This window comes from Nilaparvata lugens, chromosome 14 (genome assembly GCF_014356525.2).
Source record: "Nilaparvata lugens isolate BPH chromosome 14, ASM1435652v1, whole genome shotgun sequence".
NCBI classification, from domain to species: Eukaryota; Metazoa; Arthropoda; class Insecta; order Hemiptera; family Delphacidae; genus Nilaparvata; species Nilaparvata lugens.
The window spans coordinates 19836839-19891982 of NC_052517.1; the positions used below are offsets into that span (position 1 = coordinate 19836839).

The 55144-nt window shown below is 34.2% G+C and overlaps 2 protein-coding genes and 1 pseudogene across 5 annotated transcripts; all 3 read right to left on the reverse strand.

The window, feature by feature from the left end:
* Window positions 1-4378: 4378 nt before the first annotated feature.
* On the reverse strand, window positions 4379-11302 carry LOC111048912. Its single transcript, XM_022334893.2, has 3 exons — window positions 11147-11302; window positions 10018-10183; window positions 4379-6216 (listed from the first exon to the last, which is right to left on the reverse strand). Exons 2-3 carry the CDS (start codon window positions 10178-10180, stop codon window positions 4529-4531), a joined length of 1851 nt encoding a protein of 616 aa, XP_022190585.2. The 5' UTR covers window positions 10181-10183; window positions 11147-11302; the 3' UTR covers window positions 4379-4528.
* A 1423-nt stretch (window positions 11303-12725) lies between these two features.
* LOC111048913 (probable cyclin-dependent serine/threonine-protein kinase DDB_G0292550) lies at window positions 12726-20972 on the reverse strand. 4 transcript variants are annotated; one of them, XM_039441014.1, is made up of 4 exons: window positions 20955-20972; window positions 18010-18054; window positions 16446-16560; window positions 12726-14503 (listed from the first exon to the last, which is right to left on the reverse strand). In XM_039441014.1, exons 2-4 carry the CDS (start codon window positions 18023-18025, stop codon window positions 12943-12945), a joined length of 1692 nt encoding a protein of 563 aa, XP_039296948.1. In that variant the 5' UTR covers window positions 18026-18054; window positions 20955-20972; the 3' UTR covers window positions 12726-12942. The 4 variants fall into 4 exon arrangements, with proteins under 4 accessions (XP_039296948.1, XP_022190587.2, XP_022190586.2 ...); XM_022334895.2 differs by lacking the exon at window positions 20955-20972 and having other exon boundaries at window positions 18010-18217; XM_022334894.2 differs by lacking the exon at window positions 20955-20972 and having other exon boundaries at window positions 17869-18011.
* A 20600-nt stretch (window positions 20973-41572) lies between these two features.
* The window catches only part of LOC111048914, a 19360-nt pseudogene continuing 5788 nt past the window's right edge, over window positions 41573-55144 (reverse strand).

A 55144-nucleotide genomic window follows, 5' to 3' on the forward strand; every position in this document is an offset into this window, starting at 1 on the left:
ACTGTCAGGAATGATAGTACTTGACGAGAGGAACAATAATATTTATTTATTCAATCATTCAGAATTACACAACTTACAGAAAAGTACCACAGGCTTTATGTAAGTAATATTCACAATATGTCATCACATTGGCGAAATTCGCTCGCATTTCAGAGTTATAAGCATTTGAGAATGTTTGATTCTTCTCATCTGAGAGAGGAGAGAAAATTTTGTTTTACTGGATAATTCACCCTGATTTTTAGCAAAAAGTCTGATATTTATTTATTTATTAGATAGAGCAAACAATACAATAGTCGGAAAAGAAAAAACAGGCTATTGCCCAAAACTTTGTTCAATTTCCTGATTTTGTCACAAATCGTCCAAATATTATGTAGGTTGTGTTCACTTCAATTTCAACACCAAATCTTCAATCTGAAACTATGAATCAGAATAAAACAAATAATTTCAAATTTAGATAGATTGATAATGAAACTTCCGTTAAAACAAAAACCAAACTTCAAATATTCACAAAATATAGAATAAAATCACTTAAATTTTGAGCTCGAAAATTTTATATTCAAGACTATATTATAGCACAAGACTTGTTGGGTCAACCTCTATTCATAGCCCGAATAGGTACCAACCATATCTGGGGGAGATTGCATTTTTAATTTTGTCAGTATTGATTAAATAGGGAGCCTTGATGTTATAGTATAAGAAATACTGACAGTTGAAAAAGAATGTCACTATAGGAGAGACACATACATCAATTTGTTGAGTTGAATTAAAAAAAAAAAACAACATGTATTTATCAAATAAATTATTTTTATTCTAGAATAAGAAGGTAGTCGATAATACACTCAAAAATAATAAGTACTCGAAAATGAAAAACACATCCATTGAAATATTTTCATAACAAAAATTATACACATCAGTATCCTTCACAAGTAATATAAAATAAATTATATACTTAAGTATTCACAATATTCTATGGAGATATTGCAATTATTCAAATGCTAATGGATTAATTATTATTATTAAACGAAAATCCAAATTAAATGCTGTAATTCACCCCGAAGACTTCTGCTACTGCAGATATTGACAACAGGGTAAACAGCTAGATGGAAATTCGATGAGCGCTACTATACAAAAATTATTTGTCAGCCCGGGAATCGAACCCAGTACCTCCTAATTGCCGATTTTACTTACAATTTTTGAATAGTAGCGCTCATCGAATTTCCATCTAGCTGTTTACCCTGTTGTCAATATTTGCAGTAGCAGAAGTCTTCGGGGAGATTTACAGCATTCAATTTGGATTTTCGTTTAAAAATAATAATTACTTACAATATTCATGAAGAAATCTTAGTGCCGGTTGCACAAAAGCCGGTTAACTTTTAATCGTGTTTAATTATTTCACAAGTACCACATCGGAGAAGCCTTCTTTTCAAAACTGCCTTCTCTGATATTGGTCCTCGTGAAATTTAATTATGGTTGAAATTTAACTGGCTTCTGTGCAACCCGGCCTTAACATTTGTATTGGAATGAGAAAAGTCAGTCACATATATTAATAGTATCCCTACATTAAGCTAACATACGCAAAATCGTGAAGCATTCCAAATTTTTACAAAATTCGTTATAGTGTGCAAACACAAACCTTACAACAACCCAAAACACATTTGGATTTAAAACATTTTATTTACACGGTGGGTTTGCCATAGAAACTATAATTTATTCACTATAGTGCTATAATTTATAAAACACTTATTGACATGGACTACTTTTAAATTAATAAAACAAAATAAAATCTTATAGCACCCTTTAATTAAAAAAAAACTAGTAAACTTGAATTTTAAAAAACACTTTTGAAGTGAAAATACACTTACTTTTGTAGTGACGATCGTTTCGAACTGTTGTTGGTCATCAACAACAAATTCCCACTTTTGAGTAAATTCCCAACGTCTGATGATGACCAACAACAGGTCGAAACGATCGTCACTACAAAAGTAAGTGTATTTTCACTTCAAAAGTGTTTTTTAAAATTCAAGTTTAATTTTAACAGTGAAAAAGTATGGATATACAACAGAGTAAAAAACTAGTTTTTAAAAAACTAGAAACAACTAGTTTCGGTGATATTACACCATCGTCAGGTTATAAAACCGAAAATAGTTGTTCAACTATTTTAAAGTTTTTTTAAAAATAAACGGTGCTATAAGATTTTATTTTGTTTTATTGCTATAATTTACTATAGTACTATAAAGCTGGGTTTACACCAAAGTTTTATTTTATTTTATTGCTATAATTTACTATATAGTACTATAAAGCTGGGTTTACACCAAAGTTATAAACAAAATGTTGATAACTTAATCCTTATAGATTCTATTAAATTGAACGGAACTTGACAAACACATATGTTCATCATGTGTATGATAAGTTATGTTTAATCTAATAGAATCTATTAGGATTAAGTTATCAACATTTTGTAAATAAATTTGGTGTGAAAGCAGCTATATTCTCATAGGTTGAATGGGATTTATCATAAGTCGCAATTAATGAGTTAAATGTTAAATTAATAAATAATACGTCTAATAATAATTATTAATTCATGAGGAATGCCAACAGTTTAGAGGGAATCTCACAATATACGAAAAACATTGTAGAACAGTCACTAAAAAATTAAATGAAAGTTAAAAAATCTTAATGAAAATACAGATCGATATACAAGCTAAAATAACTTTCATGATATGATAAAAAGTAAAAATAAAAACAACCTGAAAAAATAATAGCCTATAGAATATAAATAATCGAATTTACTTTCAAGATTTCACAAAATTTAAGTACCAATATTTTTACAATAATTTATTGAAATATGTGATTGCACAAGTGACTAAAAAATAAGAAAATTTAAAGTAAAAATGATGTACTCACACAAAAAAGTGGGATAGGATTATAAAAAGCTTATTGCGAATAAAGTAGGCCTATTTGAAAATATAACATGATTGTGCAAGTGAACATGTAATTGCACTAGAAATAAGATCATCTAATTACTGCTCTATATGAACAATATCTAGCCATAATTATAGATAACATAGGTTTTTTGATATAACAAACCATAGAAGTATAAAAATCTATTCATAGTACGTAGGTCTAATATAAATGAATACATAATAATAATCTTTTTGGCAATAAATATAATAAAAAAATTGCAATTATTAGGAAATTATAATTGATCAATTTTTATTATTTGATCTGAGGTAACATATAAATCAAAAATCCAATGATACATAGAGATGCATTACACACTACCGTACCTATCAATATTTGAAGAGAAACTAACAACTTAATAGCAGAAAAGTCTGTTAGATTTTAATCATAATTAAATTGCCAGGAGGACCAATCAGAGAAGGTTTTTTTGGAAAAGAAGGCTTCTCTGATTGTTTCTAGAGGCACTTTAATCAAGATTGAAATCTAACAGGATTTTGTGCAACCATGGCTTATTTTTCTCAAAACATAAAAAATATAAATAATTGCATATCGATGTCCCATGTATTTGATGAAAAATGGTTCTTCTTTCTGAATTATTTTATTCTATTTAAACTATTTTGTTTGCCATCCCTAGGGAGAGGTATCGTGATGGGAACAAAATATCAATAATTGGGCAATCAATCAATAAATCAGAAGACTGATATATCAATATCTTCACCCAGCAATCAATCAATAAATCAGAAGACTGATATATCAATATCTTCACCCAGCAATCAATCAATAAATCAGAAGACTGATATATCAATATTTTGCCATTAATATCTTCACCCATTACCAACATAAAAAGCTTATTTTGGTCATAAGAACTTTTAGAGCCGGTTTCCGAGCCCGGGATTTGGCCAAGTTCTAGACTTTAAACAGCTGGAGTCAGAAAATTGGCTTTCAAAACGGGGCGTAGTCGCAGTTAAAGTCACGTTTAAATCAAACTACGAAAAACTAGAAAATTGAACACAAAATAAAATGAAGAGAAAATAGTAAAAAGTTTATTTCCCAGCAACTATTTACTGCGACTACGCCCCGTTTCGGAAAGCCAATTTTCTGACTCCAGCTGTTTAAGAGTGAATGTAAATTATAACTCTAATTACTAGGCTATAAGTCTAGAACTTAGCTAAATCCCGAGCTCGGAGACCGGCCCATAATGTTAGTCATGCCCAAAGACCTTTAAGAGATATAGACCCACAATGCCTATGCCTTCCCAATGATAGCTCTTACTTGAAATTGAAGGCCGCCATTGGGGTATTTTAGCACGAGATATTATATGTATATAGTTGTAATATTATAGATTACAAAGGCATTGGTATATAATAATGTTATAGGTTGCCCCCTCAATGGCCTATTTCAATTCCAAGTACTACACTAGCGCTGCATGTGAGTCTATGCATCTTCAAGGTCTTTGGTCATGCCTCACCCTAGAAATGGCTAAGAAATATTGATATTTTGGAAATATCGATGTTTGGATTACAATATATATCGATATCTTGGAAAGTTTCACTATTCTGTCCCAACCCTACATTTGATTCCCAATAAACTTCAAGGCCGGATTCGATAACAAAGAATCCATAGCTGATGACCTCACAACATTCCAACCGACGCCATTCTCCACAAAACCCTGAGGTCCTCCATTACTGGATGAGGCAGCAGCAGACACATTTTTGGCCTTCAATATCTCGTAATGTGACAAAACCGTGCTCAGGTCCCTTTTGGCCATCGCTCGTTGCAAGGGATTCAAACCGCGCAGAACCGAACTGATATGACGACTGAACAGGGCTATGTCGTCGAATTCGTGCAAATTCCTTGATGTAAAATCGGATTCTTGCAAATTCCTCGATGTGCCATCAACCTCTTGCCAGTTCCTCGAAGCAACAACCTCACGTTGCTCACCCAACAGCCTAGAATTGTTCAGATCGTCAACAACCACCCTCAAATCAGGTTGAATCACTGATGATAATCCATCTTGTTGTTGATGAGGACTTTGCACAGAGTTCAACCTTTTTGAGTTACGCTGTCGTAAATTCACCCCACTTTCTTGCTGTGTCATCAAATTTTGTCCACCGTTTTTACTAGACTTCAAACTCTGCACACTGGAATCCTTTGTACTCTTTGGTCCACCACCTTTACTCTGTGGATCACCATCTTTTTTTGATCTTGAACTGTGACTACCACTTGGAATCTTCACACTCTGTGGTTCAATAGACCTTGAAGTCTGCACACTGGAGCCTTTTGTGGCCTGTGGTCCACCATCTTTTCTGGACCTTGAACTCTGTGGTCTGTCATTTTTACTAGACCTGGATCTCGGTTTACTCTTTGGTGATTTTGTACCTTCACTCCCCCTTGAATAGTTATCCTTATCCAGTGTTCCAACATGCACCAACTCATTTTTAGCTAGCAATTCCCTTTTAACAGCTGCGGCCATCCTGCGTTTCTTCGAGTTTTTTGGATTCATTGGTGCTTTCTTTCTCCTTTTCTTCTTTTGCACATCCCCCCCACCTTCATTCCCCTTCTGTCTGCTGAGATACTGCTGCAAGATCTTCTGCTCCTGTTTGAGAATATCAGAGATCACCTCGTCATCTACGGCTCCGTTGATGGTCAACGGATTTTTGACACGCGAGGAAGTCCGTGGCTCTTGTTTGAGACGTTTGATGGGCATTGACCTTGGTTGACGTCGTTGTTCGATGAACCCTTGCTCAACAAGCACATCCACCCATTCATCATCATCATCTGACTTTTGATGTGACCTTGAGGACAAACTCTGATGACCATGACCTGGTCCTGTCAATTCTACACCTCCAGCTGATTGACCTTGATCACCTTCAAAACTGGAGTTTGCTACAATATCCCCCACCTCATCCTGATGAACATACTCCCCACAATTTTCCAACGGATCTTTCTGAACAAACTGCCCATCATTTTGTAACAAAGCCTCACCAACATTTTGTAACAGATCCTCACCAACATTCTGCAATGGATCTTTTCTGCCATTCTGTTTAGGATCATCAGAGTCTCCATCCATTGATGATTGTTCTACAGTGTAGAAGCTTTCGATGACAGGCATTTCCGTTTTTTGTTTAAACTTCACAAATGAATCCAAAAGGTCAAAATGTCTACAAATCCTTGTTTCCGCATCTCCAAGCTGCTGTTGTTTTTGTTTCGTATAGCTTCTACGCAGTTTCTGCCAGAGATCCCTGCAATCCTCAGCTGCAAAATGACAAAAATGCACCCACATTAATGAAAATTTATGAATGAGCATAATGAAATCCAAAAGCACAAAGGGAGTTATTTTTTAGTAAATTGAATAACTATCTTAAAAATTGATATTGTCAGAACATTTTTGTTTTAATAGATCAACAATACCATGAAGAATCTATCTTCTAAATCTCATGGATTTATCTCTTACCGAATTTGAAATGTTCTGTCCCAAAAATTTAAACTTTAGGCGCTCATATCTCAAAAAGTAATGATCAGAAAAAATATGGTTTCATGAGAAAACTTTTTCATTTTGATAGCTTGATGATATACAAATCTAAAAACTTTGAAAAATATCAGAAGTAAAAAGTTTATTTTTAGCCTCTGCACAGCCTTAAATGTTCATTATCGTTTAAAATAATCTTTTTGTGTAGTTGGGAAGTTGATATTTTGGTAATTATTCATATTGGATGAAAAAGACTAAGAAATTGTCAAAAACCACAGATTTATTGATACTTAGAAAGACCGGTTTCGGTTGTTACAACATTGTCAAAACATTGTTTATCAGAGATTGACAATGGTGTAATAACCGAAACCGGTCTTTCTAAGTATCAATAAATCTGTGGTTTTTGACAATTTCTTAGTCTTTTTCATTCAATTTAAAATAATCAATTATATTTTAAAAAGCAAGAAATTATATTTTTCAATAAAAAATAATAATAATATCGAGTGACCTGGCTGGCTCAGGTCTGGTGTCAGAGTTTTCAGGTCGCAACTGATCAATTTCAGGGCCTCTGACATGACCTAACGACTGCTTTTTAGGCAGCCGGGACCGACGGCTTAACGTGTCCATCCGAAACACGCGAACATTTTTCAATAATTTCATAATTAAGATGGAATATTTCGTTAATTGATTCATCTCTACATTGTTAAAAGACGATCTGGCAACAGAGCAAAACGAGAAAGAGATAGCGCTATCTGCTTTGTTGAATGGTAGACAAGGATAACAATACCATTACTAATCAAACACTGCCATTATAACGTGGACCTCACTATCGCTTCAGTACGCGTCCCTCTGTGACTTTGAAATGGCATAAAGGCAAGGTAGGGTTTGCGGGGTAGTATTCATGGCTTTGCGAAAACATCAGCCATCACTATAAACGTGGACCTCACTAGTAGTTCTGTGAACAGTAGACCTCACGCAGTATTCTCATCCACAAGTACCTGATTGAAACTATAGACCTTATGGAAATACAGCAATAGACTGGCTTCTCCACACATCTGTGTAATCACTTGTCAGCTGATTTATGATGAATAATATTCTATAGTCTGATTTTTACTCTAATATTGGCATATGAAGGAGGCTCCTTTATCCTTTTATATTATCCTTGAAATGCAAAATTTCCAAAAACTTTGTATATACATCGACGCGCAATTAAAAAGGAACATACCTGTCAAATTTCATGAAAATCTATTACCGCGTTTCGCCGTAAATGCACAACATATAAACATTAAGAGAAATGCCAAACCGTCGACTTGAATCTTAGACCTCACTTCGCTCGGTCAACTATAGTTCTCTGTGCTTCTAGAAGACTTGGGTGCAAGTTTATTGTAATATTCTCTAGAAATATTCAAATTTTCGGAGTAATATTCATTCACGGCTTTGAAAAAATATCTGGCTTCAGAGACCCTAGATCCCTAGATGGAGGAAGCTCCCTACACACAGAGATTCTTCATGAATGAGAGAGTTGCAACGTATCACCAACAATGGAAAGAGCATGTAGAACGAATGTCAGCTGTGTTGTGCTGAAAGGTCCCAACTCCAAAAAAGCTCCTTGTGTATCTTTTCGGATGCAACACGTTGCTTTTGAGAAGATACAAAAGAGCATATGTTGCTCATGGAAAGATACATTTTCAAGAATGTTGGATGTTTTTGTTTGGGTAGTATTGTAGTCTATAGTGAGGTCCACGTTATAATGGCAGTGGATAAAGATAGAAGAATAGCGATGCTGATTCTCTGCACTAATTAATTATATTTCTACACTGTCAAAAACATAATTGTTATCGTTGTGGACCTAGAAAAGGATAGTACCACGGGCTTTGTCGAATGATAGACAAGGATAGCAGAACCAAAGTTGATCAAATACTGTCATTATAACGTGGACCTCACTATAGTGTCCCTCCGCCGATAGGCAAAGCTACAGCACCGGACTGTTCTATGTGAGAGTGAAAATGGGCCTATAGTGAGGTCCACGTTATAATGGCAGTGAAGATAGGAGGGAGGCATAGTTGCCAATTCTCTGCATTGCCACTGCCTTCTATAGTAGATAGCAAGCTAGCCGTGATTCTTGCTATAGTGTGGTCCACGTTATAATGGCAGTGGATAAAGATAGAAGAATAGTGATGTCAATTCTCTGCATCAATTAATTATATTACTACACCGGCAAAAACATAATTGTCATCGTTGTGGACCTAGAAAAGGATAGTACCACCGGCTTTGTCGAATGATAGACAAGGATAGCAAAACCGAAGTTGATCAAATACTGTCATTATTACGTGAACATGTTATGTTTTATTCACCAAAAAATATATTATACAATGATTCAAGTTAACAATTACAAAAATTTAATAGTACATTTTCATTCAAATATTGAATCATTAGTGAATTGGTTCTATTTCTACATTCTTGTTAAAAAAAAACAATCTGGCAATGTTGTAGAGATGGAAAAGGAAAGAACTATCTGCTTTGTCAAATGATAGACAAGAACAGCAACACCAATGCTAATTAGGTGCTGACTTTATAATATGAATCTCGTTGAAGATGAAATACTTCCCCTTCAACTTTGATACAGACAACTCAATTTCCGTATCGAATTTGATACAAACAACTCAATTTCCGTATCAAATTCGATAGTAACAACTCAATTTCTGTATCGAATTTGATACAGCTACTCAATTTCCGTATCAAATTTTAAACAACAACTCAATTTCCGTATCGAATTTGATACAAACTACTCAATTTCCGTATCAAATTTGATACAACTTAATTTCCGTATCAAATTTGATATGAACTACTCAATTTCCGTATCGAATTTTAAACAACAACTCAATTTCCTTATCAAATTTGATGACTGTTTATGCTTTGTATGTGTTTGAATGTCTGATGTATAACAGAAAAAATCTTTCCATCTTACCCATAAATAGTAATATTACAAGTAATTAGTAATATTATAATCATTTTACAAGACAAGCAGGAGCACTTAGATTATCACAGTGCAATTACCATTTAAGTTTAAAAAGTTTTTTTGAATTTGGAAAGAGGTTATTTAATAAACTGCCTGCTCATATTAAAGAATGTGATATTAATAGTTTCAAGTTTTCTGTTAAAAAGATTCTAATTGACTGCTGTCCATATGGTTATGAGGATTTGTGGTGATGTCTGTGTATTTTCTTAACTGTGATATACCTGTTTTAAAAATGTTTATTATATTATATAGAATTTGCTTATCTTTGTCTTTTTTTTGTATATATTACGATGTGACTGTGATGACTTTTAACGTTTATTGTTATATTTTAGAATTTTTTATTTAATTGTTGCATTTTTGTTAAACTGTTCTGACAATAAATGAATATTGAATGAATCTTGAATCTTGATACAACTTAATTTCAGTATAAAACATTTTAAACAACAACTCAATTTCCTTATCAAATTTGATACAAACAACTTAATTTCCATATCAAATTTGATACGAACTACTCAATTTTCACATCAAATTTGATACAAACTTATAAAATTTGATACAAACTGGTTACCTCTTTTGTTGAGTTGACCGGCTATGTTTTCCCAGACTTCAGCTCTTTTGCTGTTACTAAGAAATTTATTCACATCCGGGTCATAAATAGAAGGAGTCTCAGCCACTTTGCTAATCAGCTTTATTTCTTCGGCCAGTGAGAAGCTCATGTTCATGTCACTCATAACCTACAAAGAAAGATGATTTGAAGAACATTCAATTACATATATATTCAAATTTTGTGGAAGAACAGCTATAGTGAGGTCTACGTTATGATAGTGGTTGAGAAAGATGGGAGAACAGTGTTCTCGATTCCACACTGCCTTCTATAGAGGATGGCTGAAACCGGTATATCTGATGTAATATTAACTGTTCATTCTTGTATGAAATAATCAATTAATTTTTATTTGTCAAGAAAATATATTTTCCTATATTCTGCCTTGCAACTGCCTTCTATAGAATATGGGTGAAACAATTATAAGCTATCCCATGTAATATTAACTGTTCATTCTTGTTGGAGACGTTCAATTACATTTCATTAGTCAAGGAAATAAATATTTTTTAAGATACTGAGACATATAATACATTCTCATAACTGAGACTGAATATTTTGTCAATCATATTATATTTCTACATCGTTAAGAAACGATCTGGCAACATTGTGAAGCCAGAGAAGGGTAGACAAGGATAACTACACCAATATTTATCGAATACTGCTATTATAACGTGGACCTCACTATAACCAGAGTCTCATGGTTGATTTTATCAACAGTCAAATCTTAATGAAATAAATTTCAAAAGCAGGCTACACACAGTGACAATAGTAGCTTCAACTATTTTAAAAATATAAAAATTTAGAAATGTTTGTTTCTTTTTCAATGATCATGAAAATTGAATAAGTTACATTACAGCAGAACCATAAACAAGCTGTACTTCTACTCTCAATTTCAAAGTTACAAGGGCTTTAACAGAATTTATTAAAAATTAAAGGTGTAATTCATTATAAAAACTCTACTGCTTTATTTTTCTTACATTTCTTAAATAAGCTAGCTTTAAAATAGATAAAAGCGTATCAGATATCTTATCAGTACCGCATTTAGCCAAATACAATTGGATTGAACCTACAACACATTTAAAAATGTTATAATTACCTTCCAGTTGATGAGTTTACGCTGATCAAGCTCTAGAAAATCTTCTGATGATAATTTATTTAAAAACCCTTGGATTTTTCAAAATTTAACATGATAAAATCGGCCAAAACAAACGCTTTGTCAATCAATTCGTAAACAATAATTTTTAGGTTAGGAAGTTTGTTGAGACGTTTTTAACTTGTTCAAGGTTTAATACAAAAAATATATTCTAATAATATCAAATATCCAGAATAATACTATCAATTACAATTCAAAAATATCAATTGAATTATATTTTATCAAAAATTGATAACGGAGAAAATTAGAGAGGCCTTGGTTACAGCCATCCGAGTCATGAAGGCACTGAGCTAATGCGCGAAAATTTGAATGTCTATTTTAAAAGTGAGGTTATGTTGTTCAAAATTTGTATTGAACTTTCTATTTAAATACAAACAACTTTCTATTTAAATACATACAATATAGATATTCAAATAAAATATATCTGTAATTATTTTGTTGTTCTCCGTAGTAACAATTCCTTTAATCATTTGAGACGCTTCAGAAAATATTGGTGAGTTTTGAATATAAACTTGAAAATTGACTTATTTCTACTGTAGATAAACTTCATCAAATATTATATAGATTCTGAATACTATCAAATAGTTACAAAACTCTTAAAGCACTTTATTCTCTATCATAATAAATACCGGTAATAAATAATGAAAGAAACTACTCTCAACAATCTCATTAATATTGTTAAATGTTATTTGAAGTGGTTTTTGATCTTGAAATCAATAATATTACAAACTAATTCTCTTCCGTTGTGTTGTATGTTCAATTCACACAGGCCTGTTTCACAATGCTACAAGTCTTGTTGCCAATCATGGGGTTTTGGAGAAATATTGATTACAAGCGTTTCACAAAAGCAGAATTGTAAAATTGTAGAAATTCTACTTGTTTACAAGTGATTTGCTACCTAGTTACAAACAAGTGAAGAAGAGTTTGAGATAATAGGTAACGAGGTTTATTGCATCAAGGAATATGACAATTCTTATCATAGATAGACCTTTGCTCTTGTTTCTGCCTGCTGGCCAGAAATGAAGTGATTCATATGGGAGTATTCACTCATTTTCAATTTGTAACTTGTGCATGAAAGTCATTACTTCTTATGGAAGTGTTCACACATTTGCAGTGTGAACACTCTCATAAGAACTAATGACTTTCCTCCTAGCACACATTTGCAGTTTTTCAATTTTCACTCAACCATTTGAATCAATAAATTAGGTTTTAATATAACTGTAGTGAGGTTCACGTTATAATGACAGTGGATAAAGATAGGAGAAAAGCATTGCCAATTCTCTACCTTAATTATATTTCTACATTATCTAAAATATAATTGGCATCGTTGTGGAGCTAGAACAGGATAGCACAACCGGCTTTGTGGAATGATAGACAAGGATAGCAACACCAATGTTAATCAAATACTGCCATTATAACGTGGACCTCACTATAGGTTAGGCTACTCAGATAGTGCAACTCAGTTCCCATAATAAGAAAGTTGACTATAAAGTTGGATAGAAACTCATTGACATCAACAAAATTAAAATACAAACTTGGATTTTACTGTACAGTTTTTCATTTTGTACACAATAGTTAACAGTCAAAGTATAGGCCTAGTTCATTGAAATTTTTCCACATTATGAAATGACACATCAAGCGAACAGAATACATATCAAATCTCACAATCTTGTTGTAACACATTTTTGACTAGAATTTTCATAATATTGTTTCCCAAAATAGCTGGAACCTTTCACATTTTACATCTCAAACCAGAACGCATTCTCATTGGAGGACAGACCTTTCTTAAGTTTCTCCCCAGCTTCAATCAAATCCGTCCTTACACTCAACCGATCCCGCAGATTGCCCACTTTACCGCCATCTTGATTTTCAGCCATTTTCTTCAAATCATCACCCCTCAACACCACAGTCTTATTACGCAGCTTCTTAGCCAGTCTCCGATCTTTGGGTGTGGTTTTCTCATCCCCAAGCTTCCCCACTTTCATATCTAAGGGTCCCTTTACAAACACAGGTTTCAAAACTTTGTAGGTCAGCTGTCTGCGCAGTTTTTTCCGGTCCACATCGCCGCCATCTTGATACAACCACGTTCTGCTACCATTCTCATTTTTTTCCATCCCATTAATAGCTGGCAAGGGTTTGTATTTGGAGAACTCATTATCAAAATTATTATTTTCACTCTTACTCACATTATTGTTTCTAACAGTTTTATCATTGCTTCGTTGAACATAACCTTTAAATGAATCATTCTTGTATGGGATCAAGCTACTGCTGCCACTATTTTTCCCCCCACCATTATAATTGAACCGTTTCAAAACCGGTTTATGTTGTTGGTTGTTCACTAGATTAATCAATGGTTTCTGGTTTGAGGGGAAACCTGCGCGCTGGTTTTGTGATGATGGGTTGGCATAAAAATGTTGAAACAGTCCAGACGCCTCAAAGTTCCTAACTGGTGAAGAATTCAGTGACCTTGAAATGGAATCTGGACTATTCAAAATGGCTGCCCTGTCTGTTCTAATGGGGATTCTGGGTGAAGATAGTCTGGGACTTCCATAGGGAGTGGACTTTGCTGGCAGTGCAATTTTTGACACACCACTGGTCTCTGAAGATGGAGTTGAAATTCGAGGACGTTGGCTGTAGGCAGGTGAAAAGTTACGGCCTTCAAGATTCGTGTGACTATAACTTGGGTCGTTTCTGCTGAAATTTTCACGGCCATCCAAATTACTTGTCCTACTGGAACTTCCTGCACACTCATTATCACAATCATCCTTTCTATTGTTTTTTCTGCCATAACTATCCAGATTGTTGTCTCTTAGATTACTGTTTCTACTGATACTGTCACGGCCTTCTGAATTATTACTGTTCCTACTAAAACTGCCACGGCCTGTTAGATTGCTGTTGCTACTACTGCCACCTCGATTTAAATTGTTTCTCCCAAAGTTTTTATAGTCTTCCAGAGTATTAAGGTTTCCACTGAAATTTTCACGACTTTCTAGACTACTATTGTTTCTATTGACATTCTCTTGATAATCATCCCTTTTTCTACTAAAATTTCCATGGCCTTCTAGATTACTGTTTCTGCTGTAATGTCCACCACCTTCTAGGTTACTATTTCTGCTGTAATTTCCACGGCATTCCTGATTACTGTTTCTGCCTTCCAGGTTACTATTCCTGCCATAATTTTCACGGCCCTCTTGATGGCTGTTTCTGTTAAAACTACCTCTGCCCTCTAGATTGTTGTCATTCTTGTTGCATGCGAGCATATTCATCAAATCTTGAAAATGGCGGAATGATACCATCAGCCTGCAGTTGGAGAAACGTTTACAGAATTTTTTAAATTTTGCCATTCAAGTTGTTTAAAAAATGAAAATTCTAATTAGATAATTTGATACTGCATTTCTAACGTTATTGTCATATTTGGTTGTTATCTCTGAAAAAATTTAGTTACTGGAAATACTAAATACTTGAAATGTTTCAATGTAAAAAATAAGATTTCCCAACTTGAATGACTATACTTCTGAAATCCTCTAATCTCATCTCATTATCCTCATCCATAACTCATTATCTTAATCCTCAACTCCTAGCACTGTAGTATATATTATTTTTATCCATATTGTTGGATCCTGCTCTTATCCTGAAACATAATTACAGGAATTCTGTTAAAAAATACTGTACCCAAAACAGCCTATATAATTATGCTGTAGTGAGGTGCACATTATAATGGCAGTGGAGAAAGATAGGAGAACAGTGTAGCAGATTCTCGGCCTTGCCACTGCCTTCTATATAGGTTAGCTGATACTGGTTTATCTGATGTAATACTGTCAACAGTTCATTCTTGTTAAAAATGATTAATGTTTGATTCATTCGATATTTTAATCAAGAAAATATTTTATTCAATGATTGGATAATTAATTTTCTAGATTGTGATGAAATATTTTTTTAAATAATTGAGTTTATATAACAATCTGGGTACAGTATAGAGGTGGTAGAGGATAGCGCTATCTGCTTTGTGGAATGATAGACAAGGATAGCAACACCAATGTTAATCGAATTCTGCCATTATAATGTGAACCTCACTCTGGTTCTCTGTGCTTCTAGAAGACTTCGGTGCAAGTTTATTGTAATATTCTCTAGAAATATTCAAATTTTCGGGGTAATATTCATTCACGGCTTTGAAAAAATATCTGGCTTCAGAGACCCTAGATCCCTAGATGGAGGAAGCTCTCTCTACACACAGAGATTCTTCATGAATGAGAGAGTTGCAACGTATCACCAACAATGGAAAGAGCATGTTGAACGAATGTCAGCTGATAGGCTGTGTTGTGCTAAAAGGACCCAACACCAAAAAGTGTATAAATTCCTTGTGTATCTTTTCCACACGTAGCTTTTGAAAAGATGCAAATAGCATCTGTTGCTTATGGAAAGATACATTAAAGCTTCTTGTGTATCTTTTCGGATGCAACCCGTTGCTTTTGAGAAGATACAGAAGAGCATCTGTTGCTTATGGAAAGATACATTATAGCTCCTTGTGGAGGTATCTTCTCGGATGCAACAAGTTGCTTTTGAGAAGATACAGAAGAGCATCTGTTGCTTATGGAAAGATACATTAAAGCTTCTTGTGTATCTTTTTGGATGCAACCCTTTGCTTTTGAAAAGATACAAAAGAGCATCTGTTGCTTATGGAAAGATACATTATAGCTCCTTGTGGAGGTATCTTCTCGGATGCAACATGATGCTTTAGAAAAGATACAAAAGAGCATCTGTTGCTTATGGAAAGATACATTAAAGCTTCTTGTGTATCTTTTCGGATGCAACCCGTTGCTTTTGAGAAGATACAGAAGAGCATCTGTTGCTTATGGAAAGATACATTGAAGCTTCTTGTGTATCTTTTCGGATGCAACACGTTGCTTTTGAGAAGATACAGAAGAGCATCTGTTGCTTATGGAAAGATACATTGAAGCTTCTTGTGTATCTTTTCGGATGCAACCCGTTGCTTTTGAGAAGATACAGAAGAGCATCTGTTGCTGATGGAAAGATACATTTTCAAAAATGTTGGATGTTTTTGTTTGGGTAGTATTGTAGCCTAGTGGCCCTCCGCCAATAGGCAAAGCTACAGGACCCGGATTATAAATAGAAGATGGAGGAAGGTTATATGATATTAGTATTTAATTAGTAAAATATTGGTAGGTCCCGCAAGAATAAAAATTCTAAATTAGTTCTAATTTTATGGAAATTTTCAATTAACCTTGAATCTCTCTCAAAAGTATTTTCTTGGTCTACTGCATCCAGTAATCCATAGACAATTTTCAAAATTCGCTGGTCCTCGACCTCATTTGAGAATTTTGGTTTAGAGATTTCATCTGAAATTAAGATTTAGAAATTAAGAGCAAACATTTTTACTCACACATATAATCTCAATAATTGAAATTAGATAAATAAGCTCAGTTTCTAAGACACTTATTAAATATAATGAACTGCCCGGTTTCTAGGACACTCATTGAATCTAATGAACTATTAAAACTAAATATCTGATACCAGGCCTTGTGTGAAAGTAAACTGTAAAGTTGGAGGTAAAAGATAAAGGTAACATTCAAAAGTACTCAACTATCCAATATTAGAGGATGATTAACCATCTCTAAAACAACCAATAAACATTTTTAAATATTATAAAAATTATTCAAGTCTTGTTTTAAATCAATTTTTTGCCTCACCTACTGTACTTATGCATGTGAACATAAATTGAATCTTCATTTTATAACTATTATTTATAATATAAAGGATATAATTTCGTTATTATATCTAATTAAATAAATGTATGTATCTTGGTTTAAGTGCAGTAGCATATACTTATATTTTTTTTTTGTAAATCTTTTTTGTATTTTGTTTTTGACAAATAAATGTTTCAGTAAATATTCTTTGTTTGGAACCGTCTTATTATGTATGAAACACGATAAAAACTTGAACAAATATTTTATTACAGTAATGATGATAATCCAAAAAAGATCTATTTCCAATTATACCAATAAGCATTATTTTATAAAACATCTTAATCGATAAACAAATCTAATAATCATCTAATTTTTGGTAAAAGTATCGTCTCAAAATGCAATGTTTTTGACATCCCATTGACAATTTGAAGAATTTGAACAATTTAATCATCATTGTATAGTGGTCATTAACTGATTCAACTCAACTATCAAAAACTAGAAACTTTATCTAGAACAAAATAAAGCATCAAATTGACAATTTGAAGATAATCATTATTATATCATCCTATTGAACTGAACTATCAAAAACTACAAAATTCGTCATAAATTTATCTAGAACAAAATAAAGCATCAAATCAACTTCTAGTTTCTTTTTTAGATTACCAAATTCTCCAATAAAACATAATCCTTTACTATTAAAAACTACAAAATTCATCATAAATTTATCTAGAACGAAATAAAGAATCAAATTAACTACTAGTTTCTTTTTTAGATTCCCACATTTTTTTATAAAACATAATCCTTAACTATCAAAAACTGAAAAATTAATCATAACTTATCTAGAACGAAATAAAGAATCAAATTAACTTTTAGTTTCTTTTTTAGATTCCCAATTTTTTTTATAAAACATAATCCTAAACTATAAAAAACGACAAAATTCATCTAAACTATCAAATTAACCTTCAGTTTCCTTTCTAGTTTCCCAAATTTTCTCATAAAACATAATCCGTGTCTTCAACACCACCACAATAATTTAGAACATACCACAAAATATTAACCTTAAAAGATAAACAAACTTTGAAAACGTAATACTGAACTTACCATCATACTTTCTCATCAAATTTTCTCCACAAATTTCCACTCAAACTGTTCCAGAGATAAAACAGATAAAATTACCGCTTTAAAACTCACAAAATTCTTATAAATTACAAGTAAAAGACCGAGAATTTGTTTGGATTTTGTATTATTTTGTCACACATGCAGTGAACGTTGTAAGGGTTACTTGACATGTGTGGGAAAATTTTCACATGTGTAAAAGGGGTTCACCATATAATAGCAAAATTTTCACATGTGTGAAAGATTCATATAGTAACTAACATTCCCGTCAGACTGACAGTCTTGCTTATTGTATAACCACATTGCATCTCATTAAACCAATATCTGACAGTTTCAACTGAATCCATACTATATTGTGGACATCACAATGTAAGTGGCATTGATTATAATAATCAATGGAGAGACACCCACCCCATACTACACACGTTAAAGCACACAAATGTGGTTAAGTGTGAAAAACACTGAAATGCATAAAATATAATTATGTGAGGTCCACGTTATGATGGCAGTATTTGATTAACATTGGTGTTGCTATCCTTGTCTATCATTCCACAAAGCAAAAGTATCAAATAATGGTGTTGTGTATCAAGTTGAGATGATACTGTATCATGTTGTGGTTGTTCTTGTTATATAGTCAGGTCCACGTTATAATGGCAGTATTTGATTAATATTGATGTTATTATCCTTGTCTATCATTCCACAAAACAAAAGTATCAAATCATAGTGTTGTGTATCAAGTTGAGATGATACTGTATCATATTGTGCTGATACTGTATGTTGTGGTTGTTCTTGTTCTATAGTGAGGTCCTATAATGACAGTATTTGATTAACATTGGTGTTGTTATCCTTGTCTATCATTCCACAAAGCAGATAACAAAAGTATCAAATCATGGTGTTGTGTATCAAGTTGAGATGATACTGTATCATATTGTGTTGATACTGTATCATGTTGTGGTTGTTCTTGTTCTATAGTGAGGTCGACGTTATAATGGCAGTATTTGATTAACATTGGTGTTGCTATCCTTGTCTATTACTCCACAAAGCATATAACAAAAGTATCAAATCATGGTGCTGTGTATCAAGTTGAGATGATACTGTATCATATTGTGTTGATACTGTATCATGTTGTGGTTGTTCTTGTTCTATAGTGAGGTCCTATAATGACAGTATTTGATTAACATTGGTGTTGCTATCCTTGTCTATCATTCCACAAAGCAGATAAAAGTATCAAATCATAGTGTTGTGTATCAAGTTGAGATGATACTGTATCATATTGTGTTGATACTGTATCATGTTGTGGTTGTTCTTGTTATATAGTGAGGTCCACGTTATAATGGCAGTATTTGATTAACATTTGTGTTGCTATCCTTGTCTATCATTCAACAAAGCAGATAACAAAAGTATCAAATCATGGTGTTGTGTATCAAGTTGAGATGATACTGTATCATATTGTGTTGATACTGTATCATCTATGGTGATATGCCATGGTATAGAGCGTTTATGTTGCAAATGTGAGTGTTAATTGAAGCCGATAGTCCTAGTAGTTGTTTTTGGTGAAGCTTTTGAGAAGATACAAAAGAGCATATGTGTTTGTCTGTTGCTTATTGGGAAGATACATTAAAGCTCATTGTGTATCTTTTCAGATGCAACCCGTTTTGATTAACATTTGATTAACATTGGTGTTGCTATCCTTGTCTATCATTCCACAAAACAAATAGCAAAAGTATCAAATCATGATGTTGTGAATCATATTGTGTTGATACTGTATCCTGTGTTTTGATATGCCATAGTAAAGGACCTTGATGATGAAAAAGTGAGTGTTAACTGAAGCCGATAGTACTAGTAGTTGTTTTTGGTGAAGCTATGTGACGCTGGTAGTCTCTCATACTGTGCCCTTCTTACACTCTTACACTCCCAACAACACACTAATAATAGACAGTGTATAGGGTGTCTATGTTGCAAATGTGAGTGTTAACTGAAGCCGATAGTCCTAGTAGTTGTTTTTGGTGAAGCTATGTGACGCTGGTAGTCTCTCATACTGTGCCCTTCTTACACTCTTACACTCCCAACAACACACTAATAATAGACAGTGTATAGGGTGTCTATGTTGCAAATGTGAGTGTTAACTGAAGCCGATAGTCCTAGTAGTTGTTTTTGGTGAAGCTATGTGACGCTGGTAGTCTCTCATACTGTGCCCTTCTTACACTCCCAACAACACACTAATAATAGACAGTGTATAGGGTGTCTATGTTGCAAATGTGAGTGTTAACTGAAGCCGATAGTCCTAGTAGTTGTTTTTGGTGAAGCTATGTGACGCTGGTAGTCTCTCATACTGTGCCCTTCTTACACTCTTACACTCCCAACAACACACTAATAATAGACAGTGTATAGGGTGTCTATGTTGCAAATGTGAGTGTTAACTGAAGCCGATAGTCCTAGTAGTTGTTTTTGGTGAAGCTATGTGACGCTGGTAGTCTCTCATACTGTGCCCTTCTTACACTCCCAACAACACACTAATAATAGACAGTAGTAGACAATATCGGAGAAGAAATTTGCAACATAAACCAGCTTATACCATGAGTTATCGTCTTATGCTATAGCTGCGTTTACACCAAAAATATTTATAAAATGTATAGTTTTCTATCCTTATAGATTCTATTAGATTGAACATAACTTATCATACACATGATGAAAATATGTGTTTGACAAGTTCCGTTTAATCTAATAGAATCTATAAGGAAAGAAAAATAAACATTTTGTTAATAACTTGGTGTAAACGCTGCTTTACACTCCCATAACACACTAATAATAGACAGTAGTCGACAGTATCGGAGAAGATTTTGCAACATTCACTACCTATATCATGGGATTATCTTCTGATGCTTCTCTAAGATAATCTATGAAACCTGAGTAAACGAAAATTGCTTTACCTATTATCCAATTTTTTGCATAATCTGAGAATTTTTCCAACCAACTATAATATCACCATCCTATAATGTTAGTAGTACTGTATATGGGGTGATAAACAATAATAATAATAATTACTATCACTATTGGAAGATTGTTTACAGGTTACCATGGTTACCAATTTGTAAAAGTTGTTTGTATGTGGGTGAGGGAGAGAAAGAATCGTTGCTAGGTTTTGAGGTAGAGGAGGAGGAGGAGGAGGAGGAGGAGGAGGTAAAACAGGAGGAGTCCAAGGTAGAAGAGGAGGAAGAGAAGGAGTAGGAGAAGGGCAGAAGATGAAGATTGGTATGTGTGTTTTACTACACAAAATTAAGAAGAAGAAGACGAAGAAGAAGAAATAGAAGTAGAAGAAAAAGAAGAAGAAGAAGAAGAAGAAGAAGAAGAAGAAGAAGAAGAAGAAGAAGAAGAAGAAGAAGAAGAAGAAGAAGAAGAAGGATGAGGAAGAGGAGGAGAAGAGTAAGGAGGAGTAGGAGGAGGAGGAGGAGAAGAAAATAAGGAAGAAGAAGAAGACGAGGAGAAGAAAACAGGAGGTGATGGAGAAGAAGAAGGATGAGGAAGATTGATTGAGTACTTTATTAATGTAGATTACAATATATACTGGCTTATACACTTATATACAATAGCTTACAATACAGCAACATTATAGATGAATTTACATAATATAGACTAAGAAAATAATTATTGAACTGTATATGATATGAATAAAGCAATTTGTAATATAATAACTATAGATAATTATATTGTTATGCATGTACATAAATTGGCGGAGCTTTGGACATATCAATGTCCATTCTTCGGAAACAATATTTCAATATATCCTCCCCACTAACTCTCTACAAAAGGAGAAGAGGAAGGAGGAGGTGGAGGAGGAGAAGAAAATAAGGAAGAAGAAGAAGAAGAAGAAGAAGAAAAAGGATGTGGAAGAGGTGGAGAAGAGGAAGGAGAAGGAGGAGGAGAAGAAGGATGAGAAGAAGGAGCAGATGAAGAAGATAATAGAAGTAGACCAAGAGGAGGTTATCAAGTAGTTTATTATACATATATTGGCCCTGTTCATGACCTTGATATAATCCTGAAGGTCAATAGATCAATAGACGTCGTCCAATGCCCTCATTCTGCAGTGAGAATCAAGCTATAAAGTCCATGCAAATGATAGGACTACAGAGTTGCCGATTCTCTGTTACCACCGCCTTCTATAAAAGATAGCAGCTGTGATTCAAGTCATCCCCCTATATCTGATCTATTTGGTAGAGAGTTAGTGGGGAGGATATTTTTAATATTCTTTCCGAAGAATGGACATTGATATGTCCAAAGCTCCGCCAATTTATGTAGATGCATAACAATATAATATCTATAGTTATTATATTACAAATTACTTTTTCATATCATATACAGTTCAATAATTATTTTCTTAATCTATATTATGTAAATTCATCTATAATTTTGATGTATTGTAAGCCATTGTATATAAGTGTATAAGCCAGTATATTGTAATCTACATAAATAAAGTACTCAATCAATCAATCTAATATTAATTGTTGGTTCTTGTTAATTATGATCAAATATATTATATTCCCCAAGAAAAAATAAATTTTTTCATGAATTAATACAGAATTTTCATAATTTAGATGAAATATTTTGCTAGTTGATTTATTATTTATTTATTATTACTAGTTGATTATATTTCTTTATAGCTTACAAACGATTTGGCACCAATGTGCTGATGGAAAAGGATGGCGGATTGCGCTTTGTGGAATGATAGACAAGGATAGCAACACCAATGTTAATCAAATACTGTCATTATAACGTGGACCTCACTATAGAACAAGAACAACCACAATATGATACAGTGTCATCTCAACTTGATACACAACACTGATTTGATACATTTGCTATCTGCTTAGTAGAATGACAGACAAGGATAGCAACACCAATGTTAATCAAATACTGCCATTATAACGTGGACCTCACTATAGAACAACCACAACATGATACAGTATCAGCACAGTATGATACAGTATCATAGCAACTTGATACACAACACCATGATTTGATACATTCGCTATCTGCTTTGTTGAATGATAGACAAGGATAGCAACACCAATGTTGATCATTTCTGTCATTATAACGTGGACCTCACTATAGAACAAGAACAACCACAACATGATACAGTATCATCTCAACTTGATACACAACACCATGATTTGATACATTTGCTATCTGCTTTGTGGAGTAATAGACAAGGATAGCAACACCAATGTTTATCAAATACTGCCATTATAACGTCGACCTCACTATAGAACAAGAACAACCACAACATGATACAGTATCAACACAATATGATACAGTATCATCTCAACTTGATACACAATGCTATGCTTTGATACTTTTGTTATCTGTTTTGTGGAGTGATAGACAAGGTAGTGATAGACAACACCAATGTTAATCAAATACTCCCATTATAACGTGGACCTCACTATAGAACAACCCCAACATGATACAGTATCAACACAGTATGATACAGTATCATCTCAACTTGATACACAACACTTTTTTTTTTTTTTTTTTTTTTTTTTAAGATTACGTCCTAAAGACTCCAGTCATGGAGTATAAGACAAGTCATGTTATTACATAATAATTCTAACACTAAGTAGTTCAACCTAGTTTAGGTTTGAAAGGAATTCTTGTACACTATAAAAAGCTCTATCAACTAAATATTTTTTAATTTGTTTTTTGAAAATCTTCAAATCATCATTACTTTTCAAGATTTGAGGTAGCTTGTTATAAAATTTCCTACCAATATAATCTGGTTTTTGTTCAAATAACCTACTATTGTGACCCATTATATGATAATCTGCTCTGTTTCGCGTATTATACTCATGAACATCTGAATTCTGGATCACACCACTCGTTTTCACATGCATTACAACTTCATATACATACAAAGATGGCACAGTTAATAGACCAAGCTTTTTAAATAAAGGCCTACAAGAGTCTAACCTATTCACTTTCTCTATACATCTGAGTGCCTTCTTTTGAATCTTAAACACCCTGTCCATATTTTGTTGAGATGAATTACCCCATACTAAAATAGCATACCTAATATGAGATAGTATAAGTCCATGGTAAGCAGTTAACAGTAGTTTTTTATCATTCAACCTAGCAAGCTGCCGCAGGACAAATACCCCAGATGATATCTTATTACATATCCTCTCAATGTAAGGATGCCATGTTAATTTCCTGTCCAATAAAATTCCCAAGAATGCTACTTTCTCTTCTTGGTCTAATTCATTTTCCTCTACAAACACATTTATTTCTCTATCCTCTACTGAATTATATTTACTTTTGAATTGTAGGAATTGACATTTCTTACTATTTATTGTTAATTGCCTTTGCTTCAAGAATTGGACAATTGACTGTACTCCAGTAAAAGCATTTATTTCTAGACTATCTAATAAACAACTGTTAAAGATAAGCGATGTGTCATCAGCAAACAACAGAGCTCTGTGATCTTTTAACTCTTTTGGTAATTGGTTCACATACAACAGAAACAGTAAGGGACCCAGAATTGAGCCTTGAGGTACTCCAGCCTGGACCTCCAGTTTTTGAGATTTAATTTTTACTATTTCATTCCCATCCACCTTGGTAAGCTCAACACACTGGTTTCTACCTATGAGATATGATTCAAACCATTTTAGTTCTATACCATTCACACCTACAGTTTTTAGTATTTCCAATAATATTCTATGGTTCACACAATCAAAAGCTTTGGATAAATCAAGAAATATTGCGGCTGCCTTCTCACCTGAATCTATATATCTATTAGTCTTTCAACAAGGGATACTATTGCAGTCTTAGTAGATTTCCCTTTCTGGAACCCATGCTGTTCATCACATATGAAATTAATTTCTTCCAGGTGCATCAATAGCCTATTTAAAACTACTCTTTCAAAAATTTTACTTATTACATTTAGAATACTAATTGGTCTATAATTTTCAACTCTTTCAGAATCACCGCTCTTGAAAATTGGCAAAATTTTTCCTTGTTTCAGATCATCAGGGAAAATACCCTGCTCTAGTGAAGTATTAAGGAGATGCAATAAAGGGTCCAGTAATTCATTTTCACATTCTTTTAAAATTTTGCTTGAGACCCCATCCAATCCTACTGTTTTTTTGTTATTCAAATAATTTTTTATTATTCTTGACAACTCATCTCTTGATAATGGATGAAATTTAAATACCTTTTCAATTGGCTCAGCATTTAATGTAGTTGTATTACAAGTATTAGTGTTCAGTGACTTTTGGAGATTATATGCAACCTGTTGATAATACTTATTGAAAAAGTTACAAATGTCTATACTATCATCCATATAATTTCCATGTTCATCGATTATCCTAGGGACATTAGTAACTGTATCTTTTTGAGCTGCTCTCCTATTTCTATTAATTACCTCCCAAACAGCAGAGTTAAAATTGGTACTAGTTGTTAATATTTCAGCTGTTTTCTTACACTTAGCTTTCCTCACTTCTTTTGCATAGTTTTTCTTTAGACATTTGTATTTGACTTCACTCGGAACATCCCTCACTAATTTAAATTCCTCATAAGCTTCCCTAACAATATTTCTTTGAGTAAGAATATCTTCAGTTATCCATTCATCTACTTTGTTTAATTTACTTTTTACTTTGACTTTTTTTATTGGACAGCATACACTAATATGAAATCTTAGAGTATCAATGAATTGCTTATATTTGTAATTTAGGTTACAACTGTTATAAACACTACTCCAATTTTCTTGAAGCAGTTTCTGCTTCAAACAATTTATATTTCCTAGCTCATATTGCTGAATTTCTTTCACAAAAGTTTTTTTTCTGCTTGGATTTTGGCCCTGCAACTTAACATCTAAAATTTGATAGTTATGATCTGATAGATCTGAGCTACCTAACCTGACATTACAACCTTCTATATTTGTGAGGATATTATCAATAATTGTCTGTGAAGTTCGAGTTACTCTTGTATATTCGTGGACCTTAATTTCTAAATTATTCATATTAATAATATCTCTAATATCCTCTGTCATTTTATCCTGCCTGGCAAAATCGGTATTGAAATCTCCTACTACTATAACATTTGTGAAACGAGCGGTTGTAGTTTCCAAAAGTGTATGGAGCAGCTCACAAAATTTTTGCCAGTCTCCATTTGGTGACCTATAGATACCTAACACTGCTACCTCAAATCGATCATCAATTTTTAACCTTAGTCCCGTCACCTCTAAATCCATCTCAACAGAAAATCTCTTAACAAAATCCAGTTCATAAGTTTGGGTATGTTTAGCATTGCTAGTGAATATACATACACCACCACTTCTATGAGCTATTCTACAAAATTCTGATCTCAGTGAATAGCCTGGAATCCTAACTTGATTTATTTCCTTTATTTTTAAGCCATGCTCTGTGAAAATAACAATGTCAGGATCCTCCTGTTTAAGAAATACTTCTAATCTGTCAATTTTGTTGCGAAGATACTGAATATTTTGATGATAAATACTAAAAACCTTACCATCTTGTGCTACTCTATCTCTAGCATTTGTAGCTATTTCCCTTTCCCTGTTTTGAGCCAATTTACTAAAAAATCGTTATTTGTTTTTTTGACTGTTTTTAAACCAGAGGATTGCAAACGGCTTTCAATCAGCTCTGCCAATCTATTACAAAAGATTACTTTGCCAGATCGATTTAGATGCAACCCATGATTAGTGAAGTTATGTCTTTTCAGCCTTTCATTTAGAAAACAAATCCCCAGTTGTTTAGAATTCTTATTTTTTAGGCTGTTGATTGTATTATGGATTGATTTGTTTGTCGAATTGATTGCTTCATTTAATTCTGGCCTATCAAACCTATTAGGAATAGTACTTATTATTAAGTTTGTTTTTTTGCTGAGTGGCACAATTTCCTTGATTTTTTCTGTTACTTGAGGAAGATGATTCAAGTTAGGTTCATTTATATTATTTGAGCCACCCAGTACAATTAGATAGTCATTTTCATCAAAGTCTTTAGTTTGTTCCCTAGCTGACTCTACAACTGCATTAATTGAAGCACTTGGCTTGAAAAAACATTGGACATCAAATTTATTTTTCAATCTTTTATCAAGGAGATCACTGCAATCACGTCCATGACTGGACGTCAGTAGCAGAACTCTCCCTTTCCTATCTTTATTTCCCTCAGCTATATTTTTGGTTGCTGTCTTCAAAACCTCACTGTACGTTTTATTTCGACCATTTTCAGAGCATTTCCCATCATTTAGGTTAGATTCTATTTTTTTGCATTTGGTCGGAGGTTCTATCATACATTTAGTATTATCAAATTTAGATTTTAGTTTCTTTATTTCCTCCGACATTAGACTACATTGATTTTTTAGATTTAGTATTTCTTTTTTATGGTCTTCATCTTGTAATTTTATAATCAGTTCCAAAGATTTAATTTCTTCTACCATCCCTAACCTTTCTTCCTCAGACGTTTTTAGAGTTACTTCTAATTGGTTTTTTAAATTAGTGTGGCTACTTTGTAGTTGAGCAACTTTTTCGGCTAAAGTAGTTTGAGGAACTGGGTTTTTTGGTTTTGGCGTTTTTGAATTTTGGTTTTGGGAACGCGTAAGTACTCCCGCTATGTTTACATTTATATTAATAACCTTCGGTGTTCTACTTGAGCTCATCTTCCTATCTAAGAAATTAAATTACTTGCAATAATAATAATTGATTTATAAATGATAGGATTTTAATTTGGTTATAATTTTAGTCAAGTAAACTATCTATGTTTATTTTTAAATCTCGAAAACCTAACCTCAAAATAACCTCTAAACGATGTTTGGCTTATAAAATAGAATTAAGAATTAAAATCTAAAACAAAATGATAAAACGTGATCAAGAAACAATTAATAATTAAATTAATACAAAATTTGTACTTATCCGTGACTATTTATAACACAAAATCTTTCAAAACCCAGGAGCGAAATTATGTATGACTTTCATTCACAACTTCACAACTTTCATTCCCTGATTTGATACATTTGCTATCTGCTTAGTGGAATGACAGACAAGGATAGCAACACCAATGTTAATCAAATACTACCATTATGACGTGGACCTCACTATAGAACAAGAACAACCACAACATGATACAGTATCATCTCAACTTGATACACAACACCATGATTTGATACATTCGCTATCTGCTTTGTTGAATGATAGACAAGGATAGCCACACCAACGTTGATCAGGTGCTGACTTTATAACGTTGTCAGATGGAAATAAATTAGAAGATTTGTTCAAATGCTAATATTAATCTCAATTAAATGCTATAATTCACCCCGAAGATTTCTGCTACTGCAAATATTTACAACAGGGTAAACAGCTAGATGGAAATTCGATGAGCGCTACTATTCAAAAATTATTTGTCAGCTCGGGCTTCCATCCATCTAGCTGTTCACCCTGTTGTCAATATTTGCAGTAGCAGAAGTCTTCGGGGTGATTTACAGCATTTAATTGGGATTTTCGTTTAATAATAATTATTTATAACGTTGTCCTCACTAACCCACATAATTCGTATATTAATGAGAAGGATATTATCTTCTATCCTTCTCAGAGAGTCGACAATTATTTGTTGAAACACCGCCGATTTATGTAGTTACATCACAATATTATATTATTCCATTCAATCTTTATTAGCATCAATTAATTTTTCATACTTTGTAAAATTTGCTGAATAATTAACAATCGTATCATATAATGTAAATTAGTGTCTAAGCTAGTATAAAACACCAGTACACTACTCAAAGCCAGTAGCTATAATAAAGAACTCCGATCTAATCTAATCATCCAACAAATTTTACCTCCTATTCTATATTGAACATAAATAAATATGAATAAATAAATAAATAAATGTTTATTTCCCAAAAAAACTAAAACTATAACATCAATTACACAAAATATTAGATAAATTACAATATTACATACAATAGTTAGTTACAAAAAATTCTTATAATGTGTCCTCTACTTGTTTAGTTTTTTCTGTGTGGAAATTGACCTACTCCACTATGGCGTACCATGTTCTAGAGTAGGTTTTGTTGTTTTTTTTGTGCGTATTATTAATTAGTTAGTGTTTAGTAAGTCATTAGGTGGTTAGTTGTGATTTGAAATAATGTTCTCTATGTTCTGTCTTCCTTTGCTCATCAACCAATTGTGTACTATTGTTTTGAACTTTCTAGGATGATTAATCTGTTTAAACTATAACATATTAATAAAAACAATATAAAAATCTTGAAGTACCCATTTTTTTAAAACTTTAAAATAGTTAAAATTGTTGAACTAAAACAGTTCAAGATTTTTATATTGTTTTTAAAAGGAGTCCATGTGAGAGTAGTGTTCTATGAAAATAACATGTATAATTTAATTTAATGTTTCCATTTGATTTCAGAGAACAACAATTTCTCAATCCGCTTCAAAACTTAGCTGTGAAAAAATACATAATTTATTTATTGAAAATAAATAAATAAAATGGAGGAAGACATGAATACTCAATCAGATTGCACCTATTTCTCACCGGCTGAACATGAAATACTAGAAAATAAAGGTAAATGTAATTTCTATCATCTAAATATAATCATAGAGAAACAATAGCGTAAGTAGATATCCCATGGTATAGTGCGTTAATGTCGCAACTTTTACTGTTATCTCAAACCGATTACAGTCGATTTTTACTGTTTTGTTAGGGTAAGAGTGTATGAACGGCACAATATGAGAGACTACCAGCGTCACACAGCTTCAAGGGAAAGAATTACAGGAACTATCGGCTTGAGATAACAGTAAAAGTTGCGACATAAACGACCTATACCATGGGATATCTATTTATGCTATTGTTTCTCTATGATATAATCTATACTATAATAAAGGAATGCATTGGATTATACACGTAGGGGATAGGAAATTCATGTTTGACGCATCATCACGTCTCAACTACTCAACTGATTGACTTGAAATTCTGCATATAGATTTTTAATTTACCGAGGACGGTTATAGGTCTATCTTTAATTCTTCAATATTTCAGTGAGTCATGTTTTCAGTTTGTCAAGTGTTTTATTAGACCCTTGTGGAGCACGGGTTACCTGCTATAGTGAGGTCCACGTTATAATGGCAGTGGAAAAAGATAGGAGAACAACTTTACCTGAACTAGAAGTCTTGTCAATGCCTTCTATAGACGGTAGCTGATACAGGTTTATTGATGTAATATTAACTGTTCATTCTTGTTCAAAACAATCAATTATATTTTATTGAGCAAGAAATTTTATTTTTCAATAATTTCATAATGAATTTACACAACTAAAATGAAATATTTTGTGGATTATTTATTAATTCTACATCGTTAAAAGACGATCTGGCAACAGAACAAAGCGAGAAAGAGACCTCACTATATAACAAGAACAATCACAATATGATACACAACACAATATGATACAGTATCATCTCAACTTGATACACAACACTATGATTTGATACATTTGCTATCTGCTTTGTTCAATGATAGACAAGGATAGCAATACCATTGCTAATCAAACACTGCCATTATAACGTGGACCTCACTATAGTATATAATAACCATAAGTCGGTCTCTGAAACCAGATTTTTTCACATTATTCTGTTCCAGTAGATGAAGACTTTGGAGAATTTGATACTGTAACAAATCGGATGGATACAAGTGAAACTTGTGTATCAACAGAAAATGATACAGACATAATTCCCAATACGATGGACCTTGACAATATGGGGGCAGCTTCGAAAATTTTACAACATATTAGGAGTGTTTCAAAGTTGAACAAAAATGATGACGTAGAATTATTGCAAACAAAGGTGAGTAGATAAAGAAAATTCGATAAAATTTTCACATTTTTGTACCAAAATAAAAGTTATAGCTAAAGAAAGAAACACATATCAAACTTTGAGAATTGGTTAGATTAGATTAGAGTTCTCTGTTCATATAATTTACCGAGCGAAGTGAGGTCTAAGATTCATTGACCGAGCGAAGTGAGGTCTAAGATTCAAGTCGACGGTTTGGCTTTTCTCTTAATGTTTAAATGTTGCGCATTTACGGCGAAACGCGGTAATAGATTTTCATGAAATTTGACAGGTATGTTCTTTTTTAATTGCGCGTCGACGTATATACAAGGTTTTTGGAAATTTTGCATTTCAAGGATAATATAAAATGAAGAAGGAGCCTCTATCATACGCCAATATTAGAGTAAAAATCAGACTATAGAATTATTCATCATAAATCAGCTGACAAGTGATTACACAGATGTGTGGAGAAGCCAGTCTATTGCTGTATTTCCATAAGGTCTATAGTTTCAATCAGGTACTTGTGGATGATAATACTGCGTGAGGTCTACTGTTCACAGAACTACTAGTAGTAGGTATTGCTGAAACTGTCTACAACGTTGATGGAAAGATACATTTTCAAGATGTTCGATGTTTTTGAACGGGTAGTATTATAGTCCACTAGACAGCTGATTTATGATGAATAATTCTATAGTCTGATTTTCACTCTAATATTGGTGTATGAAGGAGGCTCCTTTTTCCTTTTATATTATCCTTGAAATGCAAAATTTCCAAAAACCTTGTATATACATCGTCGCGCAATTAAAAAACGAACATACCTGTCAAATTTCATGAAAATCTATTACCGCGTTTCGCCGTAAATGCGCAACATTTAATGTTAAAAACATTTAAACATTAAGAGAAATGCCAAACTGTCGACTTGAATCTTAGACCTCTCTTCGCTCGGTCAATAATACTTCAACTTTCAGGATAAGTTACTGGTCGAATACTCAACCTTTTGACGTACAACTGAATTTCAACTTCTCATAAGGGGGTGACTTAGGGGTTGTAACTCGAATATTTTAAATGTAAACACCCATTATGTGGTACATCATTTTAAAGGCCTATTTAAAACAAGAAAGATGGCATCAATAAAAATGTTCTATGATACTTGTAGCCAAAATTGCGACCGATTGAACTTTATCAATCATTTCTTTAAAAACTAAAACTTCAATTAGCCGCCATTTTGGATACAAGCATCATAGAACATTGTTATTGGTGCCATCTTTCTCATTTTAAATAGGCCTTCAAAATGATGTACCACACAATGGGTGTTTACATTTAAAATATTCGAGTTACAACCCCTAAGTCACTCCCTTATGAGGGGTTGATTTTCAGTTGTGTCAAATTGGTAATTTATTTATTGAAGAAAAATCAATTATTATTTATTTATATTCTAGGACCAAACACTAATAGAGAGGGCCCTGGTTGAAGACGGAGATGGAATGAAAAATGATGGAAATAGTAAAATATTTGTAGAAAAAAACCTCAAAAATGATGCAAATAATACAAGATTTGATGAAGATAACACAAGACTGGACGAAAATAATACAAGATTTGTCGAAAATAACCACAAAAATAATGGGAATAATACAAGATTTGATGAAGATAATACAAGACTGGACGAGAATAATACAATATTTGTCGAGAATAACCTCAAAAATAATGGAAATAATACAAGATTTGTTGAAAAGGACCCCAAAAATGGTGGGAATAATACAAGTTTTGTCGGAAATAACCCCAAAAATTATGGAATAATACAAGATTTGTCGAAATTTTGCATTTCAAGGATAATATAAAATGAAGAAGGAGCCTCTATCATACGCCAATATTAGAGTAAAAATCAGACTATAGAATTATTCATCATAAATCAGCTGACAAGTGATTACACAGATGTGTGGAGAAGCCAGTCTATTGCTGTATTTCCATAAGGTCTATAGTTTCAATCAGGTACTTGTGGATGATAATACTGCGTGAGGTCTACTGTTCACAGAACTACTAGTAGTAGGTATTGCTGAAACTGTCTACAACGTTGATGGAAAGATACATTTTCAAGATGTTCGATGTTTTTGAACGGGTAGTATTATAGTCCACTAGACAGCTGATTTATGATGAATAATTCTATAGTCTGATTTTCACTCTAATATTGGTGTATGAAGGAGGCTCCTTTTTCCTTTTATATTATCCTTGAAATGCAAAATTTCCAAAAACCTTGTATATACATCGTCGCGCAATTAAAAAACGAACATACCTGTCAAATTTCATGAAAATCTATTACCGCGTTTCGCCGTAAATGCGCAACATTTAATGTTAAAAACATTTAAACATTAAGAGAAATGCCAAACTGTCGACTTGAATCTTAGACCTCTCTTCGCTCGGTCAATAATACTTCAACTTTCAGGATAAGTTACTGGTCGAATACTCAACCTTTTGACGTACAACTGAATTTCAACTTCTCATAAGGGGGTGACTTAGGGGTTGTAACTCGAATATTTTAAATGTAAACACCCATTATGTGGTACATCATTTTAAAGGCCTATTTAAAACAAGAAAGATGGCATCAATAAAAATGTTCTATGATACTTGTAGCCAAAATTGCGACCGATTGAACTTTATCAATCATTTCTTTAAAAACTAAAACTTCAATTAGCCGCCATTTTGGATACAAGCATCATAGAACATTGTTATTGGTGCCATCTTTCTCATTTTAAATAGGCCTTCAAAATGATGTACCACACAATGGGTGTTTACATTTAAAATATTCGAGTTACAACCCCTAAGTCACTCCCTTATGAGGGGTTGATTTTCAGTTGTGTCAAATTGGTAATTTATTTATTGAAGAAAAATCAATTATTATTTATTTATATTCTAGGACCAAACACTAATAGAGAGGACCCTGGTTGAAGACGGAGATGGAATGAAAAATGATGGAAATAGTAAAATATTTGTAGAAAAAAACCTCAAAAATGATGCAAATAATACAAGATTTGATGAAGATAACACAAGACTGGACGAAAATAATACAAGATTTGTCGAAAATAACCACAAAAATAATGGGAATAATACAAGATTTGATGAAGATAATACAAGACTGGACGAGAATAATACAATATTTGTCGAGAATAACCTCAAAAATAATGGAAATAATACAAGATTTGTTGAAAAGGACCCCAAAAATGGTGGGAATAATACAAGTTTTGTCGGAAATAACCCCAAAAATTATGGGAATAATACAAGATTTGTCGAGAATAACACAAGATTTGATGAAGATAACACAAGAATGAACGAAAATAATAGAAGATTTGATGAAGTTAACACAAGACTGGACGAAAATAATACAAGATTTGTCAAAAATAACCCCAAAAATGAAGGAAATAATACAAGATTTGTTGAAGTTAACCCCAAAAATAATGGGGATAATACAGGATTTGTCGAGAATAACACAAGAAACGACTGTGAACCTACTGAGAATAATTGTGAAAAACATTCAAATGTCATAGAACAAGAAGCTTCCACTAAACGAACCACAAAGATAACTCTAGAGCAATTCAAATTTCTACTGAATACTGATATGGACATCAGTCATATTTTGTAAGTAGATCTGTTTTTTTTTTTGTAATTTTAATATTTGAAAATAATGTCTACTATTGAATAATAAACTAGAAAAGTTTTGTCAAACTAGAAAATTTAAATCTCAGAGAAAATATCCCATTTTATTCATATGCATTTGAATTCATTAAAAGTTTGGAAGTTTAGTATCATGTATGGTGATACTGTATCATATTGTGTTTATATTGTGTTGATACTGTATCAATTTTGGTGATATGTCATGGTAAAGGACCGTTATGTTGCAAATGTGACAGTTAACTGAAGCCGATAGTCTAGATAACTGATAGACTGATAACTATCAGATAACTGATAGTCCTAGTAGTTGTTTTTGGTGAAGCTATGTGACGCTGGTAGTCTCTCATACTGTGCCCTTCTTACACTCTCACACTCCCAACAACACACTAATAATAGACAGTGTATAGGGTGTCTATGTTGCAAATGTGAGTGTTAACTGAAGCCGATAGTCCTAGTAGTTGTTTTAGGTGAAGCTATGTGATGCTGGTAGTCTCTCATACTGTGCCCTTCTTACACTCTTACACTCCCAAAACACACTAATAATAGACAGTGTATAGGGTGTCTATGTTGCAAATGTGAGTGTTAACTGAAGCCGATAGTCCTAGTAGTGTTTTTGGTGAAGCTATGTGACGCTGGTAGTCTCTCATACTGTGCCCTTCTTACACTCTTACACTCCCAACAACACACTAATAATAGACAGTGTATAGGGTGTCTATGTTGCAAATGTGAGTGTTAACTGAAGCCGATAGTCCTAGTAGTTGTTTTTGGTGAAGCTATGTGATGCTGGTAGTCTCTCATACTGTGCCCTTCTTACACTCTTACACTCCCAACAACAACTAATAATAGACAGTGTATAGGGTGTCTATGTTGCAAATGTGAGTGTTAACTGAAGCCGATAGTCCTAGTAGTTGTTTTTGGTGAAGCTATGTGACGCTGGTAGTCTCTCATACTGTGCCCTTCTTACACTCTTACACTCCCAACAACACACTAATAATAGACAGTGTATAGGGTGTCTATGTTGCAAATGTGAGTGTTAACTGAAGCCGATAGTCCTAGTAGTTGTTTTTGGTGAAGCTATGTGACGCTGGTAGTCTCTCATACTGTGCCCTTCTTACACTCTTACACTCCCAACAAAACACTAATAATAGACAGTGTATAGGGTGTCTATGTTGCAAATGTGAGTGTTAACTGAAGCCGATAGTCCTAGTAGTTGTTTTTGGTGAAGCTATGTGACGCTGGTAGTCTCTCATACTGTGCCCTTCTTACACTCCCAACAACACACTAATCATATACAGTAGTCGACAATGATCGTGTAAGAAATTTGCAACATAAACAAACTATACCATGGGATATCTTCTCATGCTATATTTTCTCTATGGTATCATCATCAGTATGGTATCATGATACAGTATATCCACAATACGATACAGTATCAACTCGATACACGATAGTTTTGTATTGAATTATGGTGTTGTGTATCAAATAGAGATGATAGTGTATCATATTGTGTTGATACTGTATCATATTTTGTTCATAATGCATGGTAATATGCAACTCAAGTCGAGGCTCAACCAACATGTCGAGTCGACGCTCAACCAACATGTCGAGTCGACGCTCGACTCAGTCTCACAGTCGTGACGTCGCGGAGACTAGAATCGACTGGTGTGGGTGTCATCATTTGAAAACATATACTGCGTCGAGAAGAGACTAAAGTCGCAGTCTCTTCTCGAATGAGTCCCGTAAGTGTGAGTTGAGCCTAAGAGTGTAAGAAGGGCACAGTATAAGAGACTACCAGCGTCACATAGCTTCACCAAAAACAACTACTAGGACTATCGGCTTCAGTTAACACTCACATTTGCAACATAGACACCCTATACACTGTCTATTATTAGTGTGTTGTTGGGAGTGTAAGAGTGTAAGAAGGGCACAGTATAAGAGACTACCAGCGTTACATAGCTTCACCAAAAACAACTACTAGGACTATCGGCTTCAGTTAACACTCACATTTGCAACATAGACACCCTATACACTGTCTATTATTAGTGTGTTGTTGGGAGTGTAAGAAGGGCACAGTATGAGAGACTACCAGCGTCACATAGCTTCACCAAAAACAACTACTAGGACTATCGGCTTCAGTTAACACTCACATTTGCAACATAGACACCCTATACCTGTCTATTATTAGTGTGTTGTGGGAGTGTAAGAGTGTAAGAAGGGCACAGTATAAGAGACTACCAGCGTTACATAGCTTCACAAAAACAACTACTAGGACTATCGGCTTCAGTTAACACTCACATTTGCAACATAGACACCCTATACACTGTCTATTATTAGTGTGTTGTTGGGAGTGTAAGAAGGGCACAGTATGAGAGACTACCAGCGTCACATAGCTTCACCAAAAACAACTACTAGGACTATCGGCTTCAGTTAACACTCACATTTGCAACATAGACACCCTATACACTGTCTATTATTAGTGTGTTGTTGGGAGTGTAAGAAGGGCACAGTATGAGAGACTACCAGCATCACATAGCTTCACCAAAAACAACTACTAGGACTATCGGCTTCAGTTAACACTCACATTTGCAACATAGACACCCTATACACTGTCTATTATTAGTGTGTTATTGGTAGTGTAAGAGTGTAAGAAGGGCACAGTATGAGAGACTACCAGCATCACATAGCTTCACCAAAAACAACTACTAGGACTATCGGCTTCAGTTAACACTCACATTTGCAACATAGACACCCTATACACTGTTTATATTAGTGTGTTGTTGGGAGTGTAAGAGTGTAAGAAGGGCACAGTATGAGAGACTACCAGCGTCACATAGCTTCACCAAAAACAACTACTAGGACTATCGGCTTCAGTTAACACTCACATTTGCAACATAGACACCTATACACTGTCTATTATTAGTGTGTTGTTGGAGTGTAAGAGTGTAAGAAGGGCACAGTATGAGAGACTACCAGCGTCACATAGCTTCACCAAAAACACTACTAGGACTATCGGCTTCAGTTAACACTCACATTTGCAACATAGACACCCTATACACTGTCTATTATTAGTGTGTGTTGGGAGTGTAAGAGTGTAAGAAGGGCACAGTATGAGAGACTACAGCGTCACATAGCTTCACCAAAAACAACTACTAGGACTATCGGCTTCAGTTAACACTCACATTTGCAACATAGACACCCTATACACTGTCTATTATTAGTGTGTTGTTGGGAGTGTAAGAGTGTAAGAAGGGCACAGTATGAGAGACTACCAGCGTCACATAGCTTCACCAAAAACAACTACTAGGACTATCGGCTTCAGTTAACACTCACATTTGCAACATAACCGTCCTTTACCATGGCATATCACCCACATATGATACAGTATCACTACAATATGATACAGTATCAACTCGATACACAAGACAACTTGATACAAAACTTTGATCGGCCATCCCCTCATCATCACCTGGGTTTGAAATACTTATGGAGAGTTGCCTTTTTGTAAATAAATAATTAACAAATATTTTCGTTTTTACAGAATAATGTCTGTTTCGTTTTCCTTGTTACAGGAACGAAATCGAGAAGGAGGAAAAAGCAGAGAAGGGAGACGGAGAAGGAGAAGAAGAAGAGAAGAAGAAGAAGAAGAAGAAGAAGAAGAGAAGAAGAAGAAGAAGAAGAGAATTGAAGAGTTATGTTACTGTGAGAAATATCAGCCTTTTGAGGGACAAGCAATCCAGAGAATATGTTACAATAACCGAAGAACAGTGGAACAACATAGGTGCCCAACATCTGTTCAGGAATATTCCTGAGTAGAAGAAGAAGAAGAAGAAGAAGAAGAGAAGAAGAAGAAGAAGATGATGATGATGATGATGAAGAGGAAGCTTAAAATTCAATTTAATTAATGAAAGTGAAACAAACAAAACCATAGTCTTCAAAACTAGATAAAAATGAACAGAACAAAATTAAAAATGAAACAAACCGGAAAATACGAGGAGATCAAACAAACAAAAATGAAACAAAATAAAAATACAAATTTATTTTTAATAAATAAAATGCAGAAAGTTTGTATAACAATAATCAATAATAATGAAGATTCGAATTATAAATGTAGAAATAGTTGATGTATTGCAACAAATTATTATAAAAATATAATTGAAGAGATTATTTTATTCAATAAATTAAATAATAAAGCTTCAAGCAATATAGATATATGCCCGCACAAAGATTCACCCCTAATATATTATAATATCAATATTATTCTATCATAATAACTTCCACATATATAATATAGTAGAAAACAAATAATATAAAATGGTAATGGAATATAGATAAAATTGAAAAACATATAAAATTGCATAAAGATAACAATATAAATACAGTAGTTGGAAATGCAAACAAATTGGAGATTATAGAATTCTGTTGGAAATTAAACGGAGATTATAGTTTTCGATAGCAAACTTAATTTTTTATCAATTTAATAGGATAATTAAACGAAGTTTTATTATTAATTTGGAAATTCGACAGGAAATCAGTATTTGAGAACAGTAAACCTACAAACTGTAGGTCGAACATTTAATAACTGAAGATTTGGCGATGTATCAGTAGGCCTATTTAATCGAAGATTAGATAATAGCATAGAGAAACAATAGATTAAGTAGATATCCCATGGTATAGGGCGTTTATGTCACAACTTTTACTGTTATCTCAAGTTGATTATTGTCGATTTCTACTGTTTTAGAGTGTACAAACGGCACAATATGAGAGACTACCAGCGTCACAGGAAGCTTCACAGGAAAGAACTACGTGGACTATCGGCTTGAGATAACAGTAAAAGTTACGACATAAACGCCCTATACCATGGGATATCTACTTACGCTATTGTTTTTCTATGGTAATAGCAACCGTTAGAAATTGAAATTTTCGTATCAGATTACAGGGTTTAACAGCAGATTTGACCGAAGATTTAACACTTAAAACACAGATTAACGTTTAAAACTTAGATTATAATTATAAATATTTGATTCAACTGTAAAGCCCAAAGACCTTAAAGATGCATAGACTCTCATGCAGCCTTACTTGGATTTGAATTCGGCCATTGAGGGGCAACCTATTAAATTATTACATACCAATGCCTTTGTAATCTATAATATTACAACTATATAGATATCATATCTCGTGCTAAAATACCCCAATGGCGGCCTTCAATTTCAAGTAAGATCTATCATTGGAATGGCATAGGCATTGTGGGTCTATATCTCTTTAAGGTCTTTGGTAAAGCCAGTCACTTAAGCTGGGTTTACACAAAATTTATCAACAAAATGTTAATAACTTAATCCTTATAGATTCTTTAAAGATTGAACAAAACTTATCATACACATGATGAACATATGTGTTTGTCAAGTTCCGTTCAATCTAATAGAATCTATAAGCATAGAGAAACAATAGCTTGAGTAGATATCCCATGGTATAGGGCATTTATGTCGCAACTTTTACTGTTATCTCAAGCCGATAGTCCACGTATTTCGTTCCCAAAAAACTGTGTAACGCTGATAGTCTATCATATTGTGCAGTTTATACACTCTTACCCGGTCAAAACAGTAGAAATCGACAATAATCGACAGTAATCGGCTTGAGATAACAGTAAAAGTTGCGACATAAATGCCCTATACCATGGGATATCTACTCAAGCTATTGTTTCTCTATGCTATAAGGATTAAGTTATTAACATTTTGTTAATAACCCAGCTATACACATAGATTTTTAGACGTTCAATCTTTAGCCGTCCTTATAAATTCTAAAAGATTGAACGGAATTTGGCAAACATTATCTGTTTATTGTCTTTTTTAGGGCCACTTTTATTATAAATAAAATATAAACCTCAGTACGGTACCCTTTTAATTATTTTAAATGTTATTTAAATTATTTATTATGTTATGTAATTAAATTTATTAAAATTATTGTTATGTAATTATTTTATTAACATGTTTTTGACTTGAATATGGCATTAATGTCCGAGTCATGTTGTGATAAAAAAAATATTTAAAAGGGTACCGAGATTTATATTTTATTTATATCATCTGTTTAATCTAATAGAATTCAAAAGAACGGCGAAAAGAAGTCCAAAAATCGATGTTGTGTAAGGCTGGTCACACATCGATTAGTCAAGACAAGACTAGTCACGTTTAGTCACAATACTTCACATAGTTGCTTATGACGCAAAACACACTGATTAGTCATTGCAATTAGACATGACTCCATAAGCAACTATGTGAAGTATTGTGACTAAACGTGACTAGTCTTGTCTTGACTAATCGATGTGTGTGTAACCACTGCCTCCGTAAACAAAGCCGTAGTGCATTCTGGTGACGTCAGCAGAGGTAGGGCTCCTACACCAATAAAACACTAGCTGATATAGATCAGCTGAAATCAACGAATTTTTTTTGGTGTAGGAGCCCAGGTGACGTCAGCAGAGGTAGGGCTCCTACACCAAAAAAAATTCGTTGATTTCAGCTGATCTATATCAGCTAGTGTTTTATTGGTGTAGGAGCCCTACCTGTGCTGACGTCACACGAATGCACTACGGATTTGTTTACGGAGGCAGTGGTGTAACTGGCTTTAGGAGATACGAGATTCGAAGTCATTATAATAGGAACAATTTCTATTCCAGGGGAGCCTGTATCATTTAATCTAAGATTAAAACCTAACCGGAGATCTGAGAGCCAACTTAGCTATTCTACAAACTTAATAGGAGATTTAAAAACACTAGCAATACAAATAGTAGAAAAAGGCAAATTCGTGGGAGATTATATTATTGATTAAGAATTAAAGTTTAACCGGAGATTTGATCAGAGATTAACTGTGGATCTAAGAACCACCTATGCCCGGTCGCACAATAGCCCGTTAAATTTTAACCATGATTAAAACCAATCAGAGAAGTCTTCTTCTAAAATTAGCTGCTTTTGATTGGTTCTCGTGACATTTAATCATGATTGAAATTTAACAGGCTTTCATGCAACCGGGCCCAACACTATTAAATCAATCGACAGGGAATTCAAAAACATCAAAAATACAAATAGTATGAAATGACAAATTCATGGGAGATTAAAGTTTGGCCGTAGATTTAATCTAAGATTAACTGTAGATCTGAGACCATCTATTACATCAATATTAATAGAAAATTCAAAAACACCAACAATAGAGATAGTAGGAAATTGCAAATTGTTGGGAGATTAAAGTTTAAACGTAGATTTAATCTAAGATTAACTGTAGATCTGAGAACCATCTATTACATCAATATTAATAGAAAATTCAAAAACACCAACAATAGAGATAGTAGGAAATTGCAAATTGTTGGGAGATTAAAGTTTAACCGAAGATTTAATCTAAGATTAACTGTAGATCTGAGAACCATCTATTACATCAATATTAATAGAAAATTCAAAAACACCAACAACAGAGATACTAGGAAATGGCAAATGTCTAGGAGATTATAGTATCAATTGAGAATTATAGTTTAACCGGAGATTTAATCAGAGATTAAATTTAGCACCTTGTTTCGTAGAGTCCACTGCGACCGATGTATCGAACCCATTTGATGACATCGTGATCAGAGTAGTTCAGTTTGGATTCAAAGACTTTAAGGTACCTGACCTTAAATCCTGAGGGTGCGAATGGGACCTAAAATTAAAAAAAGAATAGGATTAAATTAGAAACACTAAGGGTCGGTTTCCGAGCTCGGGATCTAGTTAAGTCCTAGACTTTAAACAGCTGGAGTCAGAAAATTGGCTTTCCGAAACGGGGCGTAGTCGTAGACAAAGTGACGTTTGAATTAAATTTCGTAAAACTAGAAAATTGAACACAACATAAAATAAAGAGAAAATAGTGTAAAGTTTCAGTTATCTTGAATTATTTAGAAATGTTTAATTTCGTCAAGGAAAAACGTTTCCAATTATAGAAATTAGAAAATAAAAACTGCGACTACGCCCCGTTTCGGAAAGCCAATTTTCTGACTCCAGCTGTTTAAAGTCTAGTACTTAACTAGATTCCGAGCTCGGAAACCGACCCTAAGAGAAGATCTGAAATATAAAAAAAAATAATCTATACTATAATAAAGTGAAGAACTGGTTTAAACACACAGGGGATAGGAAATTCATGAATGACGCATCATCACGTCTCAACTACTCAACTGATTAACTTGACATTTTGCATATAGATTCTTAATTTACCGAGGACGGTTATAGGCCTATTTTCAATTCTTCAAGATTTCAGCAGGTCAAGTTTTCAATTAGACCCTCGTGAAGCATGGGTTACCTGCTAGTCTATACTATGATCAAGGAAGTGATTGGCTTATACACGTAGGGGATAGGAAATTCACGGATGACGCATCATCACGTCTCAACTACTCAACTCATTAACTTGACATTTTGCAAATAGATTCTTAATATACCGAGGATGGTTATAGGCCTATCTCCAATTCTTCAAGATTTCAGTAAGTCAAGTTTTCAATCAGACCCTTGCGGAGCACAGGTTACCTGCTAGTCAACAAATAAAAAAGTTATAGAGTAAGACAACTAATGGATTTGACTAATAAGAGCTGGAAAACAAGAAAAAATTATGAAAAATTAGTCAAGTTTTACAGTAAAACTAACCTCAAAACTCATGGAAATCGGGGGTCGAGTCCACTTCTTCTTCGTATCAGTTTCCAAGAGTTCAATCTCCGCTGAAAGCTGAGTTTCTTTCATGCCTGACATCCTTTTGATCCTGGAAAATATAGAAAATTAACAAAATAAATAAACTGGAACAATATTGTCACATATCATTTGAATCCAAAGATTAGATTGGATATACAGATGGAAATAAATTGGAACTTGCATTTGTTCAAAAGCTAATTAATGAATTATTGAACGAAAATCACAATTGAATGCTGTAAATCACCCCGAAGACTTCTGCTACTGCAAATATTGCCAACAGGGTAAACTGCGAGATGGAATTTCGATGAGCGCTACTATTCAAAAATTATTTGTCAGCCCGGGAATCGAACCCAGTACCTCCTAATTGCCGGTCAGGAATGCTTACCCTTACACCAAACTGACAATCTCTGGATAGCAGCGCTCATTTTATACGAAGCCATAGCGGCCAGCCAGTCTACTGATGGAAATTACTGAGATATTGCAATTATTCAAATGCTAATGTATTAATTATTATTATCAAACGAAAGTCCAAATTAAATGCTGTAATTGGTGTAATTTAATTGTTAGTGCTGTAATTTAATTGAAATTAAATGCTGGCATTTAATTTGGATTTTCGTTTAATAATAAAGTAATGTAATCGAAGTAATGTGAGTTGAGACTTACTCATTTAGAAGAAATCTATCTACGGTATTTATTTCTTTTTAGGCTCAACTCACACTTAGGCGACTCAGGTGGAGAAGAGACTGATTGATTGATTGATTGAGTACTTTATTTATGTAGATTACAATATATACTGGCTTATACACTTATATACACTTATAGACTGGACTCTAGTGGAGAGCATGTGTTTCCAAATGGTGACACTCAGACCAGTCGATTCTAGTCTCCGCGACGTCACCATTTCAAAACACATGCTCTCCACTAGAGTCCAGTCTCTTCTCCACCTGAGTCGCCCAAGTGTGAGTTGAGCCTTAGTGTCATGTTTATAGAGCTCTAACCTAATCGGGCGGGAGTTGAAACTGACAAAATATGTAGAATTTAGGTGACATCCATACTCACTTCCAAACAATAGCGTTATCAGCGGCTTTATACTTGGCTTTGCCCTTGAGACAGATCAACTGCACCCCAGCCGTGTTGAGAGGTGTCGGAATCTTGATCTCCATTTTCTGGCCAAAACAGAGATTGCTTGAAGTTGGATTTCAGCACCACCTGAAAATGCACATTTACCATAATTAATCAATCTATCTATATATATATAAAAGCGAAATGGCACTCACTCACTCACTCACTCACTCGCATAACTAAAAATCTACCGGACCAAAAACGTTCAAATTTGGTAGGTATGTTCAGTTGGCCCTTTAGAGGCGCACTAAGAAATCTTTTGGCAATATTTTAACTCTAAGGGTTGTTTTTAAGGGTTTAAAGTTCGTCTTTTAGCATGTATATTCTTCTTCTCCCAATCTCTTAATTATAATTGAAATTTCCATATCCTATGTAACTATAGAACTATAATCTAGATAGAGTGCCTCTTCGAAACAGTTGTAAACTGGCAACTAAATTAATAATTTTGTCAGGTTGGCATTAAGTTGAGTTGACTTTGTTAGGTTGGCACCAAGTTGAAGATTTAAATGCATTTATCGCGGAAAAATAATTGATTGGGCACTGCTACTTCAATCCTGGGAATATTATATTACTAGCCGTCAGGCTCGCTTCGCTCGCCATATCCGTTTAGCCAGACGTTTAGTCTGAACCCCCGACTGGATTGTCCTAACATATGATAAAAATGCTCAAATGAAAAATGCAGGCGAGCGAAGCGAGCCTGCTGATCTCATTCTTGGACGATCCAGTCGGGGGTCCAGGGGGGGAAGCCCCCTGGCTAGACGGATATGGCGAGCGAAGCGAGCCTGACGGCTAGTCAGTCTATAATAATATATTAAAGTAAAGAACTGGCTTATACACGTAGGGGATAGGAAATTCACGAATGACGCATCATCACGTCTCAACTACTCAACTCATTAACTTGACATTCTGCATATAGATTCTTAATTAACCGAGCATGGTTATAGACCTATTTCAAATTCTTAAAGATTTCAGCAGGAGTGAAGTTTTTAATATACAATCATTTTGGTACACACTATAGTGAGGTCCACGTTATAATGGCAGTATCTGATTAACATTGGTGTTGCTATCCTTGTCTATCATTCAACATAAGCAGATAGCGAACGTATCTAATCATAGTGTTTTGTATCAAGTTGAGATGATAGTGTATCATGTTGTGGTTATTCTTGTTCTATAGTGAGGTCCACGTTATAGTGGCAGTATTTGATTGACATTGATGTTGCTATTCTTGTCTATCAGTCGACAAAGCAGATAGCGAACTATCAAATCATAGTGTTGTGTATCAAGTTGAGATGATACTGTATCATATTGTGTTGATACTGTATCATGTTGTGGTTATTATTGTTCTATCGTGAGGTCCACGTTATAATGGCAGTATCTGATTGACATTGGTGTTGCTATCCTTGTCTATCAGTCGACAAAGCAGATAGCGAACTATCAAATCATAGTGTTGTGTATCAAGTTGAGATGATACTGTATCATATTGTGTTGCAATACTGTATCATGTTGTGGTTGTTCTTGTTCTATAGTGAGGTCCACGTTATAATGGCAGTATCTGATTAACATTGGTGTTGCTATCCTTGTCTATCATTCAACAAAGCAGATAGCTCTAGGTGGGCCGTCCACTAGAACCGTTTTCGTCTGAACTAGCATCGGCCGAAAATTACCGAACGCGACTTAACGCTCCCCTGACAAAGAAAGCTATAGATGCTCGTCCATTGCAACAGGTCGTCTCCACCTGATCAATTTTTCGATCCGAATTGAATGGGATTTTCCGGCTCTATCCGGCCGAACTAACTAGTCGAGCTGAGACAACAAAATGTTCCTAACCTAGAATTGTTTCACAGTCTTGTTTTTTGAGGTTGTTCTGTTTTATAAAGTTGTAACTATGGACAATGAAAAGTTGATAAGTTTGGTTCAAGAGCATGTTTCATTGTGGGATATGCGAGACAAAAGATATCATCGTCGTGATGTTCAAAGGAATCTGTAAACAAAGATTGCTTAATAATGAATAACTAATTTAGTGGATATTTGTTTATTCAATTTTCAAAATCTCAATATAATCATTGTTTATGAAAAATGTTGGTGGATATGATAGTAGTTAATTCAATAATTGGCAACTAGACTGACGTAAACGGTTCCAATGAACGACCATATTCGGCCGAATTAACGGCCGGCAGATTCGTCCGATCCAACGGCCGAACGGATCGGTTGAATACGGTTCCAGTGGACGGTTACCCCTATCCTCTACCACCTCCGCACTGTTCCCAAATCGTGATTCAACCATGTAGAAATTTAATTAATCAACACATAATTTTTTGACAAATAAAATATAATTGATCATTTTCAACAAGAATGAACAGTTGATATTACATCAGATACACCGATATCAGCTAATAGAAGGCAGTGCCAAGAAAGAGAATCGGCAACGCTGTTCTCCTATCTTTGAACACAATATTATACAGTATCGCCCTAACATGATACAGTATCATCTTAACTTGATACACAACACCATAATTTGATACAAAACTTCCAAACTTTGAATTAATCCGACAAACCATGGGATGTCTTCTTGTTCTCCTATCTTTGAACACAATATTATACAGTATCACCCTAACATGATACAGTATCATCTTAACTTGACACACAACACCATAATTTGATACAAAACTTCCAAACTTTGAATTAATCCGACAAACCATGGGATGTCTTCTTGTTCTCCTATCTTTGAACACAATATTATACAGTATCACCCTAAAATGATACAGTATCATCTTAACTTGACACACAACACAATAATTTGATACAAAACTTCCAAACTTTGAATTAATCCGACAAACCATGGGATGTCTTCTTGTTCTCCTATCTTTGAACACAATATTATACAGTATCACCCTAACATGATACAGTATCATCTTAACTTGATACAAAACACCATAATTTGATACAAAACTTCCAAACTTTGAATTAATCCGACAAACCATGGGATGTCTTCTTATGCTATCTTTTGATATGATAGAATGAGGACCTCCTAAATACCGGATCTGCGCATAAAAACAAGATGGCCGCCATAGATGGTGGACTAACTTACTGCCATCAGCTAGGTTCCAGCTCTCTATTACAGTTCAAAATCATTTTTAAGAATTTGAATAATGTAATATTATTGTTTATTTATGTATATTTATCTTAATATTGTTTTTGTGATTGGGCACCCGCCGAAAAACCTACAGGTTTGGCAGGACCCTAAATTGTTTTTTTGAAATTGTGAATAAAATTTGATTTGATTTGATTTTGTATTTAGGAGGTCCTGATAGAATCTTCTTCATATGATTACAAAAAAATGATTTATTACATTTATTATTGAAAAATAATCAATGTCAAAATCTAGTTTATTTTGTTACTTTGATTATGAACTTCATAAAAAAATTGGTTAGATATCACCTGAGTAGGTACTGCCTACATCTTGAAAATTCTCGTTTTCTGTTTTACGCAATTGGAAATTGGATGTTATGGATTACCTAATCATGAGTTCTACGTGAGTCTTAACTTGGGCAATAGAGATAAAATAGTTATTTGTGCAACTAGTGCGCAAAGTGACAGTTTGCTGCACCGAAAGAAACGTTTACGCCCGAGCCGTAGGCGAGGGCGGAATGGTTTCTTGAGTGCAGCAGAGGAACTTTGCGCACGTATTTCACATTAAGTTTTTCCTACAGTTACCATTGAATATGAAAAGTGGGTAATTATGGGTAAAATTGCCTGAAATGCATCAAATGTTTTTCTGTGTAATTTTATTATTGATAAAAACCTTAATTTATTGTCAAATTGAATAAAAATGTTGTCCTTGGTTATAATATATAATGAATAATAATTAGCGCGTTGTGCTTGGTTGCACCTCTGCTCACTATAGCAGCCACAGCAGTCACTGTTACCAACTTCATTTTGATTTTGCTGCACTGTTGCTCCATATAACCTACTAAGTATTTTGCGTTGCCACGTTGCAAATCTGGAGTGCAGAAAAATTTTTCCCGCACTAGAGCGGAAAAGTGATTCTTTGCGTTCTGTAATCAGTGCAGCAATGGCCACTTTTCAACGTAACTGTAGGAAAACTTAATTGGCTTAGAAGATGATTCTAAAAACGAGGATGGATCCCCTTGCAGTAAAGGCACCAAATGCCACCATTTGATCAAAGATTTGGGTGATGTATCAGCGAAAAATGTGTATGATTTGAAGAATGGAGCATGGCCCTCATCAGAAGAAACCACAATCAGTGATGGTCAAGAAGAAGACAGTGACCTGACCTATGTAAAGCCCACCTGCTATGTGCGCCAAGGGCGGATAGTGTGTACCCTGGGCCGATTCAACTATGTGCTGAATGTTGGAGACCTGGAGTTACCCGACGAAGTACTTCAAAACTTTGTTGCACTAATCTACAGACGAGTGCAGGAAGGAGACAAGTGTTTTGATATTTCCCTTGTCAATACTGAAACTACAGAGTGCATAATGGAAACGACAACTGTGAAGATTTTAGAAGAAACTGAAAACCCGGATTTGATGCCTCCTGTGACCATAGTGTGCAGCCCTGTCAAACACAAGGAATTACCGCATCGGTGTGGAGAGAAAGCCGAGGAACCGTTAGAGACTGTATTCAAATGTCAATGGAAAGCTACCAAATTATAGTAAAAAATGACAAGAAAATAAAACTATAAAACTATTATACCTTCACTTCCATGCGGGTACGCCCCACCTCACGGACCAACGGAATCACACGGAACGGCAACGAAATGTCTTTGGTAGTGCGGTATCTACAACACAAATCACATTGAAATTAGTGATTTATGATTGGTAATAATCTATAATCTAAATCCTTAATATATAATCAAGGAGAGCACTGGCTTATACAAGAAGTAAGGGATAGGAAATTCATGAATGACGCATCATCACGTCTCAACTACTCAACTCATTAACTTGAAATTTTGCATATAGATTCCTAATTTATCGAGGATGGTTAGAGGCCTATTTTCAATTATTCAAGAATTCAGTAGGTCAAGTCTTCAGTTTGTCATGTTTTCAATTGGACCCTTGCAGAGCATGGGTTACCTACTAGTAACGAGATAGTGATAAAGGAAATAACTGGCTTATTCACGTAGGGGATAGGAAATTGACGAATGACGCATCATCACGTCTCAACTACTTAACACATTAACTTGAAAGTTTGCATACAGATTTTCAATTTACCGAGGATGGTTATAGGCGTATTCTAAATTCTTCAGGATTCCAGTAGATTAAGTCTTTAGCTTGACATGTTTTCAATTAGAGCATGGGTTACCTACTAGTAATAATATTATAAGTAATTATTATTAGTAGAAATTCATACTATGATGAAGGAAAAAATTGGCTCATACACGTATGGGATAGGAATAGGAAAAAATCGCGAATGACGGTCTCAACTACTCAACTGATTAACTTGAAATTTTGCAAATAGATTCCTCATTTACCGAGGATGGTTATAGATATATTTTAAATTATTCAAGAATTCAGTAGGTCAAGTCTTTAGTTTGACATGTTTTCAATTAGACCTTTGCAGAGCACGCTTTATCAATATCGATGTATTTTTTAATATTGTGACTATAAATTCTTGATTCCTGCTAGTACTAAATATTTTAATCTAAAATAATTTGAAAAACCAGTTTGAACCGGTTTCAACCACTAACCTCATCAACTCAAACTCGCCGTCAGGAGGTATGAACCCGATCGAGTGTTCAGTCTCGAATTTGGACAGTTTGACACACTGGTGGAAGTGACAGTCGTCAATGACAACACTGGCTTTGCTGCCTTTGTGTCCGTGATCGCCGCCATCTTGGTTCCTCGATGTGCCCGCCATATTGGTTCCCACCACCAGCTTGTCGTTGATGCCGAACTTGCATTCAGGCATGCCTGACAGGTAGGCCTTCATCACGACACAGCCGGCCACGTGCGCCGACAACACCTGACCTGTTCACATTCATTTTATTCATTCATTCATTCATTCATTCAGAAATGTAATCATTATTTAGAATCACACTCTAGTAAGGTCCACGTTATAATGGCAGTATTTGATTAACATTGGTGTTGCTATCCTTGTCTATCATTCCACAAAGCAGATAGCGAATGTATCAAATCATAGGCTAGAAAAATATAGCTCCGTATCGGATTAGTTGTGTGTCATCATCGTTTTGTATTCAATTAGTTGAGTATCATCATAGTTTTGTATCGTCATCTTTTTGTATCAAATTAGTTATGTGCGTCATCGTTTTGTATCAAATTATTTTATTATGGTTGTGTATCAAGTTGAGATGATACTGTATCATATTGTGTTGATACTGTATCATGTTGTGGTTGTTCATGGAATCTGAAAGTAGTAGAGCTCTTCAGAAACTAGAAGAATGGCTGGCCTCAAATATGTTAGCACTAAATTACAATAAGACTATGCAGATTCCATTCAGGACGGCTCGGGAAGCAGTATTGGATACGAGAGATGGAAACATAGGTTCAGCAAACGAGACAAAGGTACTTGGAGTAATGCTGGACTCTGAACTCTCCTGGCGACCTCATTTAGACCAGCTAAAAAGCAAACTAAACTCAGCAGTATTTGTTCTTAGAACCGTGAAGAAATTGCTGGATGCAGGAACGCTTAGAAGTGTTTAATTTGCTGTGTTCCATTCTCTTCTTTCATACGGTGTTATATTTTGGGGCAATTCAACTCATGCAATACATATATTTAGGATTCAAAAGTGGGCAGTTAGAGTGATGGTGGGTGAATCTATTAGAGCAAGTTGTAGAGATTATTTCAAAGAGTTAAAGATTCTCCCACTACCAGGTGTATATATTTTAGAGGCTCTTTGTTTTATTGATAGGAATAAAGATAGGTTCAATACAGGAGAGTTGTTCCACTCATACAATACCAGATATAGACAAAACCTCAGAGACGACATTCATCGAACTGGTATGTATGAGAGGGGGGTAAAGAGTGCAGGAATTCGGCTTTATAATTCATTGCCAACACGCATAAAATTTCTTACAGGTGAAAAGTTCAGAATTAAGGTGAGGGAGGAGTTGTTCCTGGTTTGTCCTTATTCCAGTCAGGAATTCTTTTTGCATTATAGAATTCAAAGATTGACGACTTAGATTATAATTGACAAATCCTTATACCTCTTTTATAGGTGGTCAGTGGGATGAAAAAAATTGTTCTATAGTGAGGTCCAAGTTATAATGACAGAATATTTGATTAACATTGTTGTTGCTATCCTTGTCTATCATTCCACAAAGCAAATATTGAATGTATCAAATCATAGTGTTGTGTATCAGCGAGAAGTATAATTAAGATACTAAGATAATAAATTTACCTTGTGGAGACATTAGCAAGTTGACATTCTCTAGTACATCAAGAAATAGTTCATTTCTGCGATATTTAATTCCCTCTCTCCTCCAGCCTATCTGTCCTGTCACCTATAAAAAATCAAACAAATATTATTTTTTCAATTATAGAAACCTATCAATAGAATCTATATATAAAAGCGAAATGGCACTCACTGACTGACTGACTGACTGACTGACTGACTCACTCGCAGAACTAAAAATCTACCGGACCAAAAACGTTCAAATTTGGTAGGTATGTTCAGTTGGCCCTTAAGAGGCGCACTAAGAAATCTTTTGGCAATATTTTAACTCTAAGGGTGGTTTTTAAGGGTTTAAAGTTCGTCTAATAGCATGTATATTCTTCTTATTCTCTTAATTATAATTGAAAAAGGCCATACCAAATGTTAATATAGAACTATAATCTAGAGAGAGTACCTCTTCGAAACAGTTGTTAACTGGTAACTAAATTAATAATTTTGTCAGGTTGGCATTAAGTTGAGTTAACTTTGTTAGGTTGGTACCAAGTTGAAGATTTAAATGCATTTATCGCGGAAAAATTGATTGGGCACTGCTACTTCAATCAGAGCTGATCCTGATATTATATAATATTACTAGCCGTCAGGCTCGCTTCGCTCGCCATATCCGTTTAGCCAGACGTTTAGTCTGGACCCCCGACTGGATCGTCCTAACATATGATAAAAATGCTCAAATGAAAAATGCAGGCGAGCGAAGCGAGCCTGCTGATCTCATTCTTGGACGATCCACTCGGGGGTCCAGGGGGCGGAGCCCCCTGGCTAGACGGATATGGCGAGCGAAGCGAGCCTGACTACTAGTATAACTATATTAACAGTTATATAATTCAAATAATACAAGAAAGAGAAAAAAAATTCCAAGAGGAAATTGATTGTATTAATGGAGATAATACTTCAAAATAAAATTTTTTTTTGAAGGTTTACCTGAGCAGTTATTTGTGCCTGTTCCTCCTTGCTTTGAGATTTGACTCCTTGTTGAGTAATAAATGTCTTCAAGACGCCGGTATCCGAATTTTGAGGATAGCCGAAGTCTAGGATTTCTGGAAAATATGAAGAAGAACTATCAAAAATACTGATAGAAATAGACTTTTTTCATAATGGGCTATTAAATATACTTACTTATACTAGTAGTTCTGTGAACAGTAGACCTCACGCAGTATTCTCATCCACAAGTACCTGATTGAAACTATAGACCCTATGGAAATACAGCAATAGACTGGCTTCTCCACACATCTGTGTAATCACTTGTCAGCTGATTTAAGATGAATAATTCTATAGTCTGATTTTTACTCTAATATTGGCGTATGAAGGAGGCTCCTTTTTCCTCTTCTATTATCCATGAAATGCAAAATTTCCAAAAACCTTGTATATACGTCGACGAGCAATTAAAAAAGGAACATACCTGTCAAATTTCATGAAAATCTATTAGGTACCGCGTTTCGCCGTAAATGCGCAACATTTAAACATTAAGAGAAATGCCAAACCGTCGACTTGAATCTTAGACCTCACTTCGCTCGGTCAACAAGATGCGCCAGAGAAATTTACTTATTTGAAAGGCCAATAAGAACAAAAGTAATTTAGAAAATCGCGTTCAGTCAATTCTTGAACAACAGCCAATTTATAGGGATGAAGTTGAAGGTCTTCATGGAAAATTCGTCGAATAGTGGATTCAGAAATTGTCATAGCAGCTGTGTGTTTGCGAGCCGCCGAACGCCGGGGAGAACGCACAACTGACTGCCTCACTCTTTCGATATTTTCTGGAGTTCTGATGGTTCGTTGAAGTCCATTTCTGAGTTTTGCGACACTTCCACACTCCTGAAATGAGTTAACCCCTTGACAGAATCGAATTACGGCCAGGAAAGAATTTCAAATCGAGCGCGGAAGGTGATCGACCATTAGAAAAGAAGCTCTCAACTGCGAAGGCCCGCTGCTCTCTAGACCGGAGAATGATGGCTAATTACTAATTAATTATTTTTGTGAAAATTTAGTTAGACTGTAAATATTGAAACTATTTATTCTTCATTCCACTCTTTACTGTTTTTCATTTTTCTAAAAATAACCTTTCTTATTATTATCCTTAATAGAACATTAATATTTATTTACTAATTCCATAATTTTGTTTGTTTGTATTATACATTTTTACTAATTTTATTATAAAAAACTTTAATCCCATATCAGTGAATGAAGTTTGTAAATAGTAATTATTACACGCAATAAGCAACTAATTACTTATACCCCAACACATATAATATATAGTGGGGTGTATATTTATTCATTGAAATTATCATTTATTCATTGTTGAAACACCGCTGATTTATGTAGTTATATTACAATACTATATTATTAATAGTCTAATGTTGCATTCAATCTTCATTGTAATTAATAAGTTTTCATAATATGTGAAATTTGTTGCATAATTGGCTGTTGTACTGTAATTTATTGTAGATTCGTTTATGAACCAGAATGTATTGTAACTTACTTGAATAAATTTGAAATTTGAAATTTGTAACTTACTTGAGGGAGGATAAATTTGAGAACTTCCCCCTCCAGATGCGCCCCCTCCTACCCCTGTACACGACCAATTCAACGCGCGGGGATTTTTTCAAATAAGTGAGTTTCTCTGGCGCACATTGTACAAGGTGTCCCACAAAAGGTGTAACAGCCGAAGACCGTTACACCTTTGTAACGAATGATTCTACATGAATATTACAATAATTGACCGAGCGAAGTGAGGTCTAAGATTCAAGTCGACGGTTTGGCATTTCTCTTAATGTTTGAATATGTAAATGTTTATATGTTGCGCATTTACGGTGAAACGCGGTAATAGATTTTCATGAAATTTTACAGGTGTGTTCCTTGTTAAATTGCGCGTCGACGTATATACAAGGTTTTTGGAAATTTTGCATTTCAAGGATAATATAAAGGAAAAAGGAGCCTCCTTCATACGCCAATATTAAAATCAGACTACAGAATTATTCATCATAAATCAGCTTATATAGTGGACTATAATCATAGAGAAACGATAGCATAAGTAGATATCCCATGGTATAGGGCGTTTATGTCGCAACTTTTACTGTTATCTCAAGCCGATAGTTCACGTAGTTCTTTCCCATGCAGCTGTGTGACGAAGGTAGTCTCTCAAATTGTGCCGTTCATACACTCTCACCCCAACAAAACAGTAATAGTTGATAATAATCGACAGTAATCGGCTTGAGATAACAGTAAAAGTTGCGACATAAGTTCCCTATACCATAGGATTATGCTATTGTTTCTCTATGCTATAATATTACCCGTTCAAAAACATTGTACATCTTGAAAATGTATTTTTCCATCAACGTTGTAGACAGTTGACTATTATAATACTACCCGTTCAAAAA

Coding starts and splice junctions, on each gene's coding strand:
- LOC111048913 (XM_022334894.2), bottom strand. CDS start 17,911: ATGTTTTATGAGAAAATTTGGGAAACTAGAAAGGAAACTGAAG. Junction 16,561..17,868: donor AACTAGAAAGGAAACTGAAG/GTTAATTTGATA, acceptor TCTTAATTTCAG/ATGAAATCTCTAAACCAAAA. Junction 14,504..16,445: donor ACTTTTGAGAGAGATTCAAG/GTTAATTGAAAA, acceptor CTCCAACTGCAG/GCTGATGGTATCATTCCGCC.
- LOC111048912 (XM_022334893.2), bottom strand. CDS start 10,180: ATGAGTGACATGAACATGAGCTTCTCACTGGCCGAAGAAATAAAGCTG. Junction 6,217..10,017: donor CGGTCAACTCAACAAAAGAG/GTAACCAGTTTG, acceptor GTCATTTTGCAG/CTGAGGATTGCAGGGATCTC.